The 70,159-nt window shown below is 46.7% G+C and overlaps 6 protein-coding genes and 2 long non-coding RNA genes across 8 annotated transcripts; 2 read left to right on the forward strand and 6 right to left on the reverse strand.

Annotated features, from left to right (window-relative positions):
• Positions 1 to 9,879: 9,879 nt before the first annotated feature.
• On the reverse strand, positions 9,880 to 10,353 carry LOC120662842 (probable WRKY transcription factor 50). Its single transcript, XM_039941907.1, has one exon. It carries the CDS (start codon positions 10,351 to 10,353, stop codon positions 9,880 to 9,882), a length of 474 nt encoding a protein of 157 aa, XP_039797841.1.
• A 2,131-nt stretch (positions 10,354 to 12,484) lies between these two features.
• Positions 12,485 to 15,917, reverse strand: LOC120661485 (ankyrin repeat domain-containing protein 13B-like). The gene is made up of 2 exons (XM_039940363.1): positions 14,282 to 15,917; positions 12,485 to 13,101 (listed from the first exon to the last, which is right to left on the reverse strand). Exons 1-2 carry the CDS (start codon positions 15,782 to 15,784, stop codon positions 12,760 to 12,762), a joined length of 1,845 nt encoding a protein of 614 aa, XP_039796297.1. The 5' UTR covers positions 15,785 to 15,917; the 3' UTR covers positions 12,485 to 12,759.
• Positions 15,918 to 20,091: 4,174 nt separating this feature from the next.
• LOC120661486 (autophagy-related protein 8A-like) lies at positions 20,092 to 22,846 on the reverse strand. The gene is made up of 6 exons (XM_039940364.1): positions 22,664 to 22,846; positions 22,487 to 22,540; positions 21,058 to 21,113; positions 20,922 to 20,974; positions 20,609 to 20,727; positions 20,092 to 20,511 (listed from the first exon to the last, which is right to left on the reverse strand). Exons 2-6 carry the CDS (start codon positions 22,521 to 22,523, stop codon positions 20,417 to 20,419), a joined length of 360 nt encoding a protein of 119 aa, XP_039796298.1. The 5' UTR covers positions 22,524 to 22,540; positions 22,664 to 22,846; the 3' UTR covers positions 20,092 to 20,416.
• Positions 22,847 to 27,530: 4,684 nt separating this feature from the next.
• LOC120661487 lies at positions 27,531 to 28,506 on the reverse strand. The gene has a single exon (XM_039940366.1). The coding sequence runs from the start codon at positions 28,403 to 28,405 to the stop codon at positions 27,968 to 27,970; it is 438 nt and encodes a 145-aa protein (XP_039796300.1). The 5' UTR covers positions 28,406 to 28,506; the 3' UTR covers positions 27,531 to 27,967.
• A 9,726-nt stretch (positions 28,507 to 38,232) lies between these two features.
• Positions 38,233 to 39,708, reverse strand: LOC120662843 (probable protein S-acyltransferase 5). Its single transcript, XM_039941908.1, has 6 exons — positions 39,466 to 39,708; positions 39,055 to 39,267; positions 38,719 to 38,970; positions 38,544 to 38,615; positions 38,382 to 38,448; positions 38,233 to 38,291 (listed from the first exon to the last, which is right to left on the reverse strand). Exons 1-6 carry the CDS (start codon positions 39,706 to 39,708, stop codon positions 38,233 to 38,235), a joined length of 906 nt encoding a protein of 301 aa, XP_039797842.1.
• Positions 39,709 to 44,234: 4,526 nt separating this feature from the next.
• On the forward strand, positions 44,235 to 47,028 carry LOC120658944. Its single transcript, XR_005668889.1, has 3 exons — positions 44,235 to 45,957; positions 46,216 to 46,262; positions 46,763 to 47,028. It is a non-coding gene; the product is annotated as an uncharacterized LOC120658944 (long non-coding RNA).
• Positions 47,029 to 49,358: 2,330 nt separating this feature from the next.
• LOC120661488 lies at positions 49,359 to 50,774 on the forward strand. The gene is made up of 2 exons (XR_005669915.1): positions 49,359 to 49,646; positions 50,320 to 50,774. It is a non-coding gene; the product is annotated as an uncharacterized LOC120661488 (long non-coding RNA).
• A 271-nt stretch (positions 50,775 to 51,045) lies between these two features.
• On the reverse strand, positions 51,046 to 52,775 carry LOC120661489 (CASP-like protein 2A1). Its single transcript, XM_039940367.1, has 2 exons — positions 52,285 to 52,775; positions 51,046 to 51,673 (listed from the first exon to the last, which is right to left on the reverse strand). The coding sequence occupies exons 1-2, from the start codon at positions 52,633 to 52,635 to the stop codon at positions 51,395 to 51,397; spliced, it is 630 nt and encodes a 209-aa protein (XP_039796301.1). The 5' UTR covers positions 52,636 to 52,775; the 3' UTR covers positions 51,046 to 51,394.
• Positions 52,776 to 70,159: the final 17,384 nt, after the last annotated feature.

Below are 70,159 nucleotides of genomic sequence, written 5' to 3' on the forward strand. Positions count from 1 at the left end.
GCGGGGTGATCGAAAATGGAAAGGGAATGCTCACGAAGCCGAAAATGGAATATGCCGAGGTTGTCGGAAATCGCGCGCTACTTGCTGTCCTGGGGGGCGCGCGTTTTAGCATTGCCCGGTTTTGATGGAGATGATCTGACGGCCGACGGATGTAGATGTTTGCATGAATCTCAAACACTAGAAAGTAGGGAAGAAAAAATATTTCTAAAGATGGCCCTCTCATAACTTGTGCCGTGTGTTGGATCAAGATTTCTAGGCAGTTTGTGCCTGCTACTAAGCCCAAGCACAGCCCACAACACGCATGCACGCACGTTTTCATGCCGTGTCCACCCAAGCACGGCCCTCCAGATACGTTTTCATGGCGTGTCGATTCAAACACAGCCCTCCATATACTTGCAATAAGATTCTATTTGCATCGATGTAAAAACATTACTATTGTAATTAGAAAGCACATAACTATGCGCTGTACAAAAATTATGTGATTTTTTGAATGAATGTTTCCTTCCATGATGGTTGTTAGTTAGAAAGGAAGTTTAACTACCATAAAAGAAGAACAACATGCATTAACTCACCATAAAAGAACATCATGTGCAGGCTGACGGGCTATTTTTTTGCTGTGCCGGCGCAAGCACCCAAAATGCGGATCGTGCCATACAACCCATCATGCTCAGATCCTAGACATGACACGGCCCTCATGTTCGTGTCGTGCTGACACGGCCCAAAATATACGCACGCAACCTATCTATATGAGCATTTTCAAGAGACTGCATCGGAAGATCTCGAGGTTTATGAAGTCACCATAAGCGCATTGTCGTTTACCAATATGAATATATGCAAACAACTTACATCTACGAACACCTTCAAGAAACAGAATCGATAGATCTCGAGATTCATGAAGTCGCCACAAACATCTCGCTATGATGCTATCTCTGAAAGAATAGCGCTGGCTAAATTCTGGAAAAAAAAATCCAGAAAAATACAAGCACTTATGCCGAGTTGAGAATTCAAATCTGGACGAACAGGTTCTGTTGGGTTCTCAGCTTCTTAACCCAAACAGGAAGCATAAAACGATGAAAACAAAGTTGATCGAAAGCTGGCAGGAATAGATAGGGACATAATTTTGCCTTTGTAAAAATTCGTGTGCAGTTAATGTTTGGTGGGAGGTATTTACACCCCTAGCCTTTATTACATTATTCCTAAAATGCCTATGGTCATCTGGAACATCCTCTGGATATTCCTGGTGAAAGGTCATTACACCGTGGTAAGAATGTACAATTTATCTACTCCTATTGGAGCACGCTTCTCATGCCGCCCCGCGCCCCGAAGGTCGTGGCAACCTTCGGGGCCATCCTTCGAGCTTGATAATCCCTTCTGAGGGTCGTCTTTCCAGCTTCATTGATGTGGATCACCTTTGGACAGTCTGGACCTTCAGACAGCTGACTTTCGGGTTGTCCGGAGATATCATCGTCTTGCGTCCGGTACGACTATGATCGACCCTACTCCTTGAACGGTCAATTAGAGAAGCAAAAGTTCACCAGACCTTCGGGGTCTTACCTTCGAGGACCTCCAGAGCTCGGAGGTGGCGATCCCAACAGATTGCCACGTTGCTCATAAGGTAACTTTATTACTGGGAGGAGGTATAAGATCCCACACATCTCATGGGGCACGCGCATATTGGTTGGAATTTGGAAACATGTCTTCGCATTGTAGTCCACTATATTACAAGGTCATAATCTCAGCCTAAAGATAGTATTTAGTTGAAGGTAAATCGAGGGTTTGCTGCCGTTTGAATAATTTTCTTCCATTGGCAAATTCTCTTATTTGCCAATTCTACGAGAAAATAGTTCCTTGTAATAATGGTTATATTTTTTTCCTTTATGGACTCCAAGCACATTATTCGCTGAAGTAAGCGCACGAACGTCCGCTCCGAGGCACTAGCCTCGGACGGTTGGAAAGCTGAAAAGTAGGTTGCAACATGGGTCACATACTCACATGTTGCATGCAACATGCAAATAATAAAATTTGTGAAAACAAATTTCCACACATAAAAAAAGACCAATCACAATTTGTGAATGTTTCAAGCAATGCTTGATTGGAAAAAACAATCCTTTAATTGAAAGCAACACCATGTGCAAAATCAAATCTCTAGAACAAAATACAACATCTGCATTTTACAGTTGGAGCATCCCTAACTCAGAATAAAATCATCATCAATCTTTGATTTGAAAAATCATTGTTAACCATGTAACATAAGAATTTCACTGCTGCAACAAAATGTAGATGATACCATCAATGCACTCTGTTCGCTTGGCTTGTCAGCCAACCAGCCAGCAGTGCTTTTCTCTGATACCAAATTAACACCAGCCATCAGCCGCCAGACAGCCAACAGTACTGTTATCTCATAACAAATCAGCACCAGTCATCAGCCAAGCGAACAGAGCGAATAGCTGGTGCCACTCATGATGGAGTTTTCTTCCTCCTAGAGCATGATAGCAGCCACCATGGAGTATTCCCACATCCCTGATGGACGTCGCCTTCCACATGCACTGCTAGCACTTCATGCTGCCGCCACCGGCCTCACCACCACGCGCCTCGGCCCTTGCATGCCCCTACGCCTACCGGCCATTGCAGGCTCCGGCCTGCACATCTGGCCGCGCATCGCTAACCCCGCCGCGCGCCCGTGCTTGCCGGCCTCAGCATTGTGCTCGTGCCTGCATGAACCGCGCGACAAAGAGAATGGTGCATGCGGGCGATATTTCCCTGGTGGAAGGATATGGAAAGGATAGTGGGAGAGAAAAGATTAGGTGGGAAGAGGAGAACGAGAGGGAGCCGTAAGGTATGTGAAGAAGAAACTGTCACGTGGAGCGAGTGGAGCTGGTCTATATATCGGATGTTGGAGTCAATCTTTATCTATTTTTAATAGCGGTCTGTTTCTACGATACTTTAACTTTTGGTCTGTCATCTATCATTGACATATGGATCCAAACATATTATCCTTTTTCCGCGTGCCTCTGACTTCACCTCGAGTCATGCCCCTATCTTTTGTCCGTACGGCTCCACTTCCAACACCGTCTATGATCCCGTGCTGCAGAACGCAAAACGGACTAGGACTCGACCAAGACGCAGAGTCGAAGAGGGAACAAAAAGGACCAATTGACCAAGTGAAGTTATCACGTGAAACCTACTCACCGAATAGGGCGGAGCTAGCGTGGGGGAAGGGGGGCTCCTGCCCCCTACCCCCATGTTGTCCATTGGAGTCCCCACAAGCCCCTCTATGAAATTTTGGCATAGTGAAGAGGAGGAAGAAGGAGAAGAGAGGAAGAAGAAGGGAAAGAGAGAAGAAAGAAGTAAAAAGAAGAAAATGAGCCCCCCTTAATCTAAGCTTTGGCTCCGCCCATATCACCGAACCTACTCCTTCGTTCCAAAATAAATTATAAACTAATGCATGGTGTGAAATTACAAAAATACCTCGTCTTTTGTCTTTTGTGAGAATGATCCGGACATTATCTTATCTTTTTTAAGAAGATTTCGAAAACTCTTATTTTTTATGATAGTTGGGTAAAAGTAGCTATTTGTTGTGGGATAAATTTCAAACTCTAGATGTGCAATTATTTTGAGACGGAGGAAGTAACTCTATTTGGCATGTATAGAGCAGAGAAGGCACACTTTTATCCGGCTGTGGGGATATAAACATGGGCAAGGTTGCCGCCGCCGGGGGCACAGAAGGCCGTGGCTTCACCGCGCCAATGCTCCCTTGTCCCCGGCGCAGGTGGTTGCCGCTGGTGCCGGCGCAGCCGCGCAGGAGGCCGCGGTTTCTTCACGCGCCCAGGCTCCCACTCCGGCCGTGGGGCACAAACATCGCCAAGGTTGCCACCGGGGCCGGCGCCGCAGGAGGCCGCGACTTCTCCACACCCAAGGCTCCCTTGTCCAGCTGCTGCAGGGATGAGATTGTTGGTGGGGCACGAACATCGCCAAGGCGCACGTACATGGGTGAGATTGTTGGTGGCGCCAGCGCACACGCAGGCTCGTGGCCGGCAAAGTCCCGGTTGTTCCCTCCTCAATAAGCTGCTGCAGGGATGAGGTATGGTGACGGGTGCCTGGAACTTGGAGCGGTGACCGCTGACTGCTGATTTCTGCTAGCGGATAAACTATGCAAGAGATAAAGTTACGGTGTTCTTTTAAAATAAAATAAAAATAAATTCAATTCGACTATATCAATGTTTCAATTTGATTTTATGCTTTTCAATGAACCAAATCGGAATGTTACAAAATTATTATACCTTCGTATCTAGATCAGAAAATAATGTTCCTTAACTTCTATCCAATATAGATAAGCTTTCCAGGTTTTTTATGGCTTGGAATCTACGTTAATGGTCCCAAAACATGGACTCATGTGCACTCTATTGCAATCACACCTACAAAGTGGGTATGCATCCACATATTATATTGAGGGAACAACACACCAAATAGGAACTACGGACGGCGGGTTAGGAAGGCCCGCGAGGCCTCAAAGAAGGGGGGTCTGGGTCGTGAGGAGGATACGAGGGAAGCGGTTTCGGAGGAACATGAAGGAGGGCGGACGGTGCAGATAAAATCTCTGATGGATTTGTATACCTGAGAGGTGGACCTCATGTTCGTATGACAGATAAAAAATTGAAGACAAAAAATTGATTGTTGATAGAATTATGTTTGCTTTAGAGATATATATAGATAGAGATGTTGGTCTCGTAGCCCGTAGCAACTAGGGATGTCAATTGCACCCACGAATTTCAGACCCAGTGGGTGCGGGTCCCAAATTTGACCCACACCCGCACCATACCTATAAACCCCGGCCCATATAGCATCGGCCCAGTCCATTTAGCAATGTCCAGCATATAAATATGGATGTTCAGTACATTGTAACACTTAATTGTGGATTTGTGGTTGTAACCAGGGATTTTTTTACCGACCGTTCCATTCGAACCGCCGGCGTCCGGTTCCGGCTAACCGGTCCGGTTTGACCGGTTACCGGTAAAAACCGGTTAAACTCAAATTTGAATTCAAAACCCGCAGTTATACCGGTTTCGAACGGCTAACCGGCTGGTTAGACCGGTTTACCGGTCCGATTTGACCGGTTACCGGTCGGTTTGCGTGGTAACCGGTCGGTTTGAACGGTAACTGACCAAATTCAAATTTTTTCTTTTTTAGTTTAAATTCAAATACCCGCAAAGTATACTAAATGAATGTTTGTATAATATGTTTTAGTCTAAATGAACCCTCCAACCCTCTTTTGTACTACTTTTACATTGTATTTGTATACTTTTGTATGCATGTTTTTTTGTTTAACTTAAAATGCTCGCAAAGTATACTAAATGAACGAATATTTGAAAAAATTTGACACCATTAGATTCGTCGCAACTTGAAGTATTTTAACAATTTTTTGGGATTTTTCCATGTTTTGGAATTCAAATTTAAAATTTGAATTTGGGCCGGTTTGAAACCGGCCGGAACCGGAACCGGTCCGGGCCGGTTAGACCGGTAACCGCGGTAACCGGACCGGTTCCGGCCGGTTTTTTTAACCCTGGTTGTAACACCCGAGTGTTAAATCTGGGAATTAACCAGCTAAAGAGTGACCTAATTCTTCGGTTACGAATCAAGTCAGAAATCGACCCAAGCTCAGTTTTCGAACTCGGGAGTCGGGGAAACCGGAACCTCCGGATTTGAACCCGGAACTTCCGGAAATATCCGGATACTCCGGACCTGGAAGTTTATATCACACGTTTTGATCATTTCTGCTGTTCCCAAACGTTATAAACTGTTATTCACCCTCCTTTCTCGCCCTCCCCGTGCTCTCCCTCTTCCCAAGCCCTAAACACCAAATCCACCATCCCAAATCCATCTCAAGACCTCGAAAGCTGCAAATCGGCGTGGAGGATCATCCCTTCCAATCATTCCTCCCTGGGGTGGCTTCAGTTTTAATGGGGTGGCTTCAGTTTCAACTTGAGAAGGTACCCAAGCTAGAGCTAAATGGGTTGATCGTTCTAGGATGTTTTAAGCGATTTCTTTTGGGTCAATCATCTTCTTATGAATCATTCTATTAGGGTCTGAAAGGGTTTCAAATTTTGTGGGTTGGTTTTGCCAAAAAAGTCAAGATTTCAGTTTTTGGGGGCGAAAATGGTAGGAAACCCGGAGACTCCGGGTATAAGCCCGGATACTCCGAATTTGGAATACTCCGGGGAAAACTCCGGGTATAGGCCCGGAAACTCCAGACTTGGGAGTCCAGATACTCCGGATTTTTGGGGAATGTTTTGGGCCAGGGAGTGCAATTTTTGTGTAAATTACTAGTAGTTGCATCTAGTCATTGGCTATTTTAAGGTTGCAACCCATTTATGCATTCTTATATCATATGCATACATGTAGACGCCGCCACCGAAGGAGCCGTGTATGAGGTGATCGACGGGCCACAGGAGTAGCGGGGGCTAGTTCAGCAGGAGGATTGTGAGCACCCCGCCCAAGGCCCAGCTGAGCCCAGTGTCGAGCAGCAATCCGAAGGCAAGCCCCGGTGCACATCCTATTATTTTAAATTTATGACACCTAAATATATCTCTATTACTTGTGCATTAGATTTAGGAATTATTTGGAACCCTAGTTGCATGATCCCTAGGTTCCCTTGAGTTATACTAGTTGTATAGGACGATAGAAGTGCTATGCTTAATGGTTCTCGGTAGAAGACGAGTGATCTCTGGTCACTCGCGAGAAATAGGATGATTAGAAGTCGAGTAATTTCCTGTTACTCGCGAGATATAAGATATATTAATATTTCAGTATATGAGTTGTTGAATTTGATATGTAATGAAATGGAGAATTGAGACCGGACGGGAATGATGAGAATATGTAGGTATGGCAGCAGGACAGGGTTCCTGGGTGTCTTAGTCCCGTCCGAGTCGGTTAATGACCGTACTGTTGTTGGCCCTGCTGATCATGTTTGAATTTGTACTAACCGCATACCGGGAGTAGGAGGTAGTCGAAACCGGTAAGCCGAGTACTGCTTTGCTTCGAAAGTACAGGAACCCGCACCCAACTCCTGGGGCGAGTCGAGTAGTCGCGGAGAATTGGGGATGCATATGTTTACTTTTGGTGGTCTCACGTTGAGCTCAGCTGATCATATGTCGTTGGGCTGGTTCCTGTAGTTCGAGGCGGGTAGGGGAATGGTTAGCATGTATAGTCCGATGGGGCAAATACGTGCTGTGTTGGTTAGGTCCACCTTGCAAGGTTAAAACAGATCGATTCGCCGTCAGTCGCTCTCGGACATGAGCACCTTGATCTTCGAGTCACATCGTAGTAAGGAAGTGAAACGGAATGATATGATAAATGTTGATATTTCTTAATCAATTGTGTTTTCACGTTGGTTGTCATATACATGCAAACCATAGATATTGAGCAAATCTATTGCTTTAATTTGGAGCTAAAATCTTGAAATCAAGGATCTACTTTTAGGTGCTTTTTCTGCAAAACAAACTACCAGCCAGAAAGCCTTGCATGTCTAGATATGTGGGCTAAGTATACCCATTAGACGGGTAAGTATTGCTGAGTATTAGTATACTCTGGGTGGGTTTTGTTGGAAAAATGATTTCAGGACCAGCACACGTAGACTTCTGTCCGTGTTGCGCCAAGTTCGTTCGACTGGACGCGGAAGGGTGGAACGTTGAGGACCCAGGCACGTAGCTTTGGAGTGTATGGAATTGCACACTCGTGAGCTGAGTGTGTAATTCATTTCCGTTCTTATGTATTGTAGTGACAGATTCCATGTTTATCAAACTTTGTATAAAAGGCAGATACACTTGTATAATATTATGTATTTCGAACTCGATTTGTAAACTAAATGTTTCGGAGCATTTGATTATTGTATTTTTTAAGTATTGTGTTGTGCTCGTACCATCTGCGCTCACCTTCGTGTGAGACTACCGGTGTTGTTTCGATCGGACTGTGGGTTGAGAAAGGATCGCCAAATTAAGCCGTTAAGCTAATGCGCCTGATGTGTTCAAATGACGACCATTACGCTTAATTAGAGTTTTAATTTGGCGGTTCCGTCACAGTGGTGGTGCTGCCATGCTAAATTATTTTTTATTAGTTTGAACTTATGGATTTATTGTTAGCTTGCACTTATTACTTATGAAAATATGTTGTTTGACTATTCAAATTGATGAATTTGTGCATTTTTATTATGTTTGTTGCCACATCCGCACCCGCCCGAAACCCAGCGGGTGAGGGTGCAGAAATCAAACGCAGGTCTGTCGCGGGTGGGTCCAACCCCGCAGGTCTGTCTGCGGGCGAGTTTTCGCCGCACCCGCACCTGCATCCACGAGTGCCATCCCTAGTAGCAAGTGGCAACGCATAGGTATTTTTGGTAGTTAAGATAATGTATGATGTATCACGTTAAGCACCTTTTTTTTTTTCAAAACCCCGCACACTTGGTCCAACAGTCAATTATGGATATCAAATGATTATACTGATTTCTAAAGCGAGTAAGATTTCTACCTAAATTTCTAGTTTGGTCCGTTTGGTTCGGTCTATCTCATATTATTGACAGATGGATCTTATTCCATTCCGTATGAAGTCGGACTGACCCTTCCGTCCACGACTCGATTACGTAGATTTTTACAAATTAACGTATGGCCATTAATACGTATCCGATACTTATAGCAACTTTGTCCGTAGCAACGTACGGTCATAATTGCCTAGTACTATATATTTCTACAAAATATTTCACCTTTTTATTTCTGCAAAATACGTGAATTCTGTATATTCTGTCTTGGTATATTTCCAAATCATTGTATCCCAACTTAAGATTCCCTGGACTGAATGTACGTACATACCCTTGACTGCAAGCTTCTTCATGGCGCCGGGCGTGGTAGAACCTGGCGGCGGCAGCTCGTTGCCGTAGCCGTCGCCGTCGCCGTCCCCCATCTTGGCACGGGCCGCTGGCCGTGAGCGACCTGTCCGTCGTGGTGGTGGCGGTGGCCCCCAGCTTGTTCTCGCGGTGGGCGAGCAAGCCGCCACCCGCATAGGGACTGCGGCGGCAGAGAGCTGCGGGAGGAGGAAGCGAGGCAAGGCGGCGCCGGCCATGGAGGATGCACACGACGGAAGATCGGGCTCGATCGGGGGCAGGGCGAGGTGCGCGCGTGAGGTGCGTGATCGAGGACTCGGATTGCGCGTGCCGCAAGGTGTATGTGAGTCAGGTTTCCGTTGATCCTCGGAAAGCTGCGTAATTGTAGTGAACCAGCGATGCATGAGCATGAGCTTTTTTTTTGCGAACGTGCCTGAACATGAGCCTGAGCTTTGTCGTTTGTCTGTTTGCCTGCTTATGTGTCTCTAGCTTGGAGTCTTTGGCAAAAGCGTGCGTGTTTTGAGGACTAGTAGTTTTGGTGTCTTCTGTGCATACTCCAAGCTATGTTCGGTTAATATGATGCCCATATTCGGTTCACGCACCTTAATTACACATATGTTATTTCCAAAATTATTAGAACATTACTAGAAAACGAGCCTTCAGAACCGGTTGAAGAGAGGCTTAGGCATCAGTTTTACAACCGGTACTCCAAACCGAGACCATTGGCCTCAGTCTAGGACACCATATTTTTCACCCGGTGCCTTAGGCATCCATTGGTACCGGTTGGAAAGACCAACCGGTACTAAAACATTTTCGCCAAACAAAAAAAATAAGCCCATTCCCTCCCATCCCCTCTCGTTCCCCTCGCATCGCTCACCAGTAATGCCAAATCATTCGAAGAATCAACGAAAGTATATGAATCGATTGATGCAAAATCCATAGATCCCACAAATCATTCAAAGAATCAATCACAAGATAGATACAAGCTATACAATCCCACATGCATCTGAAAACTAAGAAAAAAAAGAAAAAATCACCACGGCGGGCTCCGACGGCTGGCTCCCGTGCTCCTCGGCGGCGGCCCACGCGCTCCACGTCTCCCGCGGCGGCCGTCGACGGCCCGCGCGCTCCACCAGCGGCGCTTCGGATGAAAACAAGTGATGCGAAACTAAGTAGTAATTAAGAGATGGATCGAGAAACCGAACGACGAACCTGGGGTGGGCGCTGTACTTCCTCCACCGGTAGCCGTCGTCCAGGATGTCGTTGGCGCTCCGCGTCTGGAACGCGAACCGCGGCCTGCTCACCTTCTTCCTCCCCGATGATGACGACGACCTCCCGGCGCCGCTGATCCGCGCCTTCTCCTTGCCAGTACCACTGCCACCACTGCTCCCCGCGACCTCGCCGCAGTCGTTCTCCCCGCTCTGGTCCAGCTGCTGCACGGCCGCCACCGCTTGCTGGTGCAGCCCGGGCTTGGGCGGGGAGCCCATCATCAGGCCGGCCTGCTAGAGCAGCGACGAGCTGGGCACTGAGGATAAGGTAGAGAGATGAGAGGGAGAGAAATGAGGGGTAGAGAGATGAGAGCTAGGTGTCGAGGGCCGGACTTTAAAATATCGTGAGTTGTTGGTATCGGGTGGTTGTTTGAACCGGTACATAAAGCTTGTCATCTTCATTGGCCCCGGGTTGTGGTATGACCCGGTGCCGATGTCTGCTCCAAAGGCACCGGGTCGTGCCATTACCCGGTGCCATTAATGCAGGGGTCAATCGGAACCGGCTCATAATTTTAACCGGTGTTTTTGATATTCAATTGGTACCGGTTTCCGACGCGATGCAATTTTCCGGCGCTTGGCGCAGGCCAAGAGTACCGGCTGCTGTTGCAACCGGTACCAATGCCTAATATCAGTACCGGTTACAATATAAGCTGGTACTTTTGGTCTAGACCTTTAGCTCGTTCCAGTAGTGGAATTTTTATGAATTATCATGTCATGGAATTTTTGCGTCAAAATTAGAGAAGAAGGCACTTCTAGCTTAGGAGAAGGTTCATCAATCATCATCTGCAAGCTGCCGTACAACGTCGTCGGCCACCGGCGACGCTGCCAAGCTCCTTGGCGCCTCAGCGGCCATGGCGCGCGCAGGATCGAGCTCGTAGCGCGTATGTGCTCGCGTACGTGGCGACAACTTCGGCTCTCCACATAGAGCATCTCCAGCGAAAGGTACTAGCATCTTTCAGCGAAATATATCCTGAAAGGAAACCTCTGGTGGTCGATCGAACTGTCAGATGGCAAGTGGAGAAAGAGAAAACCTGGAGCAGTTCCGGCCCCGTCCTAGCACCTGCCTTCGTCTGATCGTCTCCTTCACACAGTAGCTCATACGGGACGAACGGCAAAAAAGACAAATCTCGCGCGCGCCACGCAGAAATCTCCCGTGAAAGAACCGAGCAAGCTAGCTACGGGACACCGCAGGCCACACCAAGATCACGTCAAGTACTTGCAGTAGTTGCAGACGTAGGGCCGGCCGGGCCGGAGCATCACATCGTCACCCCGTTCATCCTTGCCTGCATCTTCTTTTTTGCTCACCCGGAGGTCCAAAGGGGGAACCGATCCTGACCGTGCTCTCATGCTTTTCCACCTTTAAATTTGCATGAAAGATCTGTCTAGATTTTTATTTGTCTGGTTGACCGTGGTAGATGTCTTCCCTTTGGAAGTGACGTACGTAGCTGATGAGAGAACATCTCTCTGTGAAATGCTGAAATGTGATGAGTAGGAGCACTCACTAGGTATGTAAAACAGTAATCCTGATGCATGATTTCCCATGCTGCTCTTATGAAATGATCTTGTCACCCAACCTTGTCCTTGGTTTTGTTCACAAATCTATCGATTTCCTTCGTACTCACACCAGGGGTGAAAAGTGAGATATAAACCTGAACTAACAGAGTATTTGTTTCTGCTCATTCCTAAAACGACCACAGACGCTTCTTCTTTGTTTCACTAGCAAAACTTCCTCGAAAGAAACAAAAACTGAAAGGATACAAATGTGATCACCTTTGGTTCACGAGAAAGGATCAGCATTTCCCACTGACATCTGAATAAAAACAAGACAAAAATGCTCAGAATTTAATTACCGAAACTCCATGGCAAGAACTCTGCCATATGCTCCGGTGCAGTCCCTCTCCATTTCTGATTTGTGACAGGGAGGAAGGGAATGTTTGTGGAGAGCAGGCATGCCCGGTAAAGCCTACGGCAAGTAGGCCGATGATTCAGCCGTGCAAAGCGCGGACACGAAACACAGGGATTGCATCTGCTTGCAGACATCTTTAGCAGGCGCAGCAGTGGCCACAGCCATCATGCATCGTAGGCCTGCCCGAGCAAAATACACCATTCCGTTCCATCCACCGCCTCGCTTTCATGGTCAAATATCTCATAGTACCACACACTTTGTACTTTCATATGCACAAGGGAATCGGAATCATCCATCTCAAGCAAACACAAAATGAGCATGCACCTCAGAGTTCAGAGCTCAGACAGTTCAGATTTCGTCTTCAGAACTGTTCCAGTGCCATATGTGTGCCCTGTGTTCTTCCATCCACAAACCTTTTGCAGAAACTAGGGAGGGAGATACAACTGACTGTATGCGCCAGAACTGGCAATGGGATTCTTGCATTTTGGTAGTGCCAAGTTTTACAACACATTGCTGAAACAATCAGTGAAAAAGAGAAACTGGTGAAGAGAGAAGAGAAGAAAATGGCAGGCCTAGTTTGACACACTCTAACCCCTGTCTCTGGCAGCTAAACCGCCCTAATGGCGAGGCACATCCCAGATCCTTGGTAATTACAGATTCTGGGCAATCGTTTGTGCATAGATTTCACTTGCACAATACCACTAGATCGATCTCAACCTCTAGGTTTCCTTAGTCTTGCCCTTCTTGGACTTGGACGACTTTTTGTCATGGTTCTTGGACCCGAGGCTGTTCACCCAGGTGTAGTCGCTCGGCACCGTAAAAGGGTCGGTGTTGTCAGCGACCTGCGACAGGCTCGCGGGCTTGGATCTTGAGCTCTTCGAGCTCCACTTCAGGTAGGAGCTCTTGTGGGTGTCAGGCTTCGGCATGATGCTTCCTGGCCCTGGGCTTGCCAAGAGGCTGGGGCTCGACATCGGTGTGAAGAACTCCTCTGGCTCGATAAGGGGGACAAACTTGGTGAATGTGATGACCACCCTCACCGTAGGCACAACGGGGATAGCAACCTACATGGACCGTGAAACCAATAAATCAGCTCAATGCAAAGGTGTTGTTTTGCCCCAAAGCTGCATTACATCCGGGAGTACAGAAATGATCTATGAAAAAGATAACCCTTCCAAGAATAGCAGATGGTGCACTGCACACAGCCTTTAGACATGATGATACAATTTACTAAGCCAATAAACAGCCAAAGGTGCAGATACAGGTTGCTATGTTTCAGCAAAGTGGTGGTGTCTGCACTTCAGGCGAACACCATTTCTGTGAAACATGGAGTGGACTTTGATAAGTGCTCACCGAACCAGCTCTACTTTCCAACACGCCAGGTTTATAGTTACTACTATCAAGATTTCATTTTTCTTAGAAATTCCCTAGCATTCATCAAACTGGAGTATGTTCGTTGCAGTATGCAGGTGAGTACCTGCGCTGAGTAAATTTCCTTAATTTTGTGCCTTAAATGCTTGTCTCACATTTACTCAGGTCGAATTGTACTAGTATTCAGCAATATACTGAACAGTGAAGAACCGTTGAAACTATCAGTCTCCACAATTTTTGACTTTTTTTCTTTCCCTGGGGATTACTCTCCACAGGTAGCACGCCAGTACACCACCAATTCTTCATTGACTTCCTATGTCATTGCTATTATGACAGCTGAACTGTCCCAATTACAGCAATGAAGAATCACTAGGCCTTAAAACTCTCAAGACAAAAAAAATCTGCAACCAGATGTGGAGCAGACAGTGTTTTGCCTTGTTCAGGGGCCGTTTAGTTCCAAACAAATTTTTTTTTGATGTCACGTCAATAGTTTGACCAGATGTCGGGAGAGCTTTTCGGACACTAATTAAAAAACTAATTTCAGAACTCACTTGGAAACCACGAGACGAATCTTTTGAGCCCTTTGACCGCATCATTAGCACATGTGGGTTACTATAGCACTTATGGCTAATCATGCACTAATTAGGCTTAAAAGATTCGTCTCGTCATGTATATCCAAACTGTGTAATTAGTTTTGTTATTTAATTACATTTAGTGCTTCATACATATGTTTAAAGGGGAGGTGAAAATTTTTGGGTGAAAATTTTTGGTAACTAAACGGGCAGAATCGGGCAGCCACTGGAAATTTAGAACCAAAAAAAAGAGCAATTTTCTGTTCTTGAGTGAGCAGGAGAGCAGAGCTAGAGCTGTTACCTTCACGGGGAACGTCCCTGGTGGGAACTTGGTGGTGAGCAGCTCGCGGAGGCGGCGCACGGCACGCACGCGGCTGGCCAGGATGTCCAGCAGCGGCAGGAACTCGTCGACGCTCAGCGGAAAGTCCTCCGTGAGCCACACCGACGGCCGCAGCGTCTTCACCGTCTCCTCCTCCTTCCACCTGGCACCCCCAGTCGTCGTCGTCCCTGAATGCCGGCCGAAGATGCCGTCCTCGCCGCGCCCCACAGACGCGCACGCCGGCAGCCGCCGCGGCACGTCCACGCTATTCCTCCGCCTCTGCGGGGTGCCCAAGTGCGAGGGCGGACCCGCCACGCTGCGCCGCCCGGGCACGTAGCAGCTGCGCCGCGCTGGCGGCGGGGGGATGTCGGCGACCAGGAAGTCGCCGTCTTCGTCGTCGTCCCGGATCTCCAGCGGCAGGAACTCGTCGTCGTCGCCGCCGTCCTCGTCTCCGGCCAGCTCGAAGGTGAAATCCTTGCGCCCGGCACTCGTGGCCTTAAGGGTGCGGAAGGAGAAGACGACGTTGTGGACGTCGAACACCCGAGCCTTCCACTCGCCGACGTTTTCCGTCTTCTCCTTCCGCAGCCAGGTGGTCCTCGGCACGAGCCTCGCGGAGGTGATGTTGAGCCCCGGCCGGTAGGCGGCCGCGTCGGATGTGGCGGCGTCCTCGTCGCCCGCTGCCGCGGCCGCCGCGAACGCGTCGTGCACCTCGCGCCGGCCGCGGTGGAGCACGAGCAGCGAGCCCGGGGGCAGTCGGCGGCCGCCGGCGTTGGCCTCCTCGCCGAAGAATAGGAAGGAGTGGTCGGCGCGGCGGATGCGGAGGCCGTCGAACCCCGCTAGCGTGGTGTCCGCGCGCAGGTCCGCGCCGCGCTTCCAAATGCGGTAGGTGTCGGAGGGCGCGGCGCGCGAGAGCAGCGGCACGACGGAGCTCTCGAAGTGGAAATCCACCTCGAGGTAGAAGTCCTGGACCCGGCGCAGCGCGGCGGAGAGCGCGGGCGCCCGACGGCGGAGCTTGGCCCAGGCGGCGAGGCGGTGCGCGCGGAGGAGGCAGGCCGCGATGTCCCTCCACCCGAGGCAGAGCGCCTCCTGGAGCGGGGTCCACCCGGCGTGGTTCTGCAGGGTGGGGTCCGCCCCCGCGGCGGCGAGCGCGGAGGCCATGGAGGGGAGCCGGAGCCGGACCGCGAGGTGGAGCGCGGTGTCCCCGCCGGGGACGTCGCGCCGGTCGAGCGCCGCGGCGACGGAGGACGCGAGGCGGGCCTCCCGGGCGGCGTCGGCGGCGTTAAGGACGCGGGACGGGTGCGCGAGCGGCGGGAGGCCCGCGAGGATGGCCTGCAGCCCCGCGGCGTCGCGCAGCGCGACGCAGTGGTGCGCGGGGCTGTGCGCGTAGTCGGCGGGGCGGATCGGCGCCGAAGACGTGCGCTTGGGCCGCGCGCCGCCGCCGCCGGGCGCGGCGGAGGGCGAGGAGGAGGGATCCTGGACGGGCATTGCCGGCCTGCTCGGGCGAGGGGTTGGGAGTTGCTGGGCGGGCACTTGGGATTCTCGCGGGTCTTCTTGGGTTCTGAGCTCAGCGTGGAGTCTGGGGCGGTGGTGTGGTGAGTGGAGTGGAGTGGGGAACCGTGCAACCGTTGGTGGGGTGTGCGGACACTGCGGAGAAGAACGGAAGGGGAGAGGTGGCTGGTGGCTGGGCCGGGCTGGGTGGAGTAGTGGCAAATTAATTGCTGGCTCAGCAGGCCCATTGGTATATTTCGCTAGATGATTTAATCGAAATTTTTTATTTTTAAAAATTTTGGAATTTGCCTCTCCCTCTCGCCCTCTCGCGAACGTTTTCCTCTTTTTTTTAAAAAAAGTGATATATGAAGATACATGGCGTCAAACTACTGATGAGATCCAGTAATATTCCATTTCCTGTTTTGACGACACCATTTGAACATAAAGCCTGGGTTTGAACAAACACCGTTCTTTTTTTTTGAAAGAAAACAAACACCGTTGTTACACGCGAAAATAATGGAATATGTGCACTTCGATTTACCCTGGATTGACTTGATAAGCTGATGCAGTTGCGTCTACGGCCAAGCACGGTCACTTTCATGAGTAACGGAGGACAGGCAATCCAACGGATTGCTACAGAGGCGGGTAAACACGAAAGTGCCACGTCATCCTCAGTAACAAAAGGAGAGTCGTAATGTTCAACGTGGGAGTGCTGACTGCTGATAGAAGGGGCAGTACGACAAATCCAGCTTTTTTAAGGGGTGGGTCCGGGCCGGGCTGGGCCGGATTCTGTGGCCCGCGTCTTCGCTTTATTCATTCATGCCGCCGCATCTTTCATTGCTTGATTCTGGTCAGCAGCCGACTGCTTACTCCTTTCGCTTTTTCTACTGCTCTTTTTTTTCACTTTCGGATTAAGGCCCTCCACAGATTTGCAGTAAAAAAAATTGCAGTTGAAGAGGACCTGATGTGCCTTCTACGGTCTGGGAACGAAACCAGCGGAGCCAACCAGGATCACTCTGTTCACTGCGCTGGTGCTGGTGGCTGGTGTTGGAGTGGTGTGAGAGGAAAATACTGTTGGCTGGCTGGTGATTGAATGCTGGTGCTGGAGTGGTGTGAAAGAAAAATACTGTTGGCTGGTTGGAGAAGCAGCCATGCGAACAGGGTGGATATCTCTAGTCTATCAGCGCACATTAATAAAGTTCCCCTCCTCTAGACACTGAGCCTACACTAGTTTTTTTATATATAATAAGCCTACACTTGTTTGTGATCATCGTGACGATCCTCGTGTGCACCCGTCGCCTCTTCTTTTCGGGAGGAGCCCAGAAATGAAGCAATATTTTTGTAGAATCAGATATGGAGTGAGAAATACTAGAACTAGTGCTACAAGTTGGGTCATGCAAAGACCGTGAAGAAAAGAAACGGGAAACCCTGGCTCTTTGGGCCGTTGCCTTTGCCTTTTCCTTTTTGGTACGTACGAGAATCTCGCTTCATCCCCCTCTTTGAGTTGAGACTTGAGACCGGTAGCCTGTGAGCTCGATCTGGTTCTGACGCCATGCTAGCAATTGGATATTGCTACCCCCATTTTCTACTCCATGGGAGGATCTCGGACCTCCTCTTTAATGGGGATGCGAGACGACGGTTGGATTTTCTTCGTTCGGATCACATTCACATCGCTTTGCCTTTCCTCTCCTTTTTCTTTCCCGTTCTTTTTCCTGCCTTGGAATCCTCCTCCGTCCAGCTGAGTACCACACCAACTGGTGACAGATTTGGGCCTGGCTGCTGCTTCTGGGCCCACTCGCCGGCCAGTTACTGAACAAGCGAGGGTCACCTGTGACGGGGACGCTCCTGTTTCTCTCTCAGCCTTTTTCCAACCATTCCCCCCATCCAACTCCCCCCAAACGTACTATTTACTATATTTTACTACCTCCCTCCAAAAGATTCCTCCCCCTATAACTCCTTCTCTCCAACCATTCCCCCCATATCTATTCCCCTATACACTATACCTCACTCTTTAACTATTTATTTATTATTTTTAAATTCCGAAAAAAATAGTACTGTATTTGTACTACTATACAATATACGAGCAATAAATTGAGACGGCAACTGTTTCGCTCCGACCGCACGAGAGCAACGACCAGAGCGTAGGGGGACGGATTCCTCCCCCCACATTTGGGGACACGAACGTGCTCACCGGACAGGGGGGGAGAAAATGGGGGGTGCCGTTGGATGCGATACGGGGAGAACTGTAGCCGCTATGTAGGGTGAGAGGGCCGTTTCCGGGGTTCCGTTGGACATAGCCTCAGGCCCGACCCGGACCACACCACCCCATGCGCGCGATGCGCGGGTGTTCATGCGTGGCGTTGTGCGTGATGATATAGTGGCGCGGTGCCTTCGTGCCGGTGCGATGGATGGATGGATCCAGCGGCGGAGCCAGCATCCAGAGCTAGAGTGGCGCGGTGCCTTCGTGCCGGTGCGATGGATGGATGGATCTAGCGGCGGAGCCAGCATCCAAAGTTAGGGGGCTCTCCTTTTCTTCTTCTTCCTCCCTCCTTTTATTTCTTCTTCTTTCTCCTCAAAATTTTCTCTTTCTGATGGATCCTCTCGAGGCCGCAGCAGCTACCCGATTGAAGGGCGTCCCGAGAGCTCACCGACAGGCCGGATCTGATGATGATCCGAGGCCATCAGCAGCGGCAGGAAGGATTCGATCCCTTCGGGATCATCTATTGTGCTTTCAGATGTTATAAAATAGAGAGCATGATAATGGAAGACGCTGATGCACAAGGATGGACTAAACACACTTATTCGTGCCATTCAGAAACAGGCAAACAGCTAGGGAGGCACAAGCGCACAACTGGCACAAGTACTGCTGGTAGCATACAGCGACGCAAAGCAACCAGTAACCACACGGCACACATTGTCACGGTAACAGACAGCTAGCAGCCAGTAAACACACAGCATCAGGCCACGGATAGAATACTCTGGCATTGCTGCATCGGGCTTGGGGACGGGTCATGGACGTTGCTGCGGCGTTGCACGAGGCCAGGGCCCCGTCGTCGTGTCTGTCTGCACTCCCTCCCCGCGCTCTCCTCGCTCCTCAGCCCTCCCACCCCCGGGATCTTCTCTGCCGCTAGAGCCCGCTCCATCTCTGCGCGCCCTCCCTCCCGCGAGGCCGCAACGGCTCAACCTCGCCGCCGCGCCCTGCCATGGGGACTGGTTCGGCGCAGGAGATCCTGCTGGGGCCAAGCCTGGCCTGCCACTGTTGCTCGAAAGGGATAGGAGATGGCATGGCCAGCCCCGCGGCGAACCTGCAATTATCCATGTCAGTTCATCTAGTCCAGCTGCCGCACCACGACACATCGTTATAAGCAGCTCGTTTGGTGTGTTTTGGCAGATTTATTAACGTGTCATTCGTTCCAGCTAAGCAGTACTGCCAACTATAATCACTCCGTATGGTAGCTTAAGTATGCAACTAGATTGTCAATTAGTGATTCTTAGGTGCACCTTTAATTTTTTTAGTTTAAAGTTTTATACTATTTCTTCAAAATCAAATCTTATTTTAAAATATTAATATAAAATTTTGAAATTAAGAGGATTGAAAATACACCTAATGATTACCAATTTACATGCATGTATGCAACTCCATCGACAATGCATGCGTTGCTAGGTTACTGCCACGAAACTCACCGTGAAAAGTTTGATGACAAATAAGTTTTTTTTTTGCTTTTATTAAAGATCACTTTACAGCATTCCCGTAAGTCTATTATTAAAAAAAAATCATATCGCACTAATATTCATATCAATCAAGGAAGTAATTCTAGGCGGTGAACAGGCTGTTCCAAGCTTTTCAATTTCAAGTGGCCCGTCAGACACTCAGACATACGCTTCAGCCCGCGAGGACGACCCAAGAGGCTGAGAACACTCGGCGTCTGTCGCCCAGAACATCATCATTATTCATTACGGATAGCGGCATCATTAGAGCCTGCCAGCGTGCTCACCAAAAGTGCAATTACACAAATAAAAAACAACTCCATTTTTTTCTCTATACGCGACCATTCATAATGCTGCACAGCCAATAGCTTCACCAATTATGCAGAATTCATACAGTTGGAATCCGGAATCCATCGTTGGAACACATGAGCTTCGGTTTTCTCGACTGAAATCGCCTTGAGAAACATGAATATGGATTGTTGTAGCGTAATCGCAACCCGACATAGTCCAACATATTGTATTCTATATAAGACTGTAATTTAGATAATCAGGCCTTGCATCCACTTACCCAGCCAAAAACAATACGACAGGCTAACTTTGTCATTAACCGGATAGAGCAATGGTAATCTATCGGTTGAACCAAGAAAATTATAGAGTATGATGACTACGCCGGCAGCAGTGGCAATTTAAAACGAACATAATGAACACAGACAAAGCCAATCACAGACGAGCCCAAAGGCAAGTGCAGAAATAGTGGAATAGCAAATGTTTCAATCCAGAAGCAAATAGTATTTGACTACCTAAGGACGCATTAAGCCATGAAGCGATCCGGCAGCATAGTCAACGTGTATGTACACCATGTTTGCGACGGCAGCAGCAGCCTGATCACGCTTGTTTATTTACAGTGACGGGTGCGATTGCTTAGGCAGAGCCGAAGGTGTTCTCGCCACTGTAAGTCATGTAGAGGAAGCCGTCCTCATCTTTGTTCTCCTCGTAGATCGCAGACATCAAAGAGGCTGAATCAACGTAACAGCAAAGTAAGGAAAACAAGGCAAACCTAGCGTGTAGATGGAATATGGGCTGAATCAACAGCAACATTTGTTCAATATATACCAGTGGGTGGCAAAGTGTCCTTAACAAAGACGAAGATGGCCTTCTCCGGGCTCAGCTTGATCCTCTTCCTCACCACATAGATAAATTGGCCAACGGTGAGATCAGCAGGTACAAGGTACCTGCAGAAGCAAAAGGTAATTAGCATGTACAGCGATGTTTAGGAACCAATAAAACCATGGGAAAATACAAAATGGTGTTTCATCCAAATATGCTCTGATTGCTGAGTATGCTTGAGCATAAAGAGATGTGAAGCTAAGCAAATAACATAACAAGGCAGTACACCGCTCTCAACATAATGTAAGTATAAACTTACTTCTTTTTATCGATCTCTGGGACATCAGTCTTGCCAGCTTTCTCAACAATCACCTGAATCATCGATCACAAGGTAAGCAATCAAGGGAGCATGCGTGTAGAAAAAATGCTTAGACAAATTGCTGAACATCTCTTACAGGAATTCTGTCTGGGTACTTATCCCTGATCCTGGCAGATTCAGACTGCCTCTTCACTGTAATATTAATCAAGAGTTACTCACAATAGGGGGTACAAGCATTGGAAGACGACGACGACAACAACAACATAGCTTTTTTTCCCAAGCAAGTTGGGGTAGGCTAGAGATGAAACCCGAAAGAAATAAGTTTAAGGTTCAGGCACATTGATAGCTAGTCTCCAAGCGCTCCTATCCAAAGCTATCTCTTTAGAGATATTCCAATCCTTAAGGTCTCTCTTAACCGACTCATCCCACGTCAGTTTAGGTCTACCTCTACCCCTCTTTACATTGTCGACCCGCTCAAGAACCCCATTACGCACCGGCGCCTCAGGAGGCATTCGTTGGACATGTCCAAACCATCTCAGCCGATGCTGGGTAAGTTTCTCCTCAATTGGTGCCACTCCGACCCTATCCCGAATAACTTCGTTCCGGACTCTATCCCTCCTTGTGTGCCCGCAAAACCACCGCAACATCCGCATCTCTGCTACACTCAGTTGCTGGACATGTCGCCTTTTTGTAGGCCAACATTCAGCACCGTATAGCATCGCCGGACGAATTGATGTCCTATAGAATTTGCCTTTTAGCTTTTGTGGCACCCTCTTGTCACAAAGGATGCCAGAAGCTTGCCGCCATTTCAACCAGCCAGCTGAAATTCTATGCCTAACATCTTCATCAATGTCGCCATCCTTTTGTAGCACCGATCCTAAATACCGAAAAGTGGAAGACATTGCATAAAAAAGGTGCAGACAAACAGTGGTCAGCACACAGCTTGAATAAATTTATACAATACTTGTACAGTTGCAGTCACTAACTGGTCGAGATTAAAACTGAATAACTGCGAAAATCATGCATGGACCTAATCATTAAAAGAACAGCATCTTTGGTACAGCAGCAATATAATTCCACTCCCAATCCCGTAAAGCAGAATTATTAATCATGAAACAGAGCATCGCTAAATTTTGAAACATCTCTATATTACCGCAAGTAACTGAACATAAGAAACGATCCCCCGAACAAACTCTTTTCAATACCAAAAAGGTTACCATTAAGTGAACTCCAATCACAAGGAACAACGGCACCAACAAAACCACCTCTCAGCGATTATATAGATGCCTCTTGATAGAGAAGCCACACCTCTAAGCTCAAAACTATCAACGAATTGAATCCAATTTACTCCACCATAATATTTTTAATCCAATCAGCTACCATCGATAAGCTCAATCCAACCTGCTACCATCGTATAAATTCAAACAATATAATACTAAACCACCGAAAAATTCAACCAAACCTAGCACGACCGGCAAATTCAAACCAATCTACCACAGTCGGGAGCCTTATTGCAGAGCTTTAAATTAACAGCGCGCGAGACAAGAGAGGAGAATCAAACAAACCTAGGTCATGCTCCATCTTGAAGCAAGTCTTGGCCATCCGCAAACGCCAGCAACCTGGTCAAAGATCAAATCGATCGAGAGAACGTCAAGAGACTGAGCTGACGAACTGACGAGAAACCCGCCGAATCCTACCGAATTCCAGCGACTCTTTTGGGGGAAAGCGATCGAGGGGCTCACCGATCGAAGCGCGCGCCGAGGGAGGCGACCGGAGGAGCCGATCGGGCCGAGGGGTTCGCGGAATCGAGCGGGCAAGTCGATCGGCGGAAGCAGCAGGGAGGAGGAGGGGACGAACTCGCTGTAGGGTTTGGTAGGGGTGGCGTGTCGCTTCTATTTATTGGGGGCCTCTCTTGCGGGGCTTTTACGGCAAGCCCCTCGAGTTCCTGTTGTATCTCATATACAGGCCTTCACGCGATGGATTAGATTGGATCAGAATTGGCAAAAAGGATATGGTTCGGCAGATTTAGTTTGGAGCAGAAAATAGACGCTAAAAGAGATATAATCAGCAATTGACGAGTATTGACTTCGGAAACAAACTCACAGTTTGAGAAACTTTTCAGATCGATTGTGAGTTTGAGGTAGATTGGAATCGTGGGCCGGCTCGAGATCTCGATCAGGGCCGTTGGGCCTGGCCCAATTAGTTAATGAGAAAATGTTGTGCGACTTTTTTTTTCTTCTTTTCTTTTTTTTCCAGCGTTATATTCGCATGCAGTGCGCTACAGTCAATGCAGGAGATAGCAGAGATGCTCAAAAGCAGAGGGAGGGAGAGAGCGAGAGCAGAGTTTCAAAAAAAGAGGAAATCGGAATCCAAAATACCCTTGTTTCATACACAAATGGCACTAGTAAATTACTCCCTCTGTTTTTCTTCAGTTGCACGTGCAAGTAATTTATATTATATATCTCCTAGTTAATACTTCCTCTATTTTGAATTATAGTTTGTTTTATCTTTGTCCTAAAGAAAATCCATCTAGTTTCGATTAAGGTTATGGAAATATAGACCAATACATATTTAGTCTATCTAGTGAACCTACTTTAATATTGCAGATATTTATAAATTTCCTATAAACTAAAGTGACTTGTAGTTTGGAATGAAGGGATTAGGCAAATAGAGTTTTTATTATACACATAACGCATAGAATTTGAATATATTTTAACTCTTTTGTGAGTAAATGTACTTTAACTTGTATACATCACAATCATGACCAGGACTGATCATGACTAATGATAGTTAGAGTAGATGTGACCATTGCTATTTTATAGATTTATATTTTCAAAAGATCTAATTAGGTTGGATCTAATTTTTCTGTAATCTATAGCAGAGGTGGGTAATTAAGATATAGATATATGGTCTAAATTATGCTAGATCTTTTTTTTCTATAACGGTATATGTGGTTTATTAAGATATAGATATAGGGGGATTATTTTAGGCTAATTATTCATAATAGCATAAGGATTTGTTTGAAATGTGAATCTATTGATGCATCATTCATACACTAACATGAAGTTCGATCTTTTTAAGGAGTGAAATACGCTATAGAATATAATTGATCATTATCATCTCACAAAGATCCTCCTCAAAGGGTCATTTTCCAACATCCTCAACCTCGTCGGGTCTTGCCTCACCTCTCCAATTTTAAATAAGGAATCTTTTGTTTTGAAACACAGTAAAATAAGGAGTTAAATCCTCGGTGAAACTGATCTCCTAAATTTCTTTAAAAAACTGATCTTTTTTTTTGAAATACATGGGGGGGGAGATCCCCACCTACTATTTCATTTGAAACTTGTGAGTCCGGTTACAAGTAGTACTCGGCATCCCGAGCAAAGAAAATACATGAGGAGAGCAGGAAGAATAGGGAGAGGTGTCTAGCAAGTTACAATCCATTCGTGCCAAGCATGGAGCTCCGTAGCCAGCTTTCTATATCTACAACTCCAAGCATCAATATCAGCAGTGATGTGGCGAAGAACTTCAGCAGGGGAGGAGTCCCGATGGTCGAAAATCTTGGCGTTGCGAGCTTTCCGGATGCGACAGAAGATGAGAATCATAACATCATCCTTGACAGCACCAGGGAGCAAAGAAGGAAGGGTGACATCCCAGGGGCGTCTCAAGGTGGATTCGTGCACCACGAAGCGAAGCCGAGTCCAGACAGCTTGGGCCCTAGGACACAGAAGATATGCACATCTGTTTCCAGGGTGTCTGCGCAATACTCACATTTTGATTCATCTTGGGTCTTTATATTCCTGTGAAAAAGATGTGCACGAGTATTGAGTTGGTCATGATACAAAAGCCAAGCAAAGAACTTGACCTTGGTAGGGAGACGAGTACTCCAAATGCGCACCACATCAGAAGGGACCAGGGAATCATGGAGCAAATGATAAGCACCCCTAGAAGTGAAGGGTTGTATGTTCAGGGTAGCAAGCCCCTAACATCATGAGTATCAGTCAGGGTGACCTGGGAGAGGTGCTCGGACAGGACATCACGTTCAACCGCAGCCGTCCGGGTGAGCCGAGGACGCAGATAAGGCAGAAGCCCATCAGTGATCACCGCACGAACGGTAACCGTGTCATCAATGGTGTGGGAGTGGAGGGCAGGGAACCGATCCACCAATGTTGAGTCCAGCAACCATCTGTCATGCCAGAAGGAAACTGAGGCACCATCTCCTAGAGTCACCTTCGTCAGGGATCTGTAGAGTGGCAGAACGCCAAGAACCAGCTTGGCAAGGTAGGAATCTGAAGTCGCTAGGAACCCGGGGCCAAAATGAGAGTGGAACCAGCGTTGCCAAGGCAAGGTTGCAGGACTGTGAAGCTTGTGGACAAATTTCATCAACAGGCAGTGGTTTGCATCCTCTAAGTTTTGGACACCAAGACCACCTGCCGCACGACTCAGGCGCACACGGTCCCAGGCCACCAAACAGCTAGCTCCACTGCACTTTTCGTCTCCGGTCCAGAAGAAGGCACGCCGCTTGGCATCTAACAGATCTCGAACAGTTTTGGGGAGTAGGATCGAGGACATGTAGTAAATATGAAGGCTTCCAAGAACAGCGTTAACTAGAACCAGACGGCCACCAGAACTAAGTAGGCGCGCTTTCCAGCCAGCTAAGTAGCGATCAAAGGAGGTGAGCAACGGTTGATAGTCTGAGACACGCAGTTTGTGAGGTGACAATGGCAGCCCAAGATAGGTCTGTGGAAAGGAGGACAGGGAGCAACCCAACACAGCAGTCATCGCCGCGGCAGTGTGAGTGTCCACATTCAGAGGGACAAAGGTGGACTTTTGGAAGTTGATAGCAAGTCCAGTGGCCAAGGAGAAGTTGTCCAGGATTTTCTTAAGCACCTGCATGGAATGGACGTCCCCCCTGGTTAGAATTAGCGTGTCATCCGCGTACTGTAGGACCGGGCAAGGCAGGGAGTCGTCCACCGGGTATCGCAGTTCGCCGTCGAACGCGGCTTGTCTGATGAGACGCTACAGCATGTCCGCCACAATTATGAACAGAAAGGACGAAAGAGGGTCACCTTGGCGCAGGCCACGATGGCAAGTGATCCACCTCCCCGGCACACCGTTTAGCATAACCGCAGTTTTGCCACTGTCGAGGATGTTGGAAATCCAGGAGCGCCAACGAGAATCAAAGCCACGAGCTCGAAGGATGGCATCAAAGCTAGACCACTCGACGGAGTCAAAAGCCTTCTTGAAATCAAGCTTGAGAAAAAAAACTGATCTCATGAAGAATGTCGTTTCTGAGGCGTACAAGTACAACCATCAGCAATCTCAAAGCGTGGATTGTGATTAAATGCATAAGTCATATATGCCGCTCTCTTTTTTTTCTCATCGAGTATCAGCATCAGCTAGGTAAAGGCTAGCTGAATTCTGTGATACACAGGCAAGAATAGTTTTCTATTATGTGAAAAAAAATCTTGCAAAAAAACAAGCAGAAAGAATAAGAGCAGAAGCCAGCAGTGCCAGGACCAGATAAGATCAGATCATAAAGAATGCAGATCAGACAAGGCATGTGGCTCACTGTGCCAGTGGCTGCAATGCATGGCATGCAGCCTACAAAGTAGTACAAACCAGGGTTCACCTTACCGACGGTAAAGCGATTTTCGCCAACTAGCAGTATCGGTAAACCGGCGGTAAATCGCCGAAAACCGCTAGAAACCGCTCGAAATGACAATTCAAATTCAAAAAAACCGGTAACCGTTGTTTACCGACCGGTAATCGATGTTTACCGACCGGTAACCGTCGTTTTTAACCGGTAAACACCGTATGACTTTGGAAAATTAAAAATTTTGGCAGCATTTCACCGTAATTTTGTAAATATCATTACTGATGGTATATATCAAACAATTATATAACATTTACACATACATAGAATAGAAGTTCATATCCATAAAAATAGAAATTCACATCCATAGTCCATATAGATCATCACAACAATAGTCCATGCAAATCATCACAACCATAGTCCTCACAAACCATCATCGTCAATATATATAATACATAGTAGTGGTTTCCGGTCCAAATGAACAAATGAACAAATGAAAATATATGTACATATTTGAAATATGAACACACATATATACATATAGCTAAAATGAACAAATTAACATCCGACTACCATGAACAAATGGATCCATATAGCTAATATGAACACATGTTTTTGAATATAGCTACACAACAAACATCTAAAAATCAATGTAAAATCAAGAAATACTCACAATGCAGTGGTTTCCGGTCCAAACGCGCCGATTTTCGCTCGGAAAATGCCGAATACCGCTCGGGATTAGAGGATACCGCTCGGGATTACCGGTCCGAAAGTTTTTTTATTTTTTTGAGTGCCCAAATAGTCAAATATTTGAACATGTTCTATATTAGAATGATGTATGTCATCTCTACTTTCTTACCATATTTTTTCCTTTTTTATTTCAAATATTTTTAAAAATTTTAAATTCGGGCGAAATTTTTCGAAATTTACCGCCGGTATGGGTTGCCGCCTAGTAGCAGTATCGGTAAAAATCGGCGGTAACCGGCGGTTACCGATCGGTAAGGAAAACACTGGTACAAACTAGGCCGTAGAACACGTCCTATGTGTTTACATTCATGGGATCACAGCAACAGCTCCAACTAGCTAGCAGGCACATCGCCTAGATGCATGCATGTTGCATCAAATCCCAATGCCTGATCTTCAGAACCTTGCAACAACGTAGTTAGACAATAAAAACATACTACTTGATGACATTTCTACACCTACTTAAGGCAACCTCACTACTTGATACTGCCCAAAAAAGAAGCTAGCTACCTCTTTTTAAAACTAGCTAGCTAATGATCGAGCATGCATGTCGATAAGCTAGCTAAGAATTTAAACGCCTGAATGCACATCTTCTTGCATTGTAGCTAGCTAGCTAGCTTGCTCTGAGCAATGAGCATGTGCGGCATTGTTACATTTGCTCGCATGCAGTGTGCGTGCCAGCACCTGCTTCTTCTCCTAGCTTGAGCTACTGCTCGGAGAAGGCGGTCTTGGGGAGCACGGCGTCCCTGACCTTGGTGAGCTCCCGGCCCTTGCTCCGCCCCCTGCACGCCTGGTCCGGCGGCGACGACACGCCCATCTGCTCCATCTTCCTCGCCAGCCACTCGTGCGGCGGCAGCATCTCCCCCCCGTCCTCCTCGTCCTCCTCCTCGCCGCCGCCGCGCCTCGACGAGCCGCTGCCGGCCGGGATGGCCACCGGCGCCGACGGCCTCGACCTGCTCATAACCATACCGTCGCTCTTGGCCACGGCGGCGGGCTTCCTGTCCTTGCCGCTGATGGCCCTCCTATTCCTTGGAGGAGTCGCCACGAGCGCCGCCGCCTCCGTGCTGCCGGCCTGATGCTGATCGCCCTGCAGCACGTCCCACACGTCTCCCTCGTCGAACTCTTCTTCCCGGACTCCGGCCATGGGCGGCCTCAGCTCGCGCGCGCTATCTAGTTGCTATGGAACAGAGAGGGAGAGGGTGGTGTGCGTTGGCTAACTGCAGCTGCTGCTCTGGGGGTGGCAACTGGCAGCGCGAGGGGGCTCGGCGCTGGCCGGCACGTATATTTGTCACAGGCGAGGCGACAGGGCCCGCCGCGCCGTGGAGCGCGGTGCACGGGGACAAGGCTGCGGTGGCCGCGCACCGACCGGCAGACCCACGGGTGGCTTCGCCTCCGGTCGCCGTCGCTTTTGAATGCCTTGCTGCGTTTTGGCATGGCATGCTCACGACATCGTACCTGTACACTCCCAAGGTTTGGTAGATGCCAACATCATTTTGGAGGAGGATTTTGTCGAATTTTGAAGGAATTTCACAAGAAATGGTGGAATAATAATGGTTCCAAATGGGGAAAGGTAGCTTCCCATCCCACCTGTTGGCTGCATTTTTTTTAGCAAACATACCTGTATTCCAAGTTAAGGAAGCCGTACAAAGACACGTACGAATACAAGTATGTCGTCCAAGAAAACAGAGGGCAGTTGTCCCACCCAACTTGCACAAATGGCCAGTGAAAACAAAAATTACAACCAGGTCCCTGCCCCCTATGCACGCCGGAGACTCCAATGAACCTCGCCACCGGAAGTCGCCAGCTCCGGCCACCGCTCGCCCAGAAATCGAAGGAAACTCCATCGCACAAAGGCTTTGAGGTGAGCCGCAGAAGAATAAACCATCATTGGTCGCCCAACGGCCGGGGACACGCCCCGAGTTCCTTCGACCTTGAATCCGCGCTCGCCGACGCCGCCGAACGCCGCCGCGGGAGACTCGAGCCTGATCCAACCACCAACCTTCCACCCAGCCCTCAGCAACCGCTGCACCCTTGAAGCAGAGGTCCGGCAAGCACATCCCCCTCACGGAACGATGAGATGCCACCAAGGTGAAGCTGGCACCACCACTGACGAGCAGCAGACGCACAGCACCAGATCTGCGACGGCCCGCCAAGGAAACACCCAAGAAAGCCGACAGGAAGGGAAGTCCACCGCCGGCGAAACAAATCCCGACGAGGAAGACAAGCCCCCAGGAGGCAACAAAAGCTCCATCCCAAACGCAAAAGGACCAAGCATAACTAACCTCCTCCATGGACCTTCGCTAGAGCCGACGACGTCAGCGACGCCATCGTCGCCGCCGCTGGAGAAGGGGAGGGGTACGGTAACCCTAGACGCCGACATAAAAGTCGCCGCTGGGAAAGAGGAGCACGAAGACCTACACCTAGATCTACTGCTATACAAATCCACCCGCCAAGGGGCCGGGCCCCCTCTCAAGTCCGTCGCCGGAATGGCGCTGGAGGAGAGGGGGCCGGCGGAGCGGCGGAGGAAGAAGGAGTCGCCCTCGAAATTGCCCAAGAGAACTGTAGCAAGGGGAAAGTTCGAGTCGACACTAGCCTGGTCATCCCACCTGTTGGCTGCATGATCATTGATCAATGACTGATTCTCTCAATATACAGTCTATGATTACATATTCTTGGAAGAACAAATCTTATGAATGGCCAACAAGTCGAGTCACAACTCACAAGGGCAAGTGGAAAATCCACTTTGGAAAATCCCTAATGCCCTTTCATAATCCGACTCGATCGTAGCCTTTTTTAGCTCACAAACATTGTACTCATCTATGCCTTTTCTCTATTCCTTTCTTTCTACACCATGAGTCCATGATGTATCCCAAGCAGCACAGCTTATTGTGTGCTTGTGCGTAAACCACATCTCGCCGTTCCTGAAGAAGTGAAGATGAACAACACTCTAGCCACCTACTCCACACTAGAAGTGGCAGTGGATGCATTGCTCCATCTGACCAAACCCATCGCATCATACACACACGTGCATTTTCCATTTGCATGAAGGGTCCTCTAGCTCTTTCCAGCGAGCGTACTACTGTGTAGCTAGGAATACACACACACCAGCAAGCTGTACGCGCAGACGTACAGTACCCAAACAAAAGCGCAGCAAGCGCGCGATGCCCTCAAGTAGTGGATGGATAAGGAACGAAGGTGACAAGACGGGCGGAGGCCGGCGATTGGGCGGCAGGCTGCTCGAGGCGGAGGCGGAGGAGGTTCAGATTCGCCTGCCATGGCTGGCTGCCTGCCTGTGGCTGATCGATCGATGCCGAGCCCCAGATGGCAGATGCCCTGCCTGCAGGAAGCCGACATGCCGGGCGGAACGCGCGCGATCGAGAGGCGCTCGCTACGCGCCACCGGTCGACGTGATCGATGTGAGCTCTGGCAGTGGCAGGAGGCAGGAGCCCAGGCAAGAAGGGAGGGGAGCGCGGCCACGGCCAGGGCCAGCCGTGACTTGTTGATATGAGATCGAGCATTGGTTTTATCTGGCGCCGATGCTACACGAGTGTGTACCACCACTGGTACCTTCCTCAGTGCGAGCTTTCAGGTTCTTGATAAGCGCCTTTGTTCCTTCCTGCATATAGGGAAGCTGCTGTCCGGTCACATCGCCGCGTCGTCTCGGCGAAACTGGCAGGTGCTTAGGTTAGGAGCAGAGCAGAAAATTTGGTTAAGAAAGTAGAAATGCTGTCAAGATACTGTTAGAAGTTCTAGTATCTTTAGCTCAAAAAGGAACCACTTAAGGACATGAAATGCATACTTTGATCTTTAGAGCCACTCATCTTTTTCTCGTTCTTGTTCTCTTCTCTTGCCTCTGTGTATGTGTGTGTGTTTGAGCCGGTCACAAAACCCCGGTGATGGCCACAACGAGCTGATCGGATGCTTAACAGGGTTTTACCCCTTCTCTTTTTATAGTCGTAGCTCACAGCGGGGGGGGGGGGGGGGGGGCGACATACTTGGGGTTGGTTCCGTTCCCGATCAGAACGGGACGGGAACGTTCGTTCTCGTGCTTTAGTTTTGCTTCCATTAATTTATTTTATTATTTTACTGTTCATCATTTAATAAGTTTATTGTTTAAGCTTTACAGATCACTCGGTTCTAACATTCCCCCCTGATCGTAAGGCTTAACTTATAAGTCCACTTTTCAACAAAATGACGCACCAAGACAAAAGAATTCAATGATGAGTCAAAATGACGCACCAAGACAAAAGAATTCAATGGTGAGTCATAAATACCATTGAACCCAGTTGCTATAGTCACTCGGTTCTAACATTCTCCCCCTTGATCGTTTAACTTAAACTTATAAGTCCACTTTTCAACAAAATGACGCACCAAGACAAAAGAATTACAATGGTGAGTCATAAATACTATTGAACCCAGTTGCTATAGTACGCCACCCCATATCAAATGAACTTCTTTAACTTAGGAGTTCCAAAACTTATTTCTTATGCTTATACAAAACTTACGGACTCACTTTTCAAAAGATGGTATACCAGATCAATCAATCACTGTAGTCAATTAAGTACCACAGGACTAAGTGACCATGGTTCCCATACAATATCAAAGTGATTCCTCTTAGGCTTATGGGGAGATGGGGTTATAATAGTCACTGAGTGCAGTTGGTTTTCCTTTATATGTATTAAACATATATATTTATCCTCATATATTTATTCTTATGTGCATGCACTTTTAAAGGAGGAAGAAAACCAACGTATTTTTAGAATCATATCTTGTCCCTTAGTTAACGGGCTGTCATTTATCTATTATGCCTCTGAACATGATGCCCAATACTTTAGAACTTATGTCACACCACTTAATGTTTATATATTGAGCATCATAATCTTAGAACTTATTTGATGCTCAACACTTATGACATACTTAATTTGTTAAGCACCACTTAGTCTTAAACTTAGTTCATTTAGGCCTTAAATATTTATGTTTGATTCTGGATTCAATCTTTCACAATGTCTTAGGTCTGGGAATACCTCTCGACATGTTACTCGATCCAAAATTGCACTCTTTCATTTAATAATTTCCGGGATAAATTGCTTAAAGCAATTTCTTATTTTTAAAATGATATGGATCAGGGACACAAATCCATATTTGACGGTGTATAATTCAAGACATGCCACAATTTAACTTGCATCTTTAATGATGCCTTTCGGGAAAGTATTGGTTGAAGACTTCCACATATGACTTCTCCCACAAGAGTGTTGATAATACTTTATGTGGAATTTCTCAGTATCAACACTTCTTGTAATATAATTGTCCAAAATATTGGACTCTTTACTTGTGGGCATGTAACATAACACCTTTTGTACTTATGCCAATAAGGCGAAGTGTTCTAAATGATTTTCCAAGGGTCCAGTTCTGGACTTATTTCCCAGATATCCCGATCTTTTTAAGGATACTTAGGGCAACTTATAACTTAATTAAACATATAATACTTACGTCTGCCATAACATAAGCAAATTTATTGCCCTTAATGGGAATCAACCCATTTCCTAGACCTTTATCTTGGTGAACATTATTGTTCAAAACTTAAGAGATATCACCAAGACAATCTTAGTATCCAGATAAAAGAAAATCTGGATCTTATGTACACAATATTCCCATTGTTTAATAACTTGTTTCTTATTGTACTTATGTATCACTTATGGACTCCAATAGTTTTTCAAATGATGAGCAACTAGTGCCATCAAATCTTTATGACATAATCAATCCCTTTCATTTTAAGTGGGATTGATCAAAGATCTTCATGTGGGCACAAAAGCACCACAAGGAGCTAAAGCAAGTATTCATAAGTAAGCTTAACTTATTTTCTTTTAATATTATTCTTCCTTACTTTAGAGCTCCCTTCTAATTTTCAACTTAGCGACATTAGTGGTGATATATGATACTGAAATAGTATTCAGTTCTAAAGGTAGCATATAGTTCATAATAAAAATAACATTGTCAATTAAATTACACATAAGAAACTAACACATGATAAACTTATCAATGAAAGTTCCACTCTCCCCCACGAAATGTGGACTATGCAATAGTACCATATTTCGAAAAACTTTCATAGCCTTTTGTTAATATATGTTCTAAGTAAAGATCACTATTCCAACATATAAGAATAATATGAATGTATACATTGGAAATAAACATAATTTTATTCTAATAGAAACTAATGACATTATCTTCCTTTTCATAAATATAATTTTTTTAGAACTCAGGATTTTTATTACTTAGAGACTCATTTTATTACTTTAGTTTCATTTTCTTTGAGCTTAATTATGCCCAGAGGCATATTACATTATCTTATCCTTATTGATAATAAAAGAAATAACTCACCATTAATGTCAAATGTGCTCTTTAACATAACTTATCTTGAGGATTGCTCCCCCTGATTCTTACATTTATCTAGAATTGAGGGATTGCTCCCTTTATTTTGATATTTGTCCATAAGTGACTTATCTTAATATTTTCCCATTAGGTATTGATGATCGATAAAATCATTAATTTCTCATCAGTATCCTTAGCATTGAACTTTTCTAATGGGAACTGCACTTTTTATGACACTTGTATGTGCCATCTTAGTTATGAGCTTAAGAACTAATGAGGTGCAGGTAAAAGTACTTCACTTTTGATAGTGGTATTTAAAACAACTTATTAGAAAGTTATGACTTAATTAATACTTATCATCAATAGGGATAATTCATAAGTTTGATTTTGCATCCATAAACGGATGTTCATTCCATGAGGCATAGTTACTCTCATTTAATTGCTTAGTGCCACTCAATAGTTTTGATCTTTGGAGGCATTGAATGCTTTATTGAATATTTTAGTAAGCATCAGCACAAACTTCTTCTATTGAACCAGTCCAAGTCAGCTTTGGCCAGTAATGGAAAAGAACAATAGAATTTTGTGAACTAGTACTTATTCATCAGTTTTGGCCAGAAGAATAAGAACAAGTCATACTTATTATCATGTGCATAAAACTTCTTTTATTGAATCATAACCCAAATCAGCTTTGGCCAGAAATGGATTAAGACCAACAAAAGTATTGTGGACACGTATTTATCAATCACCTTTGGCCAAAATGATAAACACAGGCCACACTTAGTTTAAGATATAAACTCCTTTCATTACTCCGATTCAAAATCAGCTTTGGCCAGAAGATGAATCGGAATAATAAAATTTTGTAGTCACACATTCATCAACCAGCTTTGGCCAGAATGATGAACGTATGCCACACTTAATCAGAGTGTTATTTCTTTTGCAGTGGAACCTTTATTGAAAATGACCCATATGACTTGACATAGTTTCTCATTATTCATATCAGTCAGTATTAGCTTAATCTGATGAAACTTAGTTTTATGATTATGCCCATAATTGCTTAAGAGCTCGCAACTTAGTAACTCAATCAATCTTAGTGACACATGACCACAAACAACTTTGGTCAGTATATAGTCATGAGTCACAAAAGCAATCATAATCTTCGAAGTGAGAATGGCATATGACTACAAACAACTTTTGGTCAGTATGTAGTCACAAGTCAATTAATCATGATATCCTGAGACTCTTTTAAGCAAATATGCATTTATCAGAGGACATCTTTATTAAAATAAACTCAATTTGTCCTCATATATTACTTTAGTATTTTCATCAACATTATTTGTGGCTCAATTAAGAAAATATTCAAAAGCCAGCTTTAAGATTTATGTCCAAAATTGGACTCACTAAGTATGCATGGCTTAAGAATAATATACTTTATTAATAAATTAAATCATGATAATCCATGATTGTAAACAACTTTGGTTAGAATACAACCACGAATCACCATTGAAATTCTGATCTTGAATCAAAAATATCACATTGGATTGATTCCAATCTGGGACAGTTATAAGTTAAAGCCACTTAATTATTAGAATTTGTGTATTCCAATCATTATAATAAGTGATTCCTTAGTGTTGTTATTAATGGAATGCACATTTTCCAAACGTAAACAAAAGTATTAATGACATCAAATAAATATGGCCCATTATTTAATTTCTTAGAAAATTGGGCATTAAAAGATGTCATTGTTTAATTCTTCCCAAAATGGGCCTTAAGCTTCATGCTTAACTTATGGGCATATCAATTCTTGTGAGTAAAACATGCTCACATAATTGATAATACTTATGGGTCATGAGATGCTTCATTATTAAGCCTCAATTCAAGTGGCACATAAGTATGTGATAGATAGGTTAATTTCATAATGAAAGTAATTCATCATCATAATTGGACCATAAATATTACAAATAATGCTTCAAATAGACTTAAAACTGAATCTAAAACTTCATTGAAAATAATCCCAATTTTAAATGGAGACTATTTCTTAATTTTTTTAGTGATAACATAAATTGTACTAAGGCAAAACATAAACATAATAAAATACTTTAGAAATAAAGTGAAGTATTAAGACATAATGAGAATGCTTAACCATAAACATAAGAGAAATACTTAATCATAAATGGAGAAAATTTCCATAAGGTTTGGCTTAAAACAGCATTATCTAAGAAAAATCTAATTATCCATTAATTTATCATAATTTTGCTTAATTTTAGCCTCACTTAATAAAAATATTATTTATAACACATAAACATTAGCTTCAAGTAATAGACATAATATATAAAGATCATAAAATAAATATGAGATAACTTCATCACATAACAAGTCTAATTATCATTCTAATCATTATTTGCTAAAAGCCAAATGATATATCTTTAAAATTTAAACATGAAATAATAATCATAATCGTAATATTTAAAGGGTTTTTTTGAGATAGCGTAATACTTAAAGGTAAAACAATATTTATTTCCTAACCTAAAACCAACATTATTTCAGCCCAAAAGCTTTTTAGGCCCAACACTATGCAGCCCAATACTCATTTCATAATTTTCCAGAGAAAAAACATAATAAAAACCAGCCCAAACTCAATTTTTCAGCCTAGGCCATTTTTGGCCCGGTCCGTTTTGGCCGCCGCCTTCCCTTCCCGGGCCTGGGCTGGAAATTCGCCGCGCCCGCCGGCCTCCTGCCGGCCCGAGCCGCGGCCGCGCGTGCCAGCCGTCGGATCAGATCCGACGGCCCGCGCCTCTCCCCGGCCATATAAAAAGGGGCCGTCGGCCGCGCCCCCCTTTAACCCTAGCCATTTTCTCCCTCCCCTTCTCTCTCTTCACCACCCGGCGGCCCGCAGGTGAGCGAGGCGAGCGGCGCAGGACGGCGGCGAGCGGCACGGAGAGAGGGAGCGGCACCGCCCGAGCTCCGCTCGCCGGAGCTACGTGCCACGGATGCGGGCGCGCAGCTCCGTCGAGTGTTGCTCGATGGTGCCCTAAGGCACCCGCCGGCCGCGCCCCCGATCTGCAACGGCGGTCCTCAGATCCGGCGGCTAGCCGGTCTTTCGGCGACGCTGGCCCCCGGAGGAGGCCGGCGGTGAGCCGCGTGGGCGGAGGATGGCGAGGCCGCTCAGGGCCAAGCCCTTTGAGCGCGCCATCGCGCATTGAAAGTGGCGGCCGCGGCGGGGCCAACGATGGCCACCACGGTCCTAAGATAAACCTTCTCCGCCCCTAATCTTTAGATCTTAGACTTAGGGTTCTTATATTTGGGGATTTTGCTAGGGTTAGGGTTTCGGCAGTGGGGAATTTTTGGGGTCTTAGGGCTTCGGGTTGCACGATTTGGGCGCAAAACATAATGACAGAGGCATAAACTTGTGCAATTAGAGTGCACAGAGCACTAATTGGGCTCCAATTGATGCTAAACCTTGCTCTTGATGCCATTGTTAGAAGTTCTAGGATCTTTAGCTCAAAAAGGAACCACATAAGGACATGAAATGCATACCTTGATCTTTAGAGCCACTCATCTTCTTCTCGTTCTTGTTCTCTTCTCTTGCCTCTGTGTATGTGTGTGTGTGTTTGAGCCGGTCATAAAACTCCGGTGATGGCCACAACGAGCTGATCGGATGCTTAACGGGGTTTTACCCCTTCTCTTTTTATAGTCGTAGCTCACAGCTGGGGGACCGACATACTTGGGGTCGGTTCCGTTCCCGATCAGAACGGGACGGGAACGTTCGTTCCCGTTCTTTAGTTTTCTTCTATTAATTTATTTTATCACTTTACTATTCATCATTTAATGAGCTTACTGTTTAAGCTTTACATATCACTCGGTTCTAACAGATACAACCACTTATAGGTCTTTTTACAACGAAAAGATCCTTGGTTCGTCAACGTCTCCCAAACTAGCACAATTACAACAACATTTCTACCAGTTTTCTAGTGTGGTGATAGTCCATGTCATTATTCATTAGCTCCTTGCATCCCGCATTGCTTGCCTGCCGGCGTCATCTGAAGGAGTGGGGAGGGCTCGCCCTCGCTCTCGCCGCCGGCCGTCGGACCCCAGGTTGGCTCGGCAGCGGCTCTGAAATCGACTCTAGGAGGCGGCAGCTTCTCAAACAGGTACTCCCTGATGTTTTCCAGCGCTCCCTTGTCGTAAGGATTGGGCGAGCTGTGATACCTTCCTTTTCCATCTCATGGCTTGTCTGCAGAGCATGAACGTGGAGAACGCCAACGCCGAGCACATGAACGTGTAGAGCACCAACGCCGAATTATTAGTCAATGGCAACTCATTGGCTATTTTACTACTCCCTCTGTCTCAAATTATTAGTCGTTTTAGATTTTCTATAGAGGTATAGTTTTTATTATGCATCTACGTAAATATCATGTCTAGGACTCTAGGTGCATATCTAAGTTGATGCATCTTGAAAAGTTAAAAAAGGACTAATTGACAAAAAAAAGTAGTGCTAGTAGTAGTAGGTTAAAATGTCAAATGTCAAATCAGTATGATTTTAGGAACCATAATAAGAAAATAACAAGAAAAATGACAATCAGAATTGTACCTGGTTCTGACTAATTACTTCTCTAAATGGATCACCATTGAACCATATATATGAGCAATAATCGTTTGTTCAGCTGAATGGCGACATTATGCAGAATGTAACATTATTACTGAAAAGTTGTAGATTGGTTGACCCCTCAAAAAAAAAATTGTAGATTGTGTACCGTGTTCTTGGCTACGAGGAATGCATGGAAGGCTAGAAGGCACCCAAGGGCACAGATTGTCATGAAGCTGAATGCCGCAAGAACGAATGATTCAGGCAAAGTTGTGGCCAAACTGAAGACTCCTGCGCTGGTATTATCCATCTTGGTTCTAATTCTTCTCACTGTGAACGCGAACATGAACGTGTAGAACGCCAACGCCGAGCACAGCAACAGCATGTAGAACCTGTAGTTTCTCTGCAGAAGCGAAAGGATTTTAAACACCAGACAGCAGACATTACTTTCTCCGTTTGATCTGAAGATTTTGCAAGCGTTGTGATAAGCTACATATCGATCATACCAGTCCTATGCACTGGCTTATCCAGGGGCAGTGGTGATCGAATTTATCGACGCAGTTGTCGCAGACGGCGCAGTGGGAGCTTCTTGGAGGGCGGTGGATCTTGCAGGTCTCGCAGAACTTCAACCTGACGACACCATTGACGGCGACGAACCTGGCAGCACTTGCTCCATCTTCTTCAGACGACGGTGATGCCTGGTTTCTTGGTATGATTCCGGGGTCGCTTGTCGCAGCAAGCAGCAAACTAGCAGTCGCCTATGAACAAGCATGGCGTTGCAAGTCTTAGACTCTTACTAGTATGTGATGACTGTAATAATCTTGTATCATGTGCTAATTAACATTCGTGAACTGTTCGACGAGGTTGTGTTCATATGTACTGACAGCTGCCAATAGGATGAGGGAGGAGGACGCAGGGATGAGGATCCGGTGCGGGGACGACGAATCGATGACACGGGCCAAGAAAATCCATTCTGAAAGGAGAAGTGCCATGCTTGACAGGATCAGGCCCCGCGGGTCGGGGCCGCAGATCACGCGCCCATCCAAGAAAAACACCTGAAATTTCAGCCGCGTGTCAAAATGGGCGTACAGTCCAGTTCAGAATGTGAACTGAACAGTTGCCTTCTGTCTACGAAACACTGACTGCAGTTGCATACACCTGACTGGACCGTGGTCCCTGAATTTCAATTCCCAGTGCAAGGAGAGGTAGCACAGATAGATAGCTGCTCTACATACAGAGACGAGCATGCTTACGTTTCTTCCAGGCCAGACTTGGTGCACCCTCGCCGGCGGCAACGGCGGAAGCGGAAGCGGAAGCGGCGGGCCGCGGCTGAAGAAGGACGGCATCAGGGATCGGACCATGCCGCAAGCAGTCCTGATCGGATTGCACGTCGCGGAGGAGGGAGAACCATCAGGTGCTCCAGTTCCGGCGCTCCTCCGGTGGCCTCGGTGGTGATGCTCTTGCATCTCTCGTTCTTGATCAGCGGAGTACTCCATGGCCGCCAGCCCCAGCCTGTTCTTGATCTCGGTACGTTGGCGAAAGAGGGGGGAAGTTAGCGGGGCAACCGCCGCGCGCGCACGAGGAAGTGGTTATGGATCGACTAGGCTTTACCCATGTGCGCTTCCTCGAATAGGGCCCAATCCGGCCCATCTGTTAGGGTAGAATGATGCTAAATATGAAGGTTGGGTGGTTGTAGGGCATAGAGAAAAGCCATGGATTTTTTTTTGAAAACCTTAACCTAGGTAAAATTAAGCTGTAGTATATAAACACACACCATATGTAACACACACTTCCTATCTAACTAGAAACTACAACCTATACACACACGCCTGCTGAAGTGCAAAGCCAAGGATGATGCAGTGGTTGATTTAAGAGTTGAACTTAGAGGAGTTATTTCTCCTCCTCCTTTCTCCTCTCTTTTTCTTCCTCCCCCCCCCCCTCGGATCCACCCCCTGGACGGTGGTAGGCCAGCAAGACGACAATGCCACGTCGTGGACAGGGTGGTGAGACCGGTCGTCTAGCAGCAAAGGATGCTTTGGGCTAGTGTAGCCGGAAGAGACCGTTAAATCAACTACGTGACAGTGTCGGTGTCGCGCCAGATATGTGGTTTTAAATCAACTACACGACAGTGCCAGTGTTGCGCCAGGTATGTGTGGTTAAATCAACTATGTGACAGTGCCAGCGTTGTGCCAGGTATGTGTGCTAGTAACCGTTTTAGTATTGATGTTACTTCTTTTATGCTTTCTCTGTTGTCCATAGAGTGACGTAATTTAGCAACCGCCGCGCGCGCGCACGAGGAAGTGGTTATGGATCGACTAGGCTTGGCCCAGGTGCGCTTCCTCGGATGGGGCCCTATCCGGCCCATTGAGTGCTTGGGTTGGTGTTAGGGTTGAAAGATGTCTAAATGTGAAAGGTTGGATGGTTGCAGGGCATAGAGAAAAGCCATGGAATTTTTTTTTGAAAACCTCAATCTAGGTAAAATTAAGTTGTAGTATATAAACACACACCATATGCAATACACACTTCCTATCTAACTAGAAACTACAACCTATACACACATGTCTGCTGAAGTGCAAAGCCATGGATGATGTAGTTGCTGATTTAAGAGTTGAACTTAGAGGAGTTATTTCTCCTCCTCCTTTCTCCTCTCCTTTTCTTCCTCCTCCTCCCCCCTGGATGGTGGTAGGCCAGCAAGACGACAATGCCGCGTCGTGGACAGGGTGGTGAGACCGGTCATCTAGTAGCAAAGGATGCTTTGGGCTGGTGTAGTCGGAAGAGACCGTTAAATCAACTACGCGACAGTGCCAGTGTCGCGCTAGGTATGTGTGGTTAAATCAACTATGCGACAGTGCCAGCGTTGCGCCAGGTATGTGTGGTAGTAACCGTTTTAGTATTGATGTTACTTCTTTTATGCTTTCTCTGCTGTCCGTAGAGTGAGATAATTTAGCAAGTTTCTTAGGCCTTCACACCATCAACTTTCCACCTTTTGCTTCATCCACCACCATGCCAGTCACCTCCCAAAGTCTCACTCCATTCCTAGGATATTTTGCAAGCTGTAATCTTAGGAATTCAACTTGGACCCAATTACTCCTCCCTAAACCTTAAGGAACTTTACGGCATCCATAGGCATTACCTACAATTTTGCCTTATTCCAGACAGCTAAAATATAGAATTTATTTCTATTATAGGTTCCTAAATTTTATTGATACTGTTGTATATGCTACGAACGAGAAAGTGCAGGTAGCTCTCCAGTCGTTCATATGCTGGTTGGCAACTAGATTTCTCAAAGAAAGTTAAGAGAATGGAAAAATGGTTTCATCAGAGGCAGAAGTCTCTCTCTCTCTCTCTCTCTCTCTCTCTCTCTCTCTCTCTCTCTCTCTCTCTCTCTCTCTCTCTCTCTCTCTCTCTCTCTCTCTCTCTCATGGGACGCACAAGGCAGAAGGCGCTCTCTCTCGCGCGCGCTCTCTCTCTCCCTCTCATGGGACGCACAAGGTAGTCGACTGACTTGTTTTAAATTTTGGAAAAACTGATGGCATCTTCTGAACTGAATTTGTATCTTTTGTGAGAAATAAAATGCCTGATCTTTTAAGAGTGCCGTGTACCGTTAGAGTGCTAAGGGCATTTAATTTGCTGCCCTCCAGCTTCCATCCGCCAAATCACCAGTTCACCACACCTGCTATAAGTAAGCGAGGGAGCGCGCGGCAGTGTCTGTAGTATGCAGTGTGTTAGCTAGCGTCCAGCGCCGAAAGGCCGAAACGTTCCTGCTCGCCCTCGCTGCCAGCCAGCCAGCCACCATGCGGACCATGACGATCCCGTCCGCCACCATGCGCAGGCTGAAGCAGGCTGCCGCCGCCTCCAGAGCCTCGCAGGCCGCGGCGCCGGCGCCCGAGCTCCGCCCTCCTCCCGCGGGAGGCGGCGGCGGCAGCGGCGTCCGTGGACCGGGGCGCGTCCACCGGACGTCGCCGTCGTCGTCCGCCAAGCGCCAGGCCACCGGAGAAGGCGACAGCAACGGCGGCCGCGACACCGTCCCGCCCGTCGGCAAGCGCCGCGCCACCGCGCCGCCAGCATCCGGCCGGCCGGTCCGCGATCCGCCGCCGAAGCCTCCTAGCGCTCCGCCGCCGGCCGCCGCGGCCGGCGGAAATGCTGCAGCGGTGGCGGTCGGTGACCGCGTGCTCGTCCGCACGCCCGTGACGCCCACGCTCGCGGGGCAGCACGTCGTCATCACGCTCGGCGCCGAGGTGGTCTCCGCAGTGGAGGAGGACGGGGAGAGCTACTTCGATGTCGTTTTCGACGGCGCGTTTCCGCCCCACGACCCCTCGGCCACCGTGCGCATTACGAGGGACGAGATCGTCGTGACCACACCGGCCGCAGCTACCATCCCTCCGGCGTCGGGCGCCGCCACCTCGACCACCGTGCCGGCCCCTGCGCGTCCGAGCAAGAGAGAGGCCGTAGGATCCGCCGCGGCGTCTCTCCGGGGCGCCGAACAACAGAGGAGCCTGCAGATCGCGAGGTGCAAGCGGAGCCGCCACTAGCTTGGCGAACCGTTGATCCGTGCACCATTGCTTACTGTAATTGCGGGATGCCGGACCGCCGGAGGCGTAATCTGTAGCTGTAGGCTGTAGCAAGGTTAGTTAGGGCTTTGGTTGGGGACCTCCCAACTTAGGGCTTTTGGGGTTAATCCCCTCCGCGAGAGGATTGGGTGGAACTGGAGGGGACTGGAAGGGATTAAATCCCCAACAAATCAAAATCCCCCTCTCGATCCTTAATCCCCTCCAAACCGAACAAAGTGAGAAATCTAGTGATGGGGTAATAAATGTTGAGCATGGATCCAATAGTGACCCAATGTCAGAGATGGTGGACGGTGATGATGTTATGCGCATGTCCAATAGTTGGTAAGGAAATGGCGGCGGCACACAAAGATAGGGGATGCTCGTCTAATCCGTTTGATGCAAATTGAAATAATAGAAGTTTTTGTTAGTTTTAGAAAAACCAATAAAAATACAAATAGACTTTACTATTATAATGTATAGCAGTAGAATCATAATTGCAAGTAAATAAATTTTCGGTTACAACAAGTCTTGGTGCTAGAGTTGGCTACCATTTTTCTCCTTAGAGCAAAGCTAATGAGCGCGCCGGCGAACGAGCATCTGGCGTGGTGAGCTGGCGCATAGAGGTGACAGATTCCACTCACATGTAATGCACAATGGTGAAACGAGCCAGTACCAGCTGCGGTAGGCTGTTTGGATTGGTCTTTGCCGGCTTAGAACGGACGTGTAGAGAGACGCCCGTCTCCGTCTCTCTTTTCATTTCACTCACTTCCACATAGGATTTCGCCCACATCTCGCTCGTTATTATACTTGCTCTTAGGATCAAACATGTCTCATGAGAATAGAATATCCCTATTCAATCCAAAATCGTTTCCTTTCATATTTTTGGGAATTTGAACATCATAAATATCCCTATTCAATCCAAAATCGGTTCGTTTCTTTGAGAATGAACCCTGCAACCACCGGGAGCCTGACCAGCTAATCGAGAACATTTCCTCAGCTTTTGGGCAACATCTTAATGGGCCTCCAGTTCCGGCCCGGTTGATTTCACTTCTGCGCATCCGCCCGCGATTAACAAATTCAAATCGCCACAATTCGCTTAAAGCGATAAATTGACACACCTGGAGGATCCCGTCGACAAGGCCGCTACCCCGCGTCCCGCCCGGCGCCCCGCCTAGGCCACTCCCCTACGCGCGCCCTGCGAGGAGCCTGTCCAGCAAGCCGCCGCCCTATGCTCCATCGATGCCTCCGCCAGCACCTGGAGGCTGCAGATTTGCACGGACGCCCCCGTCGCCCAGCTGCTGTGTCGTTGAGGCCTCTGGTTTCGATGTCCTCGAGCAGGACCTACTGCCACCTCCCTGACTTCCAGACCAGCCCCAACTAGGATGTTGCCATATCCCTGACTTCGACATCGAGCACGTCACTGGAGGTTAAATCTCATCACTCTTCCTTGGTTTGTTGGTTCCTGAATTCCATCAATATTGTCTGTCGGGAATATATGTGCTGTGCTCACACACACGCACAATGTCTATATAAATTACACTGAGAAGTCTCTTTGGTCCAAGTTCTTATTGGTTCAAGTGGGGAAACAATTGAAGGTTCAGTACTGTTTGGATTTTTGGCTGTTGTTTTTTAGTATCAATTAGATGCATTAAGCACTGGATTACAGCATTTCCGTAAAGCAATCAGAAATGTAATTAGTCAACTATAGTGTTGGCCGGCTGGTACTGCTGGTCTCGATAGATGTTTTGTGATTTTATTATCCAAAATCTCAGTAGCTGTTATTACTTGTTGCTAATTTATTTGTGATGGATAGGTATTACCTCTAGTTAATTTGTCCAATTTTTTGGACATCCAGATCCAGCCCTCCGGTTGCAGCTCCCCTGATGGTGAAGACATCCTTTGTCCATTGTGCACCATCAAGTTCATAGTGTAAGTATGCATGTTTGAAATAGCTTAGTAAGTATGCTCATATCATGCTCAATTTTGTGATAGGTGCATGTGTACAGTTAGCTTTCCTTTTATTTCTGTTAATGAAAAAAATATGAATCTTTAAACAATCTGTAATTGTAAAAGCTAACCAAGGAAAATGTTGTCTGCACGTTTTTAACAAAATGGCCACGGTATTGCTGAGTCGCTAATGAAGGAAGTCAGGGATGTGAGACAAATTCTTTCACCTTCCTTATGAGGAGAAATTAAAGATTAAGATGACACTTGAGAGTGGATATAGGTTTGGTTACTTAGAAATGTCCAACTTTTCCTTGTTCTGTTTGGTCCGCTGGGAAACTTCTGACTATTTGTTTTCAGAGGGTATCAAAGGATAGGGTTTTTTTTTTGAAAGAAACTGTGGGGGAGATCCCCACAATGTGTAAAAGATTTTATAAATAAGGGGGGCGTAGCCAAAGTTCAGAGAGTCTTACACTGAAAGCATCTAACCAAAAGCAGAAGGCTGATCTAAGATCTGCCTTGAATTTAATCAACTGGAGATGACACTGACTTTTAAAATTAGTAACCCATCTATTTATACATACATCATGTCTTCCGAAAATTTTATCATCTCTTATCTTCCAGAGCTCCCATGCCGCTATCAAAGCTGTCCATGTGAAGAAGTGTTGGCTATTTCTGTGTTTTGCATCCTTGATTCTGTCCTCCATATTTAGAGACAGATTCCAGTTGAAGTTAATCAACGTCCAGCATTGCCTTGCAAATGGGCAGATGAAAAACAGATGCTCAATTGTTTCATCTGCTCCTGTGTTGCACATTACACATGAGTTATCCTCATGGATGCCTTCTAGTCAGCATGGTCTTTGTGTTGAGTCTGTCAACCAACAAAAGCCATGCAAAAAATTTCACTCATTTCGACTTCCAGAGTGATCTGAATATTGGATGAGCTTCTATGGTATTGAATACATGCTCATAGAATTTTTTTGAAGTAAATTCAGTTCCCCAAACTGGCTGCCACTATCCTCTGCACCTTCATCATAGGTAAAATTTTGAATGTTCATTTGCAGCTGTTACCAAGGGTAAACCTGATATGCATGAAGCAATTGATGTAATTTCACATTTTTCTCTTTATTTTCTTCTCATGTTTTGACATGTTCAGAGCTAAACCTGAAAACAAGAATGGCAGTGCTACACTCCTATTAGACCAGGCAAATATGGAGATCTTGCTAAACCAATGGAGGGATCTAATTTATGGTATGTTTCCAAATTCTAATTTATGGAGATTATGGCAAGTACATCTCTCCAAGATTTTTTTTTATTCAAATTAGATTTTTGTATGTGGAATTGAGGATGATGATTACTTCTGGTTGGTATAGATAACACACATTACAATGGCTATGCTGCATTTAAAGAAAATGACATGCTTTCTCAATATTTGTTGCTCTCTGAGGATTTGTTGGAATCTCTTACCAAAATCTTGAGATCGTTCTCCTCATTTGGTTAACACTACAGAACTTCTGACGCTGGTTAACCTGGATGATGACATATGTGCCCTTGAGGTATTTATTTATTCAGTCATAATCAAGTTCATATTGTAAGTATGCATGTTTGAAATAGCTTAGTAACTTGGAGCTAATGATGGCTCTTTTAATAACATTTGTCGGTACATACACAAAGGTGTCTACATTAATTTCTGTGGTATTATAGTTTGATGTCTCTACACACATCAGCTTAGTTTAAGATGAGGTCTGAATGAGCCCAGTATGCCTTTTTCTTACAAGAGGTCAGTGTTTTTTATGCCTCTTTTTTACAAGAGGTCAGTCTTATTGTTCTAGACAACATCCTAAATTTTAGCTTAATTTAAGTTGGGATTCTGAAAGTATAATCACTTCCTTTCTGAAACAAGACTAGCAGCCAGGACACTTAATTTAAAATGTGAGTCTATTCTGAAATAAATAAAAGATAACTCAGCTTCAATCTAAGATAACTGCATCTGAAATTTGAAAACTGTAACTTTCTGGGAACTTTGATGACATTTTTCTGGACTTGGTGTTTGCAGGAGGTTAAGAAGGCAAGGATATTGACTAGCTGCTGAAATTCAAGTTAGAAATTTCCTTAAGATGTGAATTATAGGAGGAGAGGTGCTAGGTAGAAGTAAGCTAATCAAAGTGCTGATCTGATATTTAGATAGTGTTATTAAACAGTCTTGAAGTTAAATCTATTTAGAATGTTGAATCTAAATTGTATTTATTTGATGTTCTTAAGTCAAATTCAATAAAGAGGCTGAAACCATTCCACATGCGAACTGTGGCGATGTGTTTGTGCTGTACGTGTGCCAAAGTTAATATGTATGTATGTGTGCCAAATTGAAATAGTGTCTAGACTTTTTACTAGCGGTTGTTGACAAGAGTGTTGGTAGGCATGATGCTAGTTTTACAGGAGGTTCATGTTGCAAACCTCAGGTATGGATACCATTTGTAATGGAGGTTCATGTTACAAACCTTAAGTATAGATATCATTTGTAATGAAGGTTCATGTCGCAAACCTTAGGTATAGATACTATTTTTATTGAGGTTCTTTACAACATCCGCCACTGATAATTGGTTAACCCAGACGGTTCCAGAACCGACAACGCTAATCACTATTTCTACAGTCACTCGCATAATGGTGGTTTCTGAACCTCCAAACCTTCTGTAGTAGTTGGGCCGTAAAAATGTGCAATGGGCTTAGCGCAGCCCACAACGTAATGGAATAGGAGAGACGATGGATTCCAAATTTGGTTCTAAATGATCAAAAACCTTCATGAGTTGGACTAAATCTCGTTCCTCGGAAGCTATAGCGCAAGATTTAAAACTTGCTTACAAAGGTTCCCAAACGATTCATTTGCTAATGCACTTACATGCAAAAGAGACTACGATGTGCCCTCCATGAGTTGGACGTTTGCATCTGTTCCCAAACGATTCGTTTGCTAATGCACTTACATGCACGGAATTTGTTTTGCTAAGGCTATCTCCAACAAAACCTAAAACCGAGACCCATTTCGGGATTTGAGTCACGCACAACAAAAAGGTCACGCACCCAAAACTTACCTTCTCCAACAGCTAACGCAAAAACAAAGCCCCAACCGCCCGCCTCCCCCTTGGCAGGGGACCCGCTGTGGACGCACCAGGGGAGAGGAATGCGAGGGAGGATTTGCGTCGAGGAGAGAGAGGGACGCATATTTGCGTCCTGTCTGGCTCGGTACCCAAAATAGCTACTGTGTTTGCGTTTTCTGTTGGAGAGTGTTTTGGGTACGGAAAACGATCTATTTTGGGTATGGATCACGCTTTGCGTCTTCTGTTGGAGACAGTCTAAGGCCATACAGTTTCGCTTCATCGCGCGAACGACCTATCGCGCCTCCACTCAGGGTTTTTAATTCCGGTAGGGAAAAAAAATCGGAACCCACCGATAAAACCGATATATCGGGAATATCGGGATTTTTTATTTTTTATTTATTTATTTATTTTTTATTTACTTTTTAGTATAAAAAATATTCATTAAATTAATTTCGGCCGATAAAAAAAATATCGGACCCCACCGATAAACCCGATATATCGGGTATATCGTGAAATTGCGGCCGATATTTCTAACCCTGCCTCCACCCCGCGTCCACCTCCTCTGCTGCACACCCTGCGCCGCGCGTTCGAACCCCAGCGCGCGTGAATCGGCAAACCCGGCCGGCCGGCCCTAAGCCGGCGCCGTTCGAGCGGCCGTAACCCGCGGGCGTCTTCGGGCTCCGGAAGCCGCCGTGCGCATGGTCGGGTGTGTCCTCCGGCCGCCGCTGTAACGCGCGCCGGACGCGGCCTCCGGGCGCCGCCGTGAGCAGGGCCGGGTGCGTCCTCCGGCCGCCGCCCTAAGGAGAGGAGGCCGCGACCTCCGGGCGCCGCCGTGACGCGCGCCGTTTAGGGCTGCGGCCGCCGCCACCGTCAACCGCGTCGGCTGCGTCCTCCGTCAAATCATGCGCCGCCGCCCTGCTCCCGCTTTGCGATCCCCTTCGTCTTCCTCGACCGAATCCCGCAGCATCGAGATAAGGCATCACGCCGTGGCAGAGGCCCCTCGCTCACCGGCTCTTCGCACGCACGGGCGACTGCGCGTGGCCTCCGGCTTCCCCCGCTTCAGCTATTTGATTTTGCATCTGTTCTTTAGATCTGTCGCTGGTTCGTTTGTTCTCCTCTTTCCCAATGACTCGCTCTCTCAAGCTCGAGAAAATCAATGATCTGAGGATGTATCATTTGTTGCAATGTTTCTAGGAAGGAGCTGTGTGCTCTGCTTTTTCTTGGTTCTCCTTGATTTGTTCGATCGACTGTCGCAGTCTTCTACCTGTGCTGCTCGGTTTTTGCAACCGTTGCCTGTGGACTACTGCATAACTGCGGCTCTGCAACAACGATTTGGTTCCTTTCTTCTGTCAGTTGTTGCTGCAGCCTAAGAGCAGGTATTATAACGGACTGAGAACCGGCTGAGATCTGACGTGGAGAGGAGAGAGAGCGAGAACGAGCTGCTGCTGAATCGCCCGCTCGCACCGACTGCAAGCGCTCCCTCTCTCACTTCAACGCATTCAATGTGGGCGCTGCGACGCATGCTCCCAGCCGGCTCCGGCTGAGACTATAAAACTTGCTCTAAGCTCATCCATTAACTGTTCTGCAGCGGTAGCAACACATCTGGTTTGTATTTCTCTATTTGTTGCTCGCCAACATCTGCAATTTCTTAGCTTTGACGTTCCGTACCATTTTAATTGCAGCAACAGCTTGGCTTTTATCTCTGATTTTGAGCCATGGCAGCAGGTCAGCCACGGGCCATGTTAGGCACATTCAGTTATCAGCTTGCACTTCGAAAGCATCAAAGTGGCATGGAACAGAAGATTTCAAGTCTCGGAATCTGAAGCCTTATTTTTCTGCAGAAATGTGGTAGTCTTTTGTTGCTCGTTATTTTTATTTAAGTAATTCCTTGATTGATCTCTTGATGAATGATTGGTTTTATTAATTTTGATGAATCAATCAATTTACATTGTTATTTCTTTCTTGCATGTAATCTTTTTGCTTGGTCATTAGAGTCTAACTTGGCTACTGTAAGTGATAGTTTGTAGCTTTACTTGATCTGCAGTGATCACATAACTCTAGCAACTCTTGTACTTGAGCTGCTCAGCTGCACGCTAGCCATGCATGAGTAGCTTGATCTCAGTAGCTTTGTCATCAGTTTACCAACAGCTCAGTATCTGTCTATTACTTTCTGTAGCAACCAGTTTTCATGTTGAATGAATGTGACTCATACTACTACAACAACTTTCTAGTTTAAGGTAATTTGATAATTTGAGATGCTTGCTTATTTTGCTCGTTGCAATCTATTTGGCTTTTGGGAATCGGAAATGGTGCAAGGTGGAATCTTGCATGGATTTGTGATGACTTTCTGGTTGTTTCTGCAAATGAGTTGTATTATACTCATTTGCAGAAACAACTCATATGCATGGATTTGAGATTATTTTCTTCATTGATATGAACCATGGCATGTCATGATGTTAGTGTGACATTTTGGTTTATTTACACTTAGTTTTATTCATGAATTTGTTCCTCCAAAATGCAGGACAAGCAGGCTATAAAACATACTTTGGAAGAAGAAGCTAGGAGGTGCCAGAGGCTGGTGCTATGGCTTGATTGTGATAGAGAGGTTGAGAACATAGCATATGAAGTGATCGGAGTTTGGACAGGATTGTGGACGCTGGACGTGCGTTAGTTAATTGACTAAGCTACCTTTATGATTTAAGTATTAGGCAAATTTTAATGAATTTGACTGAATGCGCTAGCTCTGCATGGTGGATTGGTGGTGTGGCCTTTGAACAACCAAAAGGTGTGTAATCCTAAAAGAAATTTTTGATCAGCATCTGTTAGCATTCAGCATGATAGATGGATTCTTTAGCTCAGTATTCAGCATTCCAGCTTCTCAAGTTAATTTAGTCACCGCAAGGCGTTCATGTGTGGAATTGTATAGATCGATTTGCGAGAGAAGAGATCCAAGCTATTTGCTCGGCCTTCTGGACTTATCACAATTTTGTATGCATTGAGTAAAATTATGTGATACTGCACTTAAATATAAATTTTTATATTTTTACCCGTGGCGTCAGCACGGCCAACTTACTAGTCCACTAATAATCAACTGCATGACTTGGACGTTTGCACCCACAAATAATCAGTACTAGTCCACTAATAATCAACTGCATGACTTGGACGTTTGCACCCACAAATAATCAGTAGCTGATTGCTCTTTTTTTTCTCCTTAAACAATTTCTTGTTTCACCTTAGACTCGGTAGATGTTTACATGTTCTATCCATTTATATGCACTGGTTTAGGTTCAAACCATGTTACAAAACCTGGTAATAGCTAAATAGGTGGTAAAATGATGTAATCTCTCAATTCATCCACTACACACAACAATCACACAAACCAGTATATAATTACCAAGTCAAGCACAATGTATGAGCAGCATCAGCACGGTGCTAATCATTTGTAACAGCAAACTAGTATGATTCACACATATAATAAGTCCTTGCTTATTACTTGATCGCCTACACATTACAGAGAGATGATGCAACCCCGCCTCCCTTTGGAGCCTCCAGTGGATGGACCATGGACGGCAGACTCTTGTACGCCCGCAGCGGCTTCAGCGCGGGTAGGCGGCGATCTCGACACCCTTGTTGCCGAGCGCCGATGACGGGGGCGCCTCGTAGGTGCTGAAGAGGCGGTAGGAGGAGATGACTGAGAGGAGGATGAAACAGACCACGGAGCCAAAGGTGATGCCCACCGAGGTCCGGGCCTGGCGGCAGAAGCTGCCGAACACGCCGCACGCCTCACTCCATGTCACCTCCTTGTCGCCGTTGTAGGCTAGGTACAGTAGCTCCGCCGCCGCCGCGCCCGCCGCTAGGATCAGGTATGTGAACACCTGCAAGCACAGGATCTGTGTCTGTCAGTATTTGAGCAGTGAAATTGACAGCAGGCTAGGCAGTGTAGTTTCTGTACATGAAACCTTGAAACTCTGAACAAATTTGAACAGAAATGAAACTAATCCAACGCTAACTGTTTAGAACCGGCAAGCAAAATTTTGTTCTAAATTGCTAATTTTCGTTTGTTTCTCACAGTACTAAACTCCAATCTGGTATCAGGCAAGAACAGACGCACAGATTTTGCATAAATTTTGTAAAACCAATAGATCCTCTAAATTCCAGGCTCCATCTCCAACAGAGCCGAAATTGAAATCACAACGTACTACGCAATTTTCACTGAATATCGTCGAAGTACAAAGGCCCTGACTATAACTATAGTAAGTCCTAACTCGTATCAGCAAGTATCTGACTATAACTATAGAGGTCAGGGAGAATTTGCAGGTCGGTGGATGCCGTGGCAGACGGAGGCCCAAACATGGTCGGTGTTGTTGGCAAAAAAAGAAGAGAAAAGACATTCTTCAGAGTATTTTCAACATGCTGCTACGAGCTGAACGCGTAAAAGTGAAAAGTGAGGGCAGAGTAGAGATGGACGGCAGGAACAACGACGGACCTGGTCGAGGAGGAAGACGACCCATGAGCGCGACACGGTGGCGGGCCTTGGCACGGCGGTGTAGAAGGCCGTGACAAGCGAGTAGGCGGCGCAGAGGCCGTTGGCGTAGACGAGGTACTTGAAGCCGCCGAGGTCGGAGTAGGCGACGGTACCGTACTCGTTGGTCTGCTGGTCCTTGAGCATGACGGCCATGGCGGCGACGCACAGCCCCAGCGGCGCCGCCCGCAGCAGCGTCTCCACGGGCCGGACCCGCGCCGCCGCCGCCTCGCCCGCAGCCAGCTGCTGCTGCTGCTGCGCCGCGTCCGCCGCACCGGCCCCTCCGACCGCCTTCTCCTCCGCCATCTTGGACATCTCCGCCCGACTTCCCCGCTCTCTCTTCTCTCTCCAAAGAGGCAGCGCGAAGAGTCCCGGCGAGGCACGCAGCTCAACTCACTCTCTCTCTCTCTAGGAAGAAACAGGAGGCAAGGGGGAGAGCACATTTAAGGACCGTGGCGCGGGCGAGTGGGGGAGGGTAGTTGGAGCGCAGTGGGGGGCTTGAATGCGCCGAGTTAATGGCGCGCGGTGGCAGAGCCGTATGGCGCATGGGCGATGGGTGATGGTCTAGTACTCTACAGCCTGTTCGGCTGGTGGTTTTGCCCCGGCTGTTTACTGTAGCAGCTGGTTTTTTAGAGGATGTAAACGGTAGCAGCTGAGTACTGTAGCAACTACACGTGATATAAACTCGATTACTCGTGTGAGCTACTAGTACTGTAGCTACAGTAAATCAGCCAAAAAAAGATCAGCGCAGCCGAACAGGGCCCTAGTCCGTTGATCCCAATGCGACCGAGGCAATTGGTGGTTGGTGGCACGGCGCGCGGCCACGCCGTGCGTGTGCGTCGTTCCCGTCCTCGTCCTCCTTGCCGCGATGCACAACGTGCCTACCTGTCGGCACTGGCTGCGGCTATGGTCTGTTTAGGCCTCCTCCAAAGTTAGAAGCGAGTTCTAGCTCTAAACTAGTACACGTAAGCAGAAAAAGAAAATTCATACAGCAACTTTGGTCATGGATATCAGGATTATAGTTAGATTTGGCTTTTTAGACACATCTAACTCTAAAGTATCCAAACAATAGAGTTAGATTGGGGTTAGATGCATCTAAGAGCAAGTATTATGATGTATGAGTAGTTGGCTCATATCTACAGAGAAATAAAGAGAGAGAAGAGAACAGGCGACTCACGAAGCGCCGGCCGCAGCAGGCGAAGACACGCTCGGCGTGCTCTTATTGGCTGAGGCAAAGTTTGCATTGAATAGCTGTGGGTCCCGCCACTACTGCGCGCGCATCGTCGCCGGCTGTAGGCGAGCAGCAGCCGAAACCATTAGATTTGCTCTAACCCATCCAATAAACTATCCCCTCCAAGAGAAACTATCCCCTCCAAGGGATGCTTATTGAGGGTTAGATTGGGATGGCCTCACCTTTCCTCCCTCTCTCTCCCCCTTCTAAATGATTGGAAAAGTATTTTTATTGTCTATCTAACCCTTCCATCAAAACATCTCTTTATTTAAAGTTAGTTTATGGTTAGTCATAAATTAGATACTAACTCTAACTTAATTAGAGTATCCAAACAAGACCTTTATCTTTTATTGCACACATGTGAGACCCAGCTACATTAATTATTTACTCAGGCTATGTTTACTTCCAAAATTTCTCTCTACAAACTTCACTATTCATCTATCACATCAATTTTTTTACCTCATACATGGAGTATTAAATATAGATAAATAAAAAAACTAATTGCATAGTTTTGATGTACACGGCGAGACAAATCTTTTGAGCATAGTTAGGTCATGGTTGGACAACAATTACCATGAACAAATGAAAAGTGCTACAGTGTGCCGCAGTGTCCGATATGACCCTTTTTACCACTATTTTTTACCACTATTTTACGGATCTAAACACAACCTCATCTCCTTTCTCAGGTTTGGAGGAGCTCCACCTCGGTAGCTGCGTGAGTTCATTCTTTACTTTTTTTAGGGAAAACGCCCAAAAGGGCAGAAATATCATTAAAGGCATTGAAATTTACAACAGTTAACCCAAGGTGGCATATTACATAGATTATTGATAATGTTACATCCGTGCTGATGGAAACAATTTCCACAACTAGCCTCAAAAGAGACATTTAGACACTGAGCATTCTTTGCTAGAGCATCAACAATTTCATTATGGCTCCTGGTTATATGATGGAAGGATGAATTAATCTTGTGACTCATAGCCTTGATGTCCTCGACCACTTGACGGCTGCGCCAATCTGGAGCTTCCTGATTCTTGTTTAGCCATTCTATTAGCGTAACGTTATCTCCGTAACAAGGACAATTATGAACCTGCAAAGATGATAACACATGCATTGCAAAAAGAAGGCTCAAAGCCTCAGCATGGAGTGGTGAGGTAGCGGAAACTTTGCTCCGTGCATGGAGCGCCCAAGATTGATTCCCTGCATTGAAAATAACCATTACCCCCAACCCTGCAACACTTGAGTCCTGCAAAAATGAAGCATCTGTAGAGCAAAATGTAGATGGAAATTCTGAAGCTAGAGTAGAATCTGAGTGAGAATCAAAAAAGGAAAGATTATGAATCATCAGATCAGGATCCGCATTGAAACCTTCATTTTGAGCATTGAGGCCTGCGATTGCCTGAAATATAACAGAGTAAGCAGGAATATTTTTTTCTTTGGAATCTCAGAGCATTTCTTAGACGTCGTGCTACCAGCTAGCGGCGGTTTAGTCACTAGCAAAACTGTTTCTGATGTTTCTCACTCTACCACCTAGGCAAAACTCTGACTCAGCTGGCGACGTAGCCTCCTTTTGGAGGAGGTCTTAGGCTGTCCACACTGGTGGACCTCTATTTTTCTCCACGAAAAGAAATATTTTTGTCTAGTTATCGAGAGTCTCTACTCTATCTCTATTTCTCATGCACTCGTTTATCCTCTATATCTCTCCTCTATATCACAGTCATCAATATTTTTTACTCATACCCATCCTTTGTATAGTCACTGACGAGTGGGAGCCACCCCACCCCCCACGTCCACCTCTCTCCTCCCTGCTTCTCCTCCGCCGGCGAGCGGCTTGGTCTCCCTCTCCCGTGCCATCCTTCTCGGCGGCACTCCCTGCGCCGGACCTTCCCGGCGGCCGAGCTCGCCGCCGCCGCCCACGCTCCTCGCCTCCGCAGCCAAGCTCGCCGCCGCGGCCGCGCTCCCTCCTCGCTCGAGCCGCCCACGCTCCTCGCCTCCGCAGGCAAGCTCACCGCCGCCGCGCTCCCTCCTCGCTCGAGCCGCCCACGCTCCTCGTCTCCGAGTCTCCGCGGAGCATGGAGGAAGACAACCCCGCACCGAGGAGCGACATGCTGCTCCTTGGTGGGATGAGAGACCCGAGAAGTTCCTCCATGAGTTTCACCGAAGGGATGCCACCTCCTCCACGGCGTTCGACAAGGTCATCCGCACCACCGCCATACAAGCCCAAGAATTCAGAATATGGGTTTATTATCTTGTCGAAGGAAGAAGAAGAAAGGCTCAGTTCATGAAGGGAAGACTACGAGCAAATTATGATTTTGATGATGAAGAATTGGTGAAGCTGGGATTTCATCATGACATCTATGAGCTATTGGAGAACATCGGTTGGAAGTTATTTTCCGACGGTGTCACGGTTGATATGCAAGAAGAAGTGGCTCTTGAGATGTTCATGAAATTAGAAAAATCAACGGAAGTGGTGGATGATGAAGAAGTTTCATGTCTGAAATTTAGGCTCAAGAATGAAGAGAAAGTAATCACCTATGGAGAAATAGGAAGCTTGCTCGGATTCAAAAGTAATGCATATGAAATGGTGCAAGTTGAAGATGGAGAGCTTGATGAATTTTGGACAAAAATAGCAAAAGATGTCAACCGCCAAAGGAAAAATATAAGTAATGTGACCCTCCAAATATTCCACTCTTGGTTGAGCAAGAGAATTCTCGGGAGGATGAGAGAATCGAAGGTCACCGACCAAGAATTAAATTGGATGTATGCTGCATTGGTGAAGAAGCAAATAATTGATCCCACCAACATCATGGTTGAAAGGTGGCTTTGTGAAGCATCATCCGGCACGGGAGAAGTTGGTTTGGGATGTTATCTCACAATGATAGCCCGAGCCATGAATCCGAGGTTACGAGTGATCCAAAAATTTTATGTCCCGGGAAGAGATATTGGGATTGATCATTTGAGGCAAGGCCATTATATCGGACGGGATGAAAGAAGGGATTTACTATTTCTGAGATGGATATTTCCCTCCCCGACCAAAGGATGAAATTATTTGCAAGAGGGAGGACTGATTGGCGAGTTGAAAATATTGGAAAAAGGTGAAGAAATAAAAAAGAGGAAGGTTAATTGAAGGGACATCGGCATCGGCACAACAAGAAGACTTGGAAGTAAACCTTCCACCGCCAAGTTCTACTTATTGGAGGAATGAATTTCAAGGTGCATCAAGTGGACAGGGATACCCGCAAGGATGGACGAGTCAATGGGAAGGAGGCCAAGAACAAGCATGGGGGCACGCTGCGGCGGCACCCCCACCGTTTAGCAACTACGACTACCCACCCTCGTCATATCAAGGAGAGATACCCGACCCGTCATTTGGAGCACAATATTTTGACCTCCCTCAACCAGAATAAGGAATGAGAATTATGGGTGCTTATGCGAGAAGAAATATGGAAGATATAGATGCCATCCGGAGGCATACAACCCAACTAGAGGATGGAACTGCAGGAATTGCATATCAAATGGGACTTCTAGGTTTGGCGTCACCGGAACAATTTAATGGAGGAGAATTTCAACAGTATTATGATCAAGGATACAACGCAAGAGCCAATCAAGGAGATTGATCGACGGCATGACCATGAATAAAATGCTCGCATGTGTGGTTTGGATTTTCTATTTCTTTTCATTTATTTTCAGCATGTGTGCAAGCTTGTGTGTGCATAGAAATTTTCTGTTTTATTTATTTCAGCATGTGTGCAATTTGTTTTCTTTTGTCTTCATCACCATGATAAATAAATACATCACCTACGCTTTAATGTTATGGTTAGTAATGATGATAGAAAGTTTGTGCCATGTTAAAATATGATGATCGTTGCCGCTTTGTCTACTTTCTTGTGCTTGGTTTATGCATGATTAAACTAATGCTCTCTCTAACATGATCTGAAAATTAATTAAATGCCGGCTAATTCAATTGTGGAGGTTATGATAAATTAAGACCCGTATCTTTTATTCTTGCTCTCTTACTTAAGCTTGTCAAGGAAAATTTAATTTGGATTTAATTTTGAGCTAACCTTGTCAATGATACCTTTTGCAATTGCTCTACCCTTCTACAAGCCTAAATGATATATCATAACAAACCATAGAGTAAGAATTATTTTCAAGTGAATTAATTCAGGATTTATCTTCTTTGGTACGAGACTAAGAAGCTGACCATTCCGTATTTTTGCGTACCTCTCTTTTGCTAGCCATTCTATCCATGCATTGTGAGTTTCTATACCGGGAACATCGTAAACCTCGCTGGATATCCATCCCTAACCAAAAACATCTTTTTGTGAAACACCTCCTTGACCACAACCTATATATTGAGTATATATATTTATTTCGATGGCAAAATAGTGGAATCAAGAGCAAAATTCAATAAAACATAAGCTTGGGAAGCATCAAAGAGTTCGCAGAAGAAAAATCCGAAGAAGTGGAGGCCTTTTCCTCCTCTGTTAGCTTCAATCTTTCACGAGGAGATGCTCCATTGAATTCCAAAGTTGAGTCCAGAGAATTGATAAAGGTTTTGTGCACTCACTCCATCAAGTTATCATCACTTCATTGCTTGAGAACAAGCAAACGTTCAAGCATGGGGGGAGGTGGAGTAAGTGCATTGTGTTGCCAATGCTTCTGAGGAGCAAAAAGAAAGAAAGAAAAAAAAGAGAAAGAGAGAAAAGAAAAAAAATGAATGATGATGAAATGCTCCTCAGTTCCTTTAGCTTCATTAAACTCCAGGTACTTTGAAGATTATTCTATACTCAATTATTCCAACCATGTGCAATCCGATAACAAGGACTTCAGTCGTGCCTTGGGATCAACTGTTGCCATTTGCACATGTCCACCATCTAAAGTGTGTGTTCCATTCTCTACCTCTCCACAAAGAAATTATTTTCCAATGGTCTTTTTGACGAGTCTCGGTAAATCCATAAGAAGTATTTTTTGTTTTGATAATATCTTGATTATAATATCTTTTGTTAGGACTAACCTTTCCAGAGCTCCAGATAAAGCCTCACACATACATATGAGAGAAAGAAAGGAGAGAGTTCTAGCAAGATTGAGAGACAAGATGAGCTGAGAGTTTCCATGAGCAAATTGCAATGAGGTTTGAATTATTGATCTTGGTTTAGCATTACTTATGGAACTTACTCTGAGACTTGTTTAATTTTGAGAGCATGTGCTTAATAATTGTGGGGAAGCATTTAACTTGTATCTACCTTCCACGTTGAAAAAGCTGGTTACAACTTGAATTATTAATTGCAAAATATTTTTTGGGAGCATTGTGTTTTCTCGTGTATGATCAAGTGCAGGGATTGAACACTGAAAGACAGCGCTGATTTTTTATCAAAGACTTACTCGAGGACGAGCAAGGTTTAAGCATGGGAGGAATGTTGGCGCTCCTTAAGTATCCATTTTATCCCCTGTTTAACTTTGATAATGGCATGAATTTAATATCATAATCACTAACCATCCTAACCTCGGCCCAATTATTGGTCGTTTTCACGTTTGCACATATATTTTAGAGGTACTTCGTTTTTGCAGGTTTTTGACCAATTTTGGATCATAAAATGGCGAGGCCCACGATCACGCGATGACACGAAGAAAGACAAAGGCCAAAGCCCGAACAAAGGATCAAAGGCCATGATGATTAGAGGCCCATTCATGCACATCCACCCTCCAATGAAGCCCAAAAGACAAAGTCCACAAGATAAGATCGAGATACTTTGGGGCTAAGCAAAGCAAAGAGATATTTAAGGAAGGATTTTCCATCCTATTCTTCTCCTCGAAGAAATCTCGAAGATAATGACATCTAAAGGGGTGCAATCGTGAAAGACATAAACTCTAGAAGACTCCAGGAGACTTGGGGAGAAAGTTGAGCACAAGCCGGCGAAGGAAAGTCCCAGGCCGGCCAGCCTAGGCTCATTGGGCCGGCCGGCCCAGACCTTTTTTAGGTCGGTTCGACCTTCCCTTTGACCGAGGGTTCCCTGAGGCTATTTAAAGACCTCTCCCCAAGGTTCACGCAGAGATCAATTCGGGAGACGACGCCAAGGAGCAGAGAAGATAGAGGGACACCTCTCGGAGAGCCGAGGGTCGTGCTAGTTGTCTAGGGTTCGCCCTAGCCGACGTGGGAACCTTGCAAGGAAGACCACGTCGGAGTTCTGGAGCTAGGATCATCAAGATCAAGGTAGGGCCCCGGTTGTGATCTTGTGATGTACTATCATTCATGGTGAAGTTATTTGTGTTTCCGAATGTTTAGCGACCATGTTCTCCTCTTTCGATTTCGTTCTTTTCTTTGGGTTCGCTTCATCCTAGATCTATTATCGAGATAGATCACTTAGCATGATCTTGTAGTCATGGTGGCTAGAGGTTCATGGCGGACCTACCAAAGGGGGTTCGACTTTGTGTTGCCACTTAGTAGGTTGGGTATCGAGGGATCGGATTGGAGATTTTGGGTTTAAAGAGGCTTTTCATTGAGATTCACATCTATCTTACTTCACTTTATCTAGCTGGAACTACAACATATGCATGATCTAGGTGATCTAGATTGGTTATCTCTAACTTTCTCTTGCTACCTTCGGTGTTTGTCGTGTTTTTAGTAGATTAGATTCGTTTTCACCATCTCAACACAAAGGAATCTCCATGCTAGTAGATTGTTTCTTGTTTCTTTGGTTCCGTGATTTGATAAACCTTGGGGGAATACTCTAAGGGAAAAGCTACACGAAACCGTGCGCTTGCGGTATATAAATCGGGGGCGCTAAGGAGCGGCAACAGCCAGGCTCTCAAGCAGTCGGTCCAGAGGTTCAAATCGATGTTTTGACTCACAAAAGGGATCCTATTTGCTTCACAAGAGATCAAATCTATGGGATTTTCATAGGTTCGTGGGCCAAGACATAAAGATTTTGGATTGGAGGGATGCGGCAGAAAGATGTCTGATACCTGAAGTTCAGAAATTCAGAAGTATGCATACGGTGTCAGGTTTCAGAATTTAAAGTTTCAGAAGCTTAATAAGCTGAGGAATACTAAAAGAATTAGGCTGAATATTACCTTCAGGCCGCAGATTGCCGCATCATCAACAGTAGGATTTGTTGTCTGAGCCGTAGAGTCTGCCATGGTTCAGATCCGTTGACTTGGGGTTTGGTTGTTGTGGGCTCTGATCCGAATTCTGGATGCTTGAGGAGTTCTTGCTCGAATTTATAGAGCTGGGTTTTCGAATTACGTTCGGATTTGAGAGCTTGTTTCGAGTTCGGTTCAAGATGGAAGTGATACTCTACTCTTGTGCGGGTTGCTTCTAGTTTGAATTTCGTCGGCTCTTGGATATTTATAGAAGCCTGATGCGTTGCCATCGGCTTTTTGGAAAGTAAACGGATATACAGTAATTTAAGGAAATCGATTTCATTAATAGAAAGGTCATTACAAGGGAAAGCCAATTGTTATAAAGGAATTAATCCTTCGGCTTTGTGATCCTACCCCTAAGATACTACCTACTTCTACTGCTCGTAGGTACCTAGTACCTACGGCGTTTGGGGCTTCGGGCCGGCGCATCCCCGCTGCCGCCGTTGTCGCTGTCGTTGTCGTCGTCGTCACTGCCGAAGGCGCTGCTGCCGCCTTCGGAGCAGAAGTCGCTCCAGCCGTCGCAGCCGCCGCTGTTCTCTTCCTCGCTGTTCTCCTCGGAGGACCCGAGGAACCGAAAGGGCTTTTCGCCCATCGGCTCGTCATCGTCGGAGGAGGAGTCGATCTCCTCTTCCGAGGAGGAGTCGACTCCGTCCGAAGAGGGGTCTTCCTCGTCGCTGTTCTCCGACTCCTCTTGGAACAGGAGCCGGAGGTCTTCTCCCTCGGTCTTGGGCTTGTCTTCCTCGGAGACGGTCCCGAAGTTGAACTCCTCTGCATCCCAGTGCAGAGGAGCCAGCGCTTCATACGCTGCAGTTGGGTCCCACTCCGGCGTCGGCTCCCGACTCTCCGGGATGGAGTCGATGGAAGAAGCAGGGAGGGGGGAAGAAGAAGGGGAAGATGAGGAGGAAGAGTCTCCAAAGGAGTTGGAGTCAGAGGAGGAAGAGATCGCCATGGCTATTGGTGTTGGAGGACTGGGGTTTTCTGCGCTATTGGCTTTGGGAGAAAGAAGGAGTTTGCCGTGAAGAAAAGCCGATTCGGGGTAAGATTAAATAGTGAAAAGATGAAGACGGATCAGCAGTTTCACGTTCTACGAGGAGCTAGTTGCAGAGACATTGCGTCTTCCTTGGTGGTTGCAGTGTGTTTAATGAGCATTAATGGGAAGATGAAGCGACGGAGTGGTTTTGGAACTATCATTGCCAAAACCAGGGGGGCATGTGTTATCGCCATAAATTAACATGATTAATTTATGGGCCGAAAGCAAGATGAGCTTAAAGCAGAAAGTTGAAGAAGGCTTGTAAATCGGCTCCTGCGTGAGCGTTTGGGCCACATGGGCCATGTATTTTAGATTTAGTTTAAAATTTGAGATAGAGTCCGATCGGGACAAGATTAGTTTAGATTGTTTCCCAAGTCTCCGGACTATAAATATGTACCCTATGTTATTCATAAAAAGAGATCATCATCACGTCTCGCAAACAACAATCTCGGTGCATCGCCACCCCTAATCCTAGGGTTTCATCCAAGTAAGCGCCATGCTGCCCTGATCGCTTCTCGCGATCAGGGCAGCGTTGTTCTTGCGTTTACCTTGGTATTACTCGTACTGAAGCATTTTTTATGGCGAGTAGTACTAGTTATCTCGATGTTCGTAGCATGGCTTTTAGTAGATCTGTTGTGCTTTGTTGTTTATCATCTACGAATATCATGTTGTCTTTACGCGATCATGTCATCATCTTATACTAGCTCTTGTTGCATAGAGTTAGCTGCGTAAAGGCAACACCCTGCTTCTTTTATGTCTAGTAGATCTAATCTGTTATGGTTTGCTCTTATCTCTAAGAGTTGGCGTAATATCTGTTAGATTAGGCCTTGCAAACGGGTTGGATGATCCGGTGGTGTACTAGATGCTTTATCTTAGCCTTAATAGGGATTGTTCCGGGAATCGGCTCTTGCTAGTTCTTAGGCCTCTGTTTTGGGTTATGGTTTAGTTATCTGTTGCGTTCATTAGGCCCAATCACGTGTAGGATGTTTCGATCTAACAGTGAAGCCTTTACTGTCGTGGATTAGATTAGTTAGATTTAATTGAAGCAGCTTTATAGTTATTCGCTTTATTTATCAATATCCGGATGTAAACAGATCCAATCTGACACCGGGACTCGATCGGCTCCTTAAAGCCGATGCAAGAGTCGTCCCGGGGAGCCGACCACGGCTCGGACTTACGTTTCCATGTGTTTGTGTATGCAGGCTAATCGTTGCAAGCACGTTCGCACCTTCCTGATCGGGTATAGGTCAGGTGGCACGCCCTGCGTCTTCACAAGCCGCGGCGTGTGCTGGAATTGCGGGCCGTCGACGAGGGAGCAGTGCCTGCCAGCACCCCGGCGACCTCCCGACTCTTCGTGTTGCCTGTCGCTGCTCGCCGGTGGATTTCGACCGACAACAACTATGCAGCACAAATTTCTTGTTGATGAATGAAAGAGTTGCCCTAGAATCAAAAAGAACCATAGCAGGGTGAGAGTTGATTAGGAGCGTACCCATGAGGACTTCGGCATTCCTGGAATTTCTTCGGCGGTGGTGTAGTTGAGGCGGCCACGTTTAGGAGCTTGTTGGGGCTTAACTTCTTGACGCTGTGCTTGAGGTAGAGGATTATTAGGCCTAGGTGCATTGAAGGCACCGCCACGCCTCGGAGAGGGACAATCCTTGGAGAAGTGGCCTACACCACCACAGTTGTAGCACGGCCCCTTTGCGGCAACACCTGGGTTGCTCCAATAGGCATTGACCGGCCTAGGAGCTTGTCTTGGAGAAGGTTGAGGGTGACACACAATCCACATAGGATGGGGAGGTTGAGCACCCGGTGCCCGAGGTGGAAGAGGAGAAGGCCCCAGACGTGGACGTGAGGAGCTACCGCCCGCCGAGGTAGGAGCGGGACGCTTGTTCTTTGCTTCCAGATTTTTCATTTTATGCTCAGCTCTGATGGCGATATTCACCAAGTCATTGAAGTCTTCAAACTTGGTGGTGGAGAGCTTGTCTTGTAACTCTGCGGAGAGCCCATCATACAGGCGTTCTTGTTTCTTGGCATCAGTGGCCACTTCTTCAGGTGCATATTGGGAGAGAGTGTTGAAGGCATTGACATAGGCCATTACATCATGACTTCCTTGAGTGAGATTCAGAAATTCTTTCTTCTTGATATCCATGATAGCCTTGGGAATATGGAAGGAGCAAAAAGCTGTGCGGAACTCCTCCCATGTGAAGCGGTGGTTGGCAGGATGAGATGCCTTGAAATTCCGCCACCAAGCCCCAGGGGCATCATGAAGTTGGTGAGCAGCAAATAAAACCTTCTCATATGGCTCACACTCAATAAGACCCAGTTTCTCTTCAATGACATTGAGCCAGAAATCCGCATCAAGAGGATCCTTAGAGCCACGAAAGATGGGCGGGTTGGTGCGGAAGAAATCCCCAAACCTGTTCACTTGAGGCTCAGCCCTTGGACCATTATTGCCGGCATTGCCCATCTGATTGACTAGGTGCGCCATGAGTTCAGTTTGTCGGGCCAGGACGTCCGCGAGGGTTGGGTGAACGGGAGGATTAGGAAGGGGAACCTCATTGTTGCGGTTGTTATTGCCACCCGAACCATTGGCACCATCCCTCTCGGTTCCCGAACGCAACACCATCCTGTTAATAAACAAAACGGTTAGCGGTCAGGAATGAAAGATGGAGAATGATACTCAAAGGCAGGGTGGAAAGACAATGTGTAGATAAAAATCTAACACATAACCAAGACTAGAATAACATATCTAAGAGAAAGGGTAGATTTGGCCCACTAAAATGAACCAGAACCAACTAGACAAGATCTTGACAGCAGCACACTAGATTGATCAAGTACAAATTTAGAAACCACAGGAAAGAGTATGCATGCATGCGAGGTATGAATGCAACATGTCGTCTCCTCACATCGTGAGCACGCCTCAACGTTCTAGCACTCTCTTACGACCCGAAACAACCACATTGTCTAACAGCGCTACAACCCTCCTACTAGCACTTAGGACAATGGGTGATTCTCACCTTCTCAACCCTAGTAAAAGGCTCAAAAGGTTTCCAGCAGGTGAAAGGGTTTTCCTACGCTCCCGCTACTCATGAAAGTAAGAGGAGTTAATCATATATTAATTAAACAAGTGAAGCAATAAGGGAGAATTAGCTCTAAGACGAAGGAAGAAAGGTAGCATTTCACCTTAAGTTCAAATTTTTAATAAAAGTAAATATTAGTGCAAGTGATCAAATTTTATTTTACTCTCACCCCACTAAGCAAATTTTTAGATTCACTTCATGGAACCTCAGCTCTGATACCCGTTGTGAGAACCGCCCAATTTGATACTATTTTAAACGAACCGCCGGTCATTATCATCCAGATGAGAGTTAACACGTGCTTGCCGGGGAGCGTGCCATGTGTTATCCCACATCTAGAGACACAAATAACCGACACATCATTCATCAAAAATAATATCAAATCCGGTAGTCCCGGTATGTGCTCCAACATACGCCCAGAAACAGCATATGCACATACCGTTTACAATCGAATACATCGCCAATAATCCACAAAGAGCAGTTTTACAAAAACAAGTTCGAAACTTAATATTACAAGTTCAATATAGGTGGGTTTCAAGCTTCACTTACAAGCTTTGGGCTCACGAAAGTCATATTAAATAGAAACATAAAGTGTATTGCATTTACATACTCTCACGGAGCTCGATTACGATAAAGACTTACTAAAGTAATGATGCCTTGCTCAAGGACATCATTACAGCCACCACGACCTACTCTTCCCTCGCATTTGGATCAGCGGGGTAGAAGTGGCCGAACACCACTTCCGGCTCACCTGCAACTAGGTTTAGAAAGCAACCTGAGTACAAAAGGTACTCGCAAGACTTACGCGATTACATATACAAGGATCATGCAATGGCTCAAGTAAAAGCTTTAAGGTTAAGTAATTATTGCAGATGCATTAGCTCTGTACACTATCACCTATCAGAATTAATTAATCTTGCCCAAACCCCCAACAATTTTAGTACATTAAGAGTATACAATATAATGAGTCACAGAGGTGCCATGAACCATTTCCATCATAACCGAAACTTTCTACGAAGAGTTCAATGGACAAAAAGCTTGCTCGTAACCGAGAGCGCGGCAATTCGAATTGATTATAACCTTGCAAGGGTGTACTACTTTACCCACACGACGCAAGGACCATGCGACTCACCCAACCGGCCATTGTTGGATAAGGGGGTACTCGCGTCAACCGTTCCCAACATGGCTCGATCATTAAAATTTTCACACCTAACTTACGCGTAGAGACTTAGTTCCACCGGGGACATCTCTAAACTTTCCTACACATAGTTCCACCCGGGGACACACTAAGCCTCTCTGCATAGCCCGTAGCCACGTATCTAGGACTGCACATCAATGATCAAGTCAAAGAAGGTAATTGGCTTATTGTAACGAACATGGCACCATTGATGCCATTTCGAGTGATTTTGGTGATCGAATGACAACACAACACTTGGACTAATATGATTGTTAAGATGATCATTCTCAGGCTTTTAGGTTCAAGTGATGACAAAGAGAAAGAGAAGATAGGCGTAGCAAGGCCCGATGGACTGCCCCTACGGGGGTTCCGCTACCCGGTTAGCGGACGGGGGTCGAGGGGGAGCCGCCCCTCGCGGGTCTCAGGGCAGCGCCCTGAAAGCTCTTCGATTCAGGAGCACCGGAAGAACCGACGCCAGGGCATCGGAGCATCCGATGGTAGTCGGAAGAACCGACGCCTTGATACTTTGGTGCAGAAGGGAATCGAAGCCAAGTCAGCCTATAGGCACCGGTTGAACCGACGGTCTAAAATAGGGCATCGGTGCAATGGCCGTCCTTTGTACCAGAGACGATGTCAAGTGCCCAGAAGAAGTTTCTTCAGCACCGGTTCAACCGACGGTGCATCGGTGCATACCACCGGTGTAATGACGTCAGCGTCCAGGAGAAGATTCCTTCAGCACCGGTTGAACCGGTGAGGCATCGGTGCAAAGCATCGATTCAACCGGTGGTCTCTGCGTCAGCCATCAGGAGTCCAACGGCTACTTCGTGTTATGAGTGACCGGATGAACCGACGCTACCCTGCCAAGAGGCATCGGTTCTTCCGGTGGTACGCAGATTTTCAGCTAACCGTTGGAGCAACGGCTACAAGACTTGGTGGCCTATATATACGCCTCACCCCGGCCATTTGAAGATTGCTGGAGTTGCTGGACATCCCACACACACCCAAGAACATCTCCAAGCCATACAAAAGCATCAAGATCATATCCTTAGCCCTTAGCACACTTTGAGAGTGTTGTGTAAAGGATTAGCTCTTAGTGAGTGAGTTTGCAAGGCTTAGAGCCTTTGTGCTGTGGTTCATTAGTGAACCAAAACAAGAGCTTGGTGCGCCGGCACCTTGGAGCGTGGAGCTCGCCGGCAACGTCATCGACCCTCCGACTTGGTGTGGAGCGGCGACGACACCTTTGTGCGGGGGACGTGGAGACCCCCATCCTTTGTGGAGAAGCTCCTTAGTGGAACCCGGGGCCAAGGTGACCGTGATTGTGTTCACGGAAGAGACTTGGTGGCCGAGTAGCAATACTCTTAGTGAGTGCTACAACAACGTGGATGTAGGTGTGCCTTTGTGGCTAACCGAACCACGAGATAAACACCCGCGTCAAGAGTTTGCTATCTCCTATCCCGCTCTTTAAGCTTCCGCATTTCATTCTAGTAATTTGTATGCCTTTACTTTCATAGAATAGTTTCTTGATAGGAAAGGCTATAGGTTGCTAAACTCTTTTGGGATAGGGGTTTTACACTAGAACAACCTAGTTGCACATATTGATAGCATGTTTTAGTTTAAGTTTTGTGCAAACTAGTTGGAGCCATAGGTCTAAGTTTTTATTAGTGCCTAATTCACCCCCTCCCCCTCTTAGGCTAGAGCACCCGATCACTTTCACTTATCCGTACCATTATATTGGATATGTGGTAGCACAGAAAGGTGCTCAAAGACGACGTCATCCACGGACGGTCCTTAAACAATCCAAGCGGACTTGCCCATGTGAGTCCATTCACTAGGCCCTACCATTCCGCTTGAATCTCGATACTACCAAACTCTTAACAACCCAACCGAACCAGTGCGATCAAGGGTAAACGGTAAAAGTGATCCTCCAAACCATTCCTCTCTAGCGAGCAATATAAGTATTCTAAGCAGGGCTAAGCATCTAGTCAAGTTAAGTAATTAACTAACCAACTAGTGCCAAGAACAAGGATAACAAATCAAGGAAGGACTATGCATAAAGATAGGTACAAAAATGCAGTACATACATACTATACATATATAGCCCAACAATACCCAATTGGAATAGCTAAGCTAAAACAGATTACTAAGGTGCAAGGAATATGCTTAGCTACTTGCCTTGGTTAACTTTGGGCTCGACCACGAACGGGACTCCGGGTTCAGGCTCAACGGACTCGGTGGGCTCCACGGGTTCGTTCTTCGACGGTTCGATCAAAAAAATGCATGAATGCGATGCAAGAATTAAGAAATGAACTTAACAACAAGTATAAATCATGGAAATAATTGAGCATGCAAAGAACAGAACGAGGAACTCATGAAAATTGGTTTTGCAGAAAAAGCATTTCCTATAAGTAATCATAAATAGATCAATTTTCAGCTACTCTAAGCAAGATAAATCGGGAAAGGCATGCAAACTTATCTAAACAAATCTAAGAAAATTATCATAGAAACTAGGCAGGAACACAAGGCTAACAAAACTAGTTTTGCCATTTTACCCCTCTCCAGCGCAAAGTTCTATATTAAACTATTTTCGGATATAGCAAACGAAAACACACTAAAACCCTAACAAACAGTAGTGAAACATACAAAAAAACACATTTTTCCTAAGTAGATCTCAGCGATACGAATCCAACAAAACAAGTTTCGCATTTTTCCGAGGTCTGTAGAATTTTCTACACATTTCTCAACATTGCAGCAAAAATAAACCTAAAGAAACCCTAACAAAAATTGCTAGGTCCACCCGAGGGCAGCCACACCCGCCAGGCCAGAGGCCGACAGGTGGGCCCCACGGGCAGGCGCCCCACCCAAGCCGGGTCAAGGCAGGCCGGGCCTTGACCGCGGCGTGGGCGCGGCCACGACGTCGCGCGCGTCGCGCGGTGCGTGCGCATGCGTCGCGCGCGGCGACGGCGAGCGGCGGCGGCGCGGCGAAGCGGAGCCGAAGCGGGGCAGGGGAGGCGCGCACGGGGTGAAGGAGGTGGCGGCAAGCCTCACCGGTGGTGGCGCAGGCGAGGAACGGCAACAGACAGACGACGCGGCGGCGGACCGAGGCGAGCGGTGGCGGCCCTACACGGCGAGGCCCAAGGCCGGGTGAGCGCCGGAATTGGAGGAGGAGGGGGAGGAGAAGCTTCCCCCACGAGGAATCGAGCCACGGCTCACCGGAGGTGACGAATCGCGGCGGCCGGCGGAGCTCGGGCTGCGGCAACAATGGGGATTCGGGGCTAGGGTTTGCGGGGAGAAGGGAAGGATGAGGCCGCGGTGTCGTCATGGGAGGATAAGGGCGAGCGGAGGACGCGCGCGGCAGGACAGTCGAGGATGGCCGGCACGTGGCGGGGTTGGCCGGTGGTGGCGACGCGTGCGGCGCGCGGCGAGGCAAAACAGAGAGGAGGAGAGTGAAGGAGGCTGACGGGTGGGCCTGATGGGGAAAAAAATTATTTCTTTTTTTTCGGGCTATGACACTCGCCGACATGGAGTGCAGCGTCGTGGAGGCCCGAGCATGGACACACTGCGGCCGCCTCGCCTGCGTGGTGTTCCTCCGCGTAGAGGACGCGGACGCCGGCTGCGTGGTGGCGCATCCTCGACCGCCTCGGCCGATCCACGGGGACGCCGCGGAGGTGCCCGCTGCCGGCGTCGCGCACGCCGACCGCCCCCCTCCACCAACTCATGGCCACAAACTGGGACCGGGACCGGCATCTCTGTCGACAGTTGGGCCGAGCGCAGTTACTGCGTGGTCACCATGCAGTGCCGCGACCGCCCCAAGCTGCTCTTCGACATCGTATGCATGCTCCACGACATGTTTTTTTTCTAATTTATATGGCCTATTTTTTCCCCTCAGACGCCATTGTTTTCCTTGCTCACGGTCAAGCACAGGAGACGCATGCACAGGTCATGCATGCGCTACGCACAGGATGAACTTCTTGCTCTCTGATCAACACAAGGGTAAAATGGTCTTTTTACATCTCCGTTAGCCACCGTTAAGCTCTATTCCGTCCAAAATGGTACAGAGGTAAAAGAAAGTTCGGGCGATGGTACACAGGTGTCTCCGAACTTTTTAGTGGTATGCACGTAAATACAAACTTTCATAATGGTATACAGGTAAAAGACTCAATCTTGATTGGAATAGGAAAAAAAA

This window comes from Panicum virgatum, chromosome 2N (genome assembly GCF_016808335.1).
Source record: "Panicum virgatum strain AP13 chromosome 2N, P.virgatum_v5, whole genome shotgun sequence".
In the NCBI taxonomy this organism is placed as follows: domain Eukaryota; kingdom Viridiplantae; phylum Streptophyta; class Magnoliopsida; order Poales; family Poaceae; genus Panicum; species Panicum virgatum.

Bases quoted from the DNA above. Each gene is read 5' to 3' on its own strand.
- LOC120662842 (XM_039941907.1), bottom strand. From the start codon at position 10,353: ATGGGCTCCCCGCCCAAGCCCGGGCTGCACCAGCAAGCGGTGGCGGCC.
- LOC120661485 (XM_039940363.1), bottom strand. From the start codon at position 15,784: ATGCCCGTCCAGGATCCCTCCTCCTCGCCCTCCGCCGCGCCCGGCGGC. The intron at 13,102-14,281 runs GTAACAGCTCTA...CGGTCCATGTAG, and splicing joins CAGGGACGTTCCCCGTGAAG to GTTGCTATCCCCGTTGTGCC.
- LOC120661486 (XM_039940364.1), bottom strand. From the start codon at position 22,523: ATGGCCAAGACTTGCTTCAAGATGGAGCATGACCTAG. The intron at 20,975-21,057 runs GTAAGAGATGTT...TCGATGATTCAG, and splicing joins AGTACCCAGACAGAATTCCT to GTGATTGTTGAGAAAGCTGG. The intron at 20,512-20,608 runs GTATATATTGAA...ACGTTGATTCAG, and splicing joins GGACACTTTGCCACCCACTG to CCTCTTTGATGTCTGCGATC.
- LOC120661487 (XM_039940366.1), bottom strand. From the start codon at position 28,405: ATGGCCGGAGTCCGGGAAGAAGAGTTCGACGAGGGAGACGTGTGGGAC.
- LOC120662843 (XM_039941908.1), bottom strand. From the start codon at position 39,708: ATGGAGTACTCCGCTGATCAAGAACGAGAGATGCAAGAGCATCACCAC. The intron at 39,268-39,465 runs GTAAGCATGCTC...CTGAAATTTCAG, and splicing joins AAGTCTGGCCTGGAAGAAAC to GTGTTTTTCTTGGATGGGCG. The intron at 38,292-38,381 runs GTACACAATCTA...GTCGCCATTCAG, and splicing joins TCCTCGTAGCCAAGAACACG to CTGAACAAACGATTATTGCT.
- LOC120661489 (XM_039940367.1), bottom strand. From the start codon at position 52,635: ATGTCCAAGATGGCGGAGGAGAAGGCGGTCGGAGGGGCCGGTGCGGCG. The intron at 51,674-52,284 runs GTCCGTCGTTGT...CTGTGCTTGCAG, and splicing joins TCGTCTTCCTCCTCGACCAG to GTGTTCACATACCTGATCCT.